We start from the raw sequence: 60,948 nt of genomic DNA, 5'->3' as shown, positions 1-60,948 counted from the left end.
TAATCTTGAAAATTTGAAAACGGTGTCAGTCAGGATCAGGGTCATCCAAGACAATGTTGCTTTGAAAAATCGGATTACCTGATCCTGGATGGCAAAAAATAAAAAATAAAAAAAAAGGAATTTTCCAAATCCGGATTACATTTTCTGAACTCTCTCTCGCTGTAGTGACACAAAACGTATCCGGGACTGCGGGTACATCTCATTTTTAAATCTACCCCTCTTTACTCCTCAATATTGATGACCATATCAGTTACAGTACTTTGTATTTCACTGAGGATTCAAGAGGGTTGCAAGTAGAACATAAATGTACCCAACGCAAGGGGCGGGTCTAATTGCGTAACTTCTTGTCCTGAACTTCCGAGAGCGTATTTACCGGAAGTAGAAAGGGTGTCGCTTGTGGCATTCACGGCCGAACACTTTACAATTTGTGCCACTTTTCTCGTTTAAAACAACAGAAATGGCTTACCCAGGATACGGTGGGGTGAGTACATTAAACACGCTCACGTTTGTCTTCATAATCGATTATTAACAGTCCGTGGTTATGACTTTCGTTCGTCCCAAAGTATTTCGCAGTGTTTCAGCACAAATATGTGAAACTGTTCGTCATATTTTGCGTGTGTCACGCTTAAAACCCAAATAACTTTTGTGTCAGATTGAAATAACCCATTGGTAAATGACTTCCGGGTCGGGAAATCGCACCACAACCACCCAATCGCCCGTTTAACTAAAGTGGTCAGTTCCGTTTTGGATGCCATTTATATGCGAACCAAGTACAGTAATCTAATCTGTAACAAATTTTAGATCTGATAAAACAACGGTTGAGTATCTTGAGACGTGTTGCACATTTTTTTCGTTTTCCCGTCGCGCACCGCCAAGGAGAGCCCAAAATAGCTCAGACTTGACGCGGAACCGCGCAAGCATACCCATATATATATTTCCGCTGTTTGCTAAGAGACCGAACCGGAGGTAGCCTTGTACCTTTCCCTCTTGTTCGGACGTACAGTGGGCAGAAGGTCAGCATTATGAGTTTGATATTGTTACAACAGAAAGGCCAGGCTTTGTTAATAATGAAAAAGAGGAGGAATGGACGAGAAGCACCTACAAGAGATCGCGAACACATTCTCGGGGGAAACAAAAGATCGTGCTGATACCGCTCAGAGAAGTAATTGAAAAAATGGTCACGTTTCTTTTTATTTTCCATCAACCCATTATCTGAACTGATTATGCTCAAATGCATGCTAGGTTAATTGATCACTCTAAATTGTCCTTAGGTGTGATTGTGAGTTTGATGGTCTGTTGTCTCTGTGTGCCCTGCGATTGGCTGGCAATCAGTTCAGGGTGTCCCCCACCTACTGCCCGAAGGCAGCTGAGATAGGCTCCAGCATGCCCCGCGACCCTTGTGAGGACAAGCGGATCAGAAAATGGATGGAAAACCTTGTTGATTTCATTAATAAAATCATTTTCATGCTCATTTTACAATTGTATTAATAATCAACCCAATAATATTTGATTTCCCAAATGTCTATTTTTGTAATAAAAAAATTATTACATTATTTGATGAGATAAATGTAAAAAACAAAAACCACACACACACACATATTTTAACAAAGCAATTTTAGGGGAAAATGCTCAAATTAATGCAACTTAAAATAATGCTAAGCAGAATGTCCGGGGCGTGTGTGGAATGCTGCTTGTGTGTAAACACAGTACAATAATGGGTTGCACTGTGCGCATGTACACTCTAAAATTCTCCCTAGGTGTGAATGTGAGCGTGGATGGTTGTTTGTCTCTGTGTGCCCTGCGATTGGCTGGCAACCGATTCAGGGTGTCCCCCGCCTACTGCCCGAAGACGGCTGGGATAGGCTCCAGCACCCCCCGCGACCCTAGTGAGGATCAAGCGGTTCGGGAAATGGATGGATGGACTGTGCGCATGTCGTGTAAACCGAGGGTGTGTCTTAGACAAGTATGTCCTGCCAATGAACGAGATTGTATATTACTAGGCTGTTTTACTATATCAATGTATGGTCATTTACATGTGTGTATGTTTACAAATGTCATCAAGATTCACTGCTACTTTGTGGCCTCTTCTGTCAGTCAACCTGCTTACTACTGTGCGAGGTGGCACTCTCTCACGCACACACCTAAACACTAAGGAGGAACTGCTGTTGAAAACAGTTTGGTTCACATGTGTCCCACCGGTTTCATAGGCAAGTGCAACTCTATTTCTCATTAAATGTGCCGCAGCAGTGTATAGTACCGTTCATTATAGTCATTTAACATTAATGAGAGCCGGCACAACCATGCACATTAGCTCACAGACCTCTGTGGTGCTCTTTTTGTCCTATTTCATTGCTCGTTTGTCCACCATTGTTTCTGGGGAATTTTTTTTTACCCCCACCAGGAACTTAAGGAGAATTGGCCACTGGCGCTAGATGTTTTTTTGGGCACTGGCGCTAGATATTTGTTTCGAGTGCCTGAACTGACAGCTAGACCAGTGTAACGAGTCTTCCATCCATCCATCCATTTTCTGATCCGCTTATCCTCACAAGGGTCGCGGGGCGCCCTGGAGCAGGTACACCCTGAACTGGTTGCCAGCCAGTCGCAGCCTAACATGTCTGTATCTCTCCAATACCGGTACTTCGAGGGAGCTGACAGCTCGCATGAAATCACTATCCGGTTATACAAACACGTCAGTCTATGCACCTTTTATCAGATTCATTTCTTGAGGCTTTTATTTTGGTGAGTATTGAGGGTGAATGTATAGATCGGTTGAAAAGCAACCAACGCAAAGTATGTTTTTAATGCGGTTCTTGATATAAACATTTTGAGGAGCACTGGACGAGACTGTTCTATAATTAGTCAAGTACCCAGATGACATGAATATACGGAAATGAACAAAGATCTCACACTGAAAATGACAAATGGGCGATGTACTGTTTCACAGTTTGCTTGCACAGAGCACGAAGCTTTTGTGAATCTATGTTGAGCTTGAGCGTAAGTATTTCCTTTCTCAGTATGGCAGCCCAATGCCACCCCAAGGAATGCCTGGAGGACCAATGGGGAGACCACTGCCCAATCACATGGGTGGACCAATGCTTGGCCCAATGGGAGGCGCACCGCCCCAGGTTGGTGGATATGCACACTATGGAGGAGGCTATCCGGGCACATATGGCGCTCTGACCCCAGCTGCCAATGACCCAATGTGGGGTTACTTCACAGCCATTGCTGGCCAGGTATTAAATTCTTTCCCCTTGGACAAAAAAAAAAAAAAACTTCCCTCAACAGTGTCATTTAACCAGCTGACACATGTACAATTGTGTCTGATCACTTGTGTACAGGACGGTGAGGTGGATGCAATGGAGTTGCAGAGGTGTTTAACTCAGTCTGGCTTCACGGGAACCTACAGCCGTGAGTGGCCTTCCATGCGTTCACCCTCAAACTGTGCAAAGTTGTGCTTGTTTGTACAAATGGTGTTTCATCATGTTGCAGCATTTAGCCTGGAGACGTGCAGAATCATGATTGCGATGCTCGATGTATCCTTTTTTGGAATCGCAGCGGTAATGGCATTGTACGCGTCCATCAGAAGCTATTGAACCTTCACCGCACTATCACCAGAGGGATTTCACAGGCAAGATGGGCTTCAGTGAGTTCAAGGAGCTGTTTGTGGCGCTCAACGGCTGGAAGCAGAACTTCACAATGTTTGACCGGGACAGGAGTGGTACTGTTGAGCACCATGAGCTGACCCAGGCAATCGGCTCTATGGGTGAGAGACCAATGATGCTTTGGAATCCGACCAAAAGCAACAATACTTCATAGGAATTTAACAAAAAATGATTTGAATGGCAAAATAAGTTTAGACTAAAAGATGCAAATGCAGCAAATCATTCCACTTTAAGAGATATCTAGATATATCTCGAATTGTCATTTATTGATGAGAGCTATCTCTGAAGGAAATGCTACATTTGCAGTACTGACAAGTTTATTCATATTTTTGTAAAATGGGAAGAATAAACAAATTGTAACAAACCCTCTTGAACTGAGTTGTGTCGAATCCCATCGTAATCCCACTCAGTCAAACCAAATCCAGTTATTTCACATTAAAATTGACCGTCCGTAATTTATTTCTATTCTTTTATTATTATGATTCAACCAGGGTACCGCATCAGTCCTCAGGCTCTAAACGCCATCATCAAGCGCTACAACAAAGGCGGTCGCATCTACTTTGACGACTACGTGGCCTGCTGCGTCAAGCTCCGCGCCCTCACAGGTACCCCCACTCGCAATATGAGAGGCAGCAAATTGAAGCTCGACACGTTTACATTCACATGTATTCCTACTGCAGATCATTTTAAGAGGAGAGATACCATGCATCAAGGCTCTGTGCACTTCGGCTATGATGATGTAAGTCACCGTACCTCTGACATCTGTCTGTGTGCTGCCTTCTAAATCACTGGGGTTCCTAATCGTATGCCCTTTAAAGTGTCGTGTGAAACGTTAAAACACTTCACAGATAAAGCTCGACCTTTTGATCACTTGATGACTAGTGTGTTGGAGGAGGGAAACATCTAAAACAAGGATTGTGGCCATCGCGGACCGGAGTTTGACGCCCATATCTCAAATGGCATTCAAAGCAATAAATACGATGTCCAGCAGCGTTTAAGATAAGATAAGATATCCTTTATTAGTCCCACACTGGGGAAATTTACAGCCTCCAGCAGCAAGAATGTAGGCAGAAAGAAGAAGAAAAAACAAACAAACACCGTCCAATTAAGTGCAATATAAATACAAAATGGATAAATCGCAGTCCTATTTACAGTTGTTTTCCACATCATTCAATTATTAAATATTATTGTTGCTATTTTTTATTCAGCAGCCTGACAGCAGTTGGTAGGAACGAGCGTCTGTATCTCTCCTTCTTGCAGCGCGGGTGTAACAGTCTCTGGCTGAAGGAGCTACCAAGTGCTGTCAGCAAGTGCTGTCACCTCTCTCCAGCCCTCTGCGGGCTGGAGAGGGTGGGAGGGACTGTCCATCATAGCTTTTAGCTTAGCTAGCATCCTTCTGTTGCCCACCTCCTCCAGAGTGTCAAGGGAGCAACCCAGGACAGAACTAGCCTTCCTGACCAGTCGCTCCAGTCTTTCTGTCCCGGGCTGAGATGCTGCCTGACCAGCAGACAATGCCATAATGGATGGCCGAGGCCACCACCGAGTTATAGAAAGTCTTAAGGAGCGACCCCTGAACCCCAAAAGACCTCAGTTTCCTGAGTAGGAAGAGTCGGCCGACTCTGTCCTTTCCTAATCAGGTTGTCCGTGTTTGTAGACCAGTCCAGTTTGTTGTTCAGAAGAACACCTAGGTACTTGTAGGAGGTCACCCTCTCACCTTTAACACCATTGCTCAGCTGTTGGTTCAGAATTAGCACCGAGTTAGGTTGCCACTGCTCTCAAAGGGGTCTGTATGGGCATGCCCAGGCATCTTTGAAAGCTTGACTGTATGCCCGGCATGTCACTTGGAGTGACTCCAAATCACTTGCTCTTTTGATGTGAGGTGTCTGTTATTCGTCAGTGGTCTTATTTTGCCCCTTATTAGGGAAACCCCATCACAATTAATTGATAAAGGCATCTGTAACACCATTTAGCAACAATAAATATGAAGAAAAAACAAATGCTGTATATATACACACAATGAAGCAAATGGGCAGGAGTCCACGAGTTCCTTCATGTTCCAATGAATTGCCTCTAAAGTTGAAAAGAAATATGTATTGTTTCTGTCACAAACGTCCAACTTGAAACGCTGTTGCCACCGAGTGGCAGAAAAAATACCTGTGACTCAATGTTTTGCACTCCTTTTAATTGTCTGGTATGTTTTAACTTAAAAACAAACATTATAACTTAGAATGAAATTATTGTATCATTGAGTGAAAATATACACCCACATTTGTATTAGGTAAACATACGTTTATGTCAATTAACAAAAGTCTGAAAAACTTGAAAGGTTGTATTGTACAATTAGAACTGGTATAAAATGTCCAGAATTTGCGATTAGTTGAGAGTTAACTTTAAAAATCATGTCATTTAATTCTGATTTAAAAATTCTAATCACAGCCATCCATATGTATGTATGTATGTGCACGTGCGTGTGAATATGTGGGAGGACATTTACTTTGCTTTAAGTTGCATTAAAAATTGCATTTAAAAAGTAATACATTAGAAGCAGAATGGTCGAGCCCTGTGCAGATCAGGTTGTCACACGCATGTCTGCATCATGCTGTTAAACCAGTGACGTTAGAAACACAACACAATTAAAGCACCTTTCTTTTACATTCTACTTTGTAATTTGGAAATGCCATAAAATCATGTTTTTGCATTCGACAATACTAGATGGATAAGAAAAACAGCACTCCTATAACAACAAATATCTATATCATTTTGGCATACTCTGTCACCCATTTTATTTTTAAGCAGCTTGTTTTGACCAGTTTCCTTTTGTCAATGGGTACTCTGACAATTGTCATTGCTCTTATATTATTCTTTTTGTTGTTGCGTTGGAACTGGTTTCAGAGTTTACAAAAACCTGTGTGTTCTCTTTGGGCAGTTCATCCTGTGCACAATGGCCATTTAAGTGGTGCTGGTGGGCGGAGCTCTGAGTCCCAAATCTCTTGGGGAGCCAATCAGGGATTGTCCAAAGACCAAATCACTGTACAACAATATCATTCGTGGCCAGTCGGGTCTCTGGAGGGGTTACAGACAAGTGACTTTGTTGCCTGTATGTAAAGCTTGCTATAACATTTAGAATGTATTTGCTGATTGATGCACACATACTCGTATCATTTACATGTATGAAGCCAAAGGTTAGTAATAGTTTGAATAAGAGATTCTGTGACACCTGTGCCATTTAATACCTGCATATATGAATGGGTTATATGCGATGTGTATTTTTTTTTCTAGTCTCCAAAAGAGAGAGCGCACATAACTGAAGTCGGAGAGATATTTTCTTACTCACAGACTGTTTTTTCAATTTTGTGTGCTTTGTGTTTATTGTCTTTGTACAATGGTGTATTTTTTCAAGCGCATTTACACGTTGTTCAATTTCATTAAAGGACATAAGAACATAGCTGTGAAAAGTGTTGCCTTGTATCACATTCCAGCAAAAAAAAAAAACCAAAAAAACCCAGCACTAGATGAAAAACGTGCCATTTAAATTATCCAGTACAGCATTTTTTAGAACGTGCAAACAGTTGCAAATTCTAGATGACTGATGAGTTCTGGCAAATCTTGTGATGTTCAAAAGTGTACAAAAAAAGGAATCCATGAATGGAGCCGAAAGCAGAAATGCCCTCATTATCTCAAACACTTGTCACCATCCACTGAGCTTGGATAATGATCAGCAGGTTGTAACCGGAACAGAAACTGGAAGAGTTACAGAAAGACTAATTCCTTTGGTTTTGATGACATTCAGGTTTCCGATCAAATGATGAATATCAGACAAAAGTTCAGAATGTGTTAAGCAACTCAGGACAGGGCAGCTTTTATTTGAAGTGACTAAAAGATGGCACCTTAGTTGGCAGCCATGTGCAAGAGCTCTGCTTTTTTTGTTTTTGTCTTTTGTCATATGGTGGGGCTGGTCTTGGTCTCATTGGTTCATAAAACTTGGTTCCAAAATTTTTGTGGCTCATCTCTGTACTTCTTTGCAAAATCCAACCTGGTCTTACGATTCTTTCTGCTGGTTAGTGGTTTGCATCTTCTGGTATGGTCTCTAAAAAGTATATTGATGTTACTCTTGATGTTCACAGCACAATTAATTATGGAGTAAAAAAAACAAAACCACACGTCTCGCAATTTATCCAAAACATTCATCCAAACTGATCATGAGAAGCTTCATCAGATAAGTGAACCAAAACACACCCACACACACACACTGAAGAAAGCAACCGTATGTCAGAGTCAAAGGTCGCAGGCTTGATGGAGTTATTGCAAGTGAAAGTGTTGTGCCACCAAATATTTCATATTACTCCCTTTAAGTTAATTTAATCATAGTTACTTTTGCTCACTTGGAAAATGGGCGGCTTGAAACAAAAGCTGCTCTGTCCTAAGTCGTTCAACACAACTAGATGTAGCGCAACTACCATGAAATTTTGGAATTCTGACTTTTGTGTGCTATTCTGATGGGAAACCCAAATCAACAAAAACAAAGGAATTGACCTTGCTGTTCCAAGTATTTTGGTGTGGACTGTACTGACAAGAAACTCCTCCCTTGAGTTTCAACTTTGTGTCCACTTGAAGCTGCGGTGGAAAACACATCAACCTCACAAAGTGAACTGCGGATTTGACTGGCAAGGAGTTTCCCATCATGTCCACTGTGATGAAGGCAAACGGCAAAGTAAATTGGACTTTGCTAGTTACAGACATAACTGCTGTGGAAATTGATAATATGCGTCACAATCCCAAAATACCCCCCCCCCCCTCCAAAAAAGAAAAAAATCATGCACATATCATGTCACTGACAGTGTTGTACTTGAAATACATTAAAGCAGATCCCTTCAAATACGTTCAATATCTAGTGCAGTGATTCTCAACCAGTGTGCCATGAGAGATGATCGGGTGTGCCGCGTTATCCAGTGTTAGTAATCCGGACGAAAATGTATTTTCTATTCCAAAAAAAGTTTCATTTATCTCAGCAACCCCCGATAGTAACAGAGAGAACAGAATGCCCCTTCTCTAGATGGCAGAAGGTACACAATTAACATGTGTATCCACTTTTTGTGAATCGTTTTGCTAAGTGGTTGTGCTGTGACATATTTTCCGATGGGAAATATGTGCCTAGGCTCGATAAAGTTTGGGAAACACTGACCTATAGTGTATGAAGGACTTCCAAGTTACAAAAAAAAGGATATTCTGTCAAGGAATTCAAGTGGTCTTTTTTGTTCCTTTGCATATTCAAATTCTTTGACCCTGAGTCAAAACTTAAAAGAAAGTCCTCGGAGGGCAACTTTCAAAGAAGCCGCGGCCGTGGAGTCCCGCTGGTACTGAGCTGCTGGTGACATTGGGCAGCGCAGGGCTGCAATGCTGGCACTGGCGTCATTCAACAGAGGACACATTTTCCCACCGCTTCCGTCCAGCTATGCTCACACCTGGATGCGTCTTTGTGCGGCGCAGGAAGTGGGGAGCTTGCTTCCAGTCAGACCTCTTCTGGGCTCTGAAAAACGGCAAGAACCAAAGTCAGAGGTGAATTGTGCTGTGGTTCTCAAATTACCGATGACTCAACCACGAATGTTCAATTACATTAGGTTCAGTTTCTTTCTATTCAACGGCTCATGAAAACAATGGTTGACAAAATATATCCTTCCTGCGGCATTTAGGAGTAGATATGGTGGTTACAAAAAGTTTACACACCGCTGTTCGAATGTCAAGATTTTGCTCAAAATGATGCCAAGGGTTCATCGTTTCAAAACATTCTATAACCTGTCCTATTCATTTGAATGAAAAACAAGATATTTTCCAGAGGGAACGTAAAACTAAAACGAGATAACTTGTTTGCATAAGTGTGCACACCCTCATAACCTTGAAAAATGTCAGGAAAAGCCTACTAGAAGATGTGAACTTTATTTCGGGTTAATCAGTGGCACTTGTGCAGCTATCTCAGTTTTTAATCTTCGCATTTCAAATTGTATTTTATTTTTCAAGTGAGTTGTATGTAGAACGTATATAACCTGCCCTCCATAATTATTGGCACCACTGGTTGGGATGTGTTCTTTAACTAAAAAATACTTCTTTTTTTTTTGTCAAAATAATGTAGTACCGTTTTTTTTTTTTCAAGAGGAAAATTTAGCATTTAATTCAAAAGGAAGTGGGGAAAAAAGTTCTCTCTGTAATACAGCATACAGCATGAGAATGCGTGTCTTGTCTACCAGTGGTGGATGTGGAGTAGGATTGAGTCTGGACATTGTCTGGATGTTTGACCCTGGCGACACCCTGATGGTCAGTCTCTGGTGCGCCGGACTGGACGGTGCTATAGGCAGGCGGGAAGGCAGAAGTTTGCCTTTGGAGGAGCTGGAGGACGGCTTGTATGTCGGCCGTCATCTGGGACTCCAGCCTGTAGTCCAAAGAGCACAAAGCAGCACAGAACTGGAGATGCACGGTCATAGAGGACCACGTTGTATTACACCGGGCATCGTACACCTTCGTTTCCTTCTCACACCTGTTGAGGTGCTGTTGCAACCTGTCCAGCCGCTGCTCCACTTCGACATAGGTCAGGTCAGTATCGGTGTCATCCTCCCTAAGTGGTGTCGCCTGACCCCAAGGTGACTCCTTGCCCTCGACAAGGTGGCCCGCATGTGTCCAATGGTCTTCCAGAAGCTCTGTTGGGAACAGTCACTGTCACCATGGTAACAGTCAACTTGATGTTGACCTTGTTGCAGCGGAATCTCTAGGGCAAGATGTGCTGTCATGGGATGTTTGTGTACACAAGATAGCAGGAATTATGCATGAACAGACCCACAAACAATCAACAGGTAAGGTAAAAAATAAAATAAAAATGAGAAACCCTCAAAACGTTTTGGCATTGTACAAGCATTTAGGCTCTGTTTGCACTGATTGCTATGATGATTATTTGAAAATATCTCCATCTTTTTATTGTCAGTGCCTAAAGCATTTATTACTTTCTTCATTTGGGTGTATTTTTAGAGTGACTTAAGGTTTTTACATCAGGTACCACCTATAGTAAAATATTTAGCTCTCCAAGTTTTTTTTTGTTTTAGATTTTATTCCTCAAGTTTTACCATGACGATGCATCAGGTGGCGTCCTCTCTCACCTTTTGCATGCAAGTGTGCGCCATGCCCCGAAGCGGCGAGCCCACCGGCAGAGCAGCGCTGCTCCGAGGACACATCGCAGGCCAGTGCACTGGAACACCACGGCTTCTCTTTCTCTTCCTCCTCCTTCTTCTCTACCTCCTTGCGCTTATCTGCTTCCTCGGCTGCGGAACAGGAGGCGGAGGTGCAGGTGATTTGTTCCGGTGTGGAATGGCAGAATGGTGGCACACGTTCCTTTTGTGGAGGGCCTCGAATAAATCATAGGTATCGGGAATTTGTCAAATCATCAAAACTACAATTTAAGGAGAGTCAAGACAAGAGGTTCACGCCGGTTGATGAAATGAGATCCGGTGAATTGAGGTTTTCGATCAGATCACTTTGTTTATTTGAAATGGATGTGCTGGTTTGACCCACTGAACAAACTGACACGGTGATTAAAACTAAAACAACAAAAGAAAAAGAATCACTCTGAACATACCAGCGGAAGATGTCCTCATGTATGACATTTTCCTCCTTCCAGTCATTCCAGGCTCCACGCAGGAATTGTCGTCTTGCGGGTAGGATGCCTGTCAAAAGGGGATATAGATGACGTTGATAAAGAGCTGAGAGAAGTGCGACAAGTGTTACAATGCTGGTCTCTGTTGCTTTGGAAAGACAAAATGACAATGAGAGAATTGAACAAATGTCTTGCTTTTCATGTCATACTCTTAAAACACATTGGTTGACGTGATGTGATTGCCCCAAGATTCAATTACAATCATAGGGTTGGGGTTTCAGATTAGGGTTAGAGTTTTAAACACTGAGTTAAGAGTTTTAAACCTGGGTTAGTGTTGCGGGTTTCAAACTAAGGTTATGGTTTCAAACTAGGGTTAGGGTTTTGAATTAGCCTCAGGGTTTGCATTAAGGGTTAGGGTTTCAAATTAGCGTTTCAGACTCGGGTTAGATTTTAAAATTAGGGTTTTAAACTATTAATCCGGTTTCAAACTAGCATTATTATTTCAAACTCCGGTTGCAAAATCGGGTTGGGCTTTTGAAAGAGGGTTAGAATTTCAAACTGCAGTTATGGTTTGAAACTAGGGCTGGGATATAAAACTAGGGATAGGGTTTCAAACTAGGGTCTGGCTTTTGAAATAGGGTTAGGATCTCAAACTACGCTTATGGTTTCAAACTAGGGTTAGGGTTTCAGACTAAGGCTATGGTTTGAAACTGGGGTTAGGGCTTCAAACGAGAGTTATGGTTTCAGACTAGGGTTTCGGACAAGGGTTAGGGTTTGAAAGTAGGGTTTCAAAACAACTGTTTGGGCTTCAATCTAGGGTTATGGTTTCAAACTAAGATTTCAAATCAGGGTTTCAAACTAGAGTTAGAATTAGAAATTACGGTTCCATATTAGGGTTTTAAACTAGGCTTGTCGCATCTCGCACTTTCTTTATGAAGAGTACCCATACTTTGGCATTCTCATCACAGAGGTCGAAGGTCAGCTCCAGGTTTGTCATGAAATGGTCAGCAAATTCTGGATACATGTCCAGCACCTCCAAAAGCTCCCCCCGCTGGATGGTGTGTAGCTCGCAATAGCTTAGCACCCGAACATCGGCGCAGGATTTTCCTGGCTTGGCGTCCGGGTGGATCATTTCGCCAAAGATATCGCTCTTGCCTGCGGGCGACACGTGCATCTGATCAGGAAGTTGGTCACATGTCAATCACGTGAGCATCTTTGTGATCACGACAAGAGGGTTTCAATCTCAGACTTCGACATTTGTGTGAAATTGGGTCTGCCTTGAGAAACAAGCCAAAACAGCACTGGCTCCCCAAATAATCTTTTTGCTGTCAAAAATTTCAAAGCATTCTAAGTTCACACTTGAGGAAGATTACTTTAGATTTCTTGAGAGCAAAGACATCCTGGAATAATTGGATTGATGACTTGATGAGAAACACCTAGCATTGACGCTTTGGAGCTGAATTGAAAATTGGAAAAAATTAAAATAAATTACATAAATCAACCATTTTCTTTTGTTGACTCGTGCATAGCTTAAAAATACTTCAGACAACTACATAAAAATGGATGATGACAAATCTGTTAACTTCAGCACTGTAATACTTTCATTGCCATTTTCAGCAAATTTCACCTTTAAGATGACAGTCTCAAAAGGCTTCATGTAAAAAAGTTTAACATCCATCGTGTGACTGTCCTGTTGTCTAGTAATGTTAGAATGAACATTCCGACTTATGAACGATTTGAGTTATTTTCTCATTGAATATGTGTACAGTTAGAGGTTGTTTTTATTGTGTCCTCCAAATTTGTGTTTGGCTTTGTAATAATGCCTGTCAAGTAAAGTCCAACATGGGAAGTGTCCATTTAAATTTTTTTTTAAAAAAACAATGAAAAAAGCCTCAGTGTTGGAACACAACAATGTCCCTGGTATTTTTGGTGTTGCTTTTGAAGCGGGGAAAAAAAAGATATTTTAAAAGGCTCATGGGCTTTTCATTCTAGACTGCATTGACGCTGTGGGCGGAGCCTAAACCAGAAAAGAATGAGCTGCATTATCTCAAGAGAACGTGATGTAACAGCGCTTGCTTTCAGCAAAGAGCCCATTGCGCCGCTCTGAGACTTTGTTCATCTATCCATGCCACTGACATACAGTGACAGGCAGAAGAATGAAATGCTCTTCCACTAGATAACAGAAGGTATCACTCATACAACAGCAGGTGATGAGCGACTAACTGGAAGACAGATGTGGAAAAAACAAAGCAGAGTGTTTGAGAATCACTACTGTAGAGGTAATGTACAGTACATACAATGTGGTCCAAATTCTCTTTGGTTTTAAAAGTTCAAGTTTGATGGTTTCAGACTCACCCAAGATGGCTACGACGACATCCTCTTTGAGGATCTCAATGGAGCCACGTGTGATAAAATAGAGCATGCTGAGCACGTCTCCGCCATGGACCAATGTGTCCCCAGGGGGTGCGTGTGTGGTCTTGAACCTCATGGCCAGGGCTCGCAGGCAACCTTTCGTGGCGCCGCGGAAGGCCTTACAGCCATGTAGGAGGTTCTTGTTGAGGTGAAGGCAGATGTCTGCCTGGAGGCATTCTGGGAAACCCTTCAGGACCTAAGAGCAGAAATGTTTGTGATGAGAGCGAGTGCAGGATTGAGATCCTCTCGTCAACGTTGCAGAAACAGTTCAAAACATAACTCTGATGACTGACAAACTGGAAACTGTATTTGATTGCATTTACAAACACAATGGCCAGATTACTCTTTAAACAACTGGAAATAAAGGTATATTTCTGTGTGAGCTTTGTGAGGATTACCTTTTGAAGGGATTGCTTTTTATTATAACGCCGAGTCGAGTGGACTCATTAAAAGAATGAATTTACAGTATTATTGCTCCTGCCATGACTGTATTATATTATATTCTTTACATACTGGCTGAAGCATCAAACAGAAATACTTGGGGATTTTATAGCTCATAGCATAATGCTAATATACCGTATTGGCCCAAGTATAGGACGGTGTTTCTTTGCATTGAAATAAGACGTGTGCCATAGTGGGAGTCGTTTTATATTCGGGGTCTAGACATTATACCCATTCACGACGCTAGATGGCGCAGATATCAATGAAGCGAATGCTGAACCTGACTCCCCAGGCCAAAGTGAACCCTTGCCACGAAGAATTAAAAAAAAATAGCGGTAGCACGAAGAAGAAAAATAAAAAATAGCGGTAAGAAGGAAAAAAGAAGAAAATAATAGACGAGATAACAGAAAATAGAGAAACATAGTGACAATCTGGAGAAAAGTGGGTCGAAGATCAGCCAGGTTAACCGGCGGCTGAGGAGAACTTATGATGTAATTTACAATTCAAAAACCAGAAGCCCTTCATTAACGAATGTGATTGCACTTTAGATTTGAATGAGGCAAAATAACATGCTTTTTCCCCTCAAATATATATTGTTATAATAATTTGTTTCAGATGTACTGGAACTATTTTCTGTATAAAAATTAATTTGGTGTTCAAAAAGGGCGGCCCGGTAGTCCAGTGGTTAGCACGTTGGCTTCACAGTCCAGAGGTACCGGGTTCAATTCCAGCTCCGGCCTCCCTGTGTGGAGTTTGCATGTTCTCCCCGGGCCTGCGTGGGTTTTCTCCGGGTGCTCCGGTTTCCTCCCACATTCCAAAAACATGCATGGCAGGCTGATTGGACGCTCTAAATTGTCCCTAGGTGTGAGTGTGGGCGTGAATGGTTGTTCGTCTCTGTGTTCCCTGCGATTGGCTGGCAACTGATTCAGGGTGTCCCCGCCTACTGCCCGAAGACGGCTGGGATAGGCTCCAGCACCCCCCGTGACCCTAGTGAGGATCAAGCGGTTCGGAAAATGGATGGATGGATGGATATTCAAAAAGTCTTTTTTCAAACTTGAGTCTAGAAAAAGAGGGGGTCGTCTTATAATCAGGGCCGTCTTATATTCGGGCCAATACGGTAATATTTCTACACAGATGCTAAACTCTAAAACCTTGAGCTACAACCGGACACAGCTACAGAAGAAATTTCAAAAATCTCATGTAACTTACCCCCTGAAATATTGGCAAAAAGCTGAAATAATTAATTCATATTACAATTAAGCATCCTCAAACCAGAGTGATACTAATATACTGCTTTAACAGTAAAGCTAAAAGCAAGGCAGTGGAATATTATATGAACAGTAGCGGCATTAAATAGTAAATGGGCTTTCACTTGTGCGGCACTTTTCTACCTTTGAGGTACACAAAGCGCTTGGCCAACGTCTCCTTGTTTTACCAACTGATGACACGGCATCAGGAGCAACTGGGGCTTCAACATTGTGCTCAAGGACACTTGGACATTGTCACAAGGGTTGAGGATGGAAGCTGCAACCTTTGGGTTGGGAGATGACCACTCCACCACCACCTGAGCCATGCTGCCCCAACTAACAAGGAACAAATCATACACAGTACCTCCTGCTCTTACCGGGGTGGTCCATTCCATTTGGCATGAGGCAGACATGAAAAAGACAAACTTGAATAAGTACTATCAACAGTATTGCGATGGGCAGTACTTAGTAAGAGACACAAAAATGCAGTTAGAGGCAAACTGTAAGGAGTTAGTATGGTCGTGCATCAGTTAGCCACATTAACCTGCTAGCATCGGCCAAAAACCGTTCGCGGCACTTATGAGCACATCAGGGCATGTCGTTGGCTATTTGCATACCGTAGAGTCCCCTAACATTGTAACGATCATTGCAAAGTTATTGTGGGAGAGTGTGGAATTTATGAGCGTTTCATCACATATGAATAATTATTGTTTATGGCCACTAGATGGTGTAAATTGACTAGCAAAGTAAATATTCATCCCAGGATGTCACCTCCAGCTCATCTGTGTCCCTGAACAAGTAGCAGAAAATGAATGAATGAATACAGCATTGTTTCAGGTGTCATTCCGACAGACTGGAGGGCATCAGCATTTGACAACTTCAGATTTGCAGTTTTTGTAAGCATTCCTTACCCAAAAATCACCAATTGACATTGAAATAGCATTGTAAAATCGGAACTCGGCATCAACAAAAGCTTGTTTCCCCGCATGCTTTGCAGAGTGAGAAAGCTTTACCCATATAGCCGTTCAAAGGCGTCTATGGAGAAGATTATGATGTTCAACAACTTGAAACATAAATTGTACGAAGCGTTGAAGCAGTGTGACAGCCCTTAGGTTTCTCAAACTCATGCTGTAATGTAGCCGAGGACAGAAAAACGTAGCGCCAGGCAGTAATTTATCAGCTGCAATGTCAATTGGCGAGCCATGAACGTCTGTCCAAATGATACCTTAAACCAAATTTTAAAAAAGGAAGCGTAAAGTGATTTTTGGGAAACTTTTTTTTTTTTTTTTACATCTTTGAAGAGTCTCCCCTTAGGTTGCATACTTGACTAAAACTTTAAAAATGTGCTGCTCTCATACCATATTCATGTCGATGCCATTGGTGTACGTCCAGGCGTGCTGAAAATACTCCTCGAGCCGCTGCCTAAGTGGGTTTGGGATCTGGTGAAAGCGGATAAATTCTTTGACGCGAAGCATCTGAAGGTGGTAACGGGCCGTACTGGAATACAACCTCTGGATGATGGCGGATACATTCCCAAAGATGCTGGCATACATTAGCGCTGAAAAACAAAAACAATGTCAAATGAAATGACGCTTTCTAAACAAACGATACTTGCTGTAGTTCAGAGGTGGGAAATTTACAAAATGTCGTCGGTCCATCATTTGTCATTCATCAGCAGCCCGGGCACCCATCCGTTATCATCAGCCCGTCCTTTTTTTTTTTTTTTCCCAAGCTGAACCAAACTAATCAGCAGGTCATCATGTTATTTTGACCACACTTCCATCATTGCTTCCATCAGTTACAAAAAAAATAAATAAGACATCATAGAGGAAAATTTCGATTTCATCAAAATGGTGAATGGAATGCATGATGTATCGTGCATTTACATCATATTATGTCTGCCTGAAGAGCTTTACACTTGCATCATACACATGACATTCATCAAGGAGGAGACTCTGTGCTTGGTGGTTGCACCTTCTCGGCAGCATGGGTATACCAGCACTGTTTTTGACTGGGAGGAATGTCGGCGCCATTTGACTGTCGTTGCTGGACAGTCCCGGGGCGCTTGTGTCTTGCGCCTGTAATGGGCAGCATTTTCACAGCCCCGCTATCTCTTAAAACGCCCAAAAGGTTTCACTTTACAGTTTGGCTTAGTTTAATCAGAATTCCGTGTCACATTGTTCCCAAAGTTACAATCCTGGTAGATTAATGTGCCTCGTAAATACTGAAGGAAACCGAAACCAACTTACCGTGACTAAAGTATCTTTTTCTTTTCCTTCTCCTTTTGTCTTGTCATGTACTTAATACATGATTGTAATGCATGCTCTATTATCTCTTTGGTGCATACCGCCACGTGCGATACAGGAAGCATAAAGCATTTCCATGTATAGTCAATGCAGTGCACTCAAGTACACACCCGCACGAACAAGCAAACACCAGACAGGCTGGGTGTGTTTTCCTCAGTCATCAGCAAAACAGGCATCCGTCATTGACGGACTGAGAGGTCTGTCAGTACTTGACACGGTTAGTGATGAATGCACTGACGGACGAAGACCCACTTGCGTTAGTGCTTAGTCCATCTTTTTTTTTAGGTTGGTCGTCATTTGTTAACAAAATAGTGGTCCATCAGTGATGGACCGAAGCGCCTTCCAACTGTTCTGACGGAGGCCCACCTCTGCAGTAGCTGATGCTTAACTTTGGTTCATGCACAAAGCGTTTCATTGCTTTTTGGACGGCTTGCCATTCCCTAACAAGGAACTGAATGGCCAAATTCACAACTGGTATTTGATCCTTCATTGGCCCAATAGAATTCCTGGTTCAATTAGAATTCTAGATTAAAACAGTCCTCTCTATCATGTCATTCACATTTTGACACAGTTTGACATCGTAAGACCGAGACAAAGCATCAACCGGACCTTGCTATTGCAAGGGTTCAAACAGGAAGTGGCAACTGATCTTAGACTGTCAGAGTGTCATCAGCAGAAATGTATGGCAGAAAACATTTTTTGATACAAATATTACCAAAAATTGTGAATTAAGACCCCCTGTTCTCCAATAACACATCACACATAATGTTTATGATAGTGGAAGCTAATGAGAGAATTCCTATGAAGCCACTCACATCCAATGAGCATGACACAAATGGAAAAGATCTTCTCTGAGTTGGTGTTGGGGGAGACGTTGCCAAAGCCCACGCTGGTCAGACTGCTGAAGGTGAAGTACAGCGCAGTGACATACTTGTCTCTGATGGATGGCCCTGAATCTGGGTCACTGTAGTTATACTTTTTCCCTAGGATGAAAAAAAAAAAACATTGTGCGATAAAGTGTCAAAGGTTTCATGAAATATAACGGACAAGAGAGTCACCTATGGACAAGCCCAGGTTGTCTAGCCAGCCAATTTTGTGCTCCAAATAAGGCTTCTCCACATTGCCGATGGCATACCAGATGCAGGCCAGCCAATGAGCGATTAGGGCAAAGATACACATCAGCAGTATTAGCACAGCGGCGCCGTACTCGGAGTAGCGGTCCAGCTTGCGGGCGACGCGTACCAGACGCAGTAGGCGGGCCGTCTTCAGCAGACCAATTAGGGTGGTGGTCTGCAAAGCAACACAAGGACAGCGTCAACGACTCAAAACAATTTCAAATTACAAGAAAAATAATTCATGAGCTTACTTGGTTGCGTTTTTTTTTTCTGTATCCTCAGCAATTTACTGGAAAATCCTGCTCTTTCTATAATGTCGCTCAATGTGACAACTGACTCGTTTTCACCATTTTTCGTCGGGCCGTTTTTATGTGGGGTCTGTTTTGCACTCCTCTCAGAAAAGTGAGCTCTGGCTTGTGAAAAATGTTTTCCACATCCAGTTCTAGAGATGATGTACTATTTAGTTCTAGATCTCTCAGTTCTAGAGATGAATGTATGTGTATGTATTTTCTGAAAATGATGTGGAATTTCCTGTCTCCTCGTTTTAAATTTGATGACTTTCATGCAGTATTTTAATGTTTGTCACACACATGGCGGGAGAACTCATCTTTGAACACCCAAAAAGTGTTGCTAATTTGCTGGAATATTGATATTGAACTATCCCAACCAATTTTAAGGGTGTTAGGTGACATGCTGACAAAGTTACTTTGAACATCCAATTTGTAGTTTGACAAAGAACATGATACGTTGGCAAATACGTCGCCTAATCTTGAATGGGGGTGAGACGCAGGAGAGCTGTCACAAGTAGTCGTTCCCGATGCCTTCCTCAACTCAAAATGCTTCTCTTTGCTCTTACTTGTCCCGAAACAGCTTTGCAGAGACACTCAGGCCTTTTATTTTGAAATGTAACATCAAATCCAAATGACAGTACTGTGGTTAGATACCTGGGGTGGCCGAGTGTTTCCTAGACCTTATATGGTTCCAAGATCACGAAAATTATTATTATTTTTTAATGATTTCTGGTGAAATTTTAGTCACTGATGTTAACATTAACTTTCTTTCTATCCCAATTTCAGAATGCTTCTTGGGGCTTATTCTGAGACCATTTTCATTCTCCCTTGGTGAAGTCATCTCCGCCTGAGCACTAAAAATTTATTTTATAACATTATTTTAAATCCAAACCAATGACGTGCATGCATTAGTTGGGTAGCTTTTATTTTGAAGGTGGCCAACACCGCTCGCTGGGCAGCAGATTACCGTCATGTACAGTATTAATAATCGCTGTGGCCGCTGGCTGGACTACAACTTTGCAGGCGGAGGCTGTCCTAACCGCAGTCATAATTAACATCTTACCTCATCAGATCCCGATCCAAAGAGGAGCAAGTCAAAGGGGATGGCGGCCACCATGTCGATGAGGAACCAGCCTTTAAAGTAATGGATGGCTATCTTGCCTGGGTGGCTAACCACCTCCTCGTTGCTGTTAACATAGGTGGTCCGGAAGTTTATGAGGATGTCTACAATGAACATGATGTCCACCATCAAGTCCACCACATTGAGGGGCGAACAGGAGTAGCCGCACTCCCGTCTCCTCTGCTCTTCGATATCGTTGAGGAGGAAGGCGGCGGAGTAAGGTGTGAAAATGGCCGTGTAGATGACCAAGAGCAGGATGAGCCAGTCCCACACTGCTTTGAAAGGGCTGTAGTGAAGGATGGTGCACTTGTCCATGCGCTGAGTTTGGAGTTTGTACTCGGGCAGCACATCGGCACCCAGTGACAGAACCTGGAGAGGGTGATGCTTGATTATGACCCTTTTTGACAATCAGCAAATTGGTTTGAAGCGTTGGATTCCATTTTTTTTTTCATCAGAGCACTAAGCGAGCGCTTCAGTCTGTTTTTCAAGACTGTACACCAGTGAAGCCAGAATTAGGAGGTCAGTCATCAGAGTGTAGAAAATAAATATAACATATGAACATGTTGCGGCACTGAAGTCAAACTATTACAGCGAATCTTGAACTAAAGTTGGAATAAACTTACACAATACTTACCTGTGTAACCTTATCCGTGACATTGTGCGTGCGGTCTTTGACCTTGGGTGCAATCACGGTTTTGTCAGAAGATGGGGGCGAGGGGCACCTCTTCTCAACGTTTGTCTCGGAGAAGTTTAGCGTGATGAGGGGAATCCTGTTGATTGTGCTGTACTTGTTGAGGTTGGAGTCGGAGGTGGAGCAGAGCAGACTTGATCTGATCTGAATGAGAGGCCCTGAAGGAATGAATCAAAGGGGGTACATCAGAGGACAGGCCAGCGTTCATCTTTGATTAGAATGACACTGGGAGTGACGAATGAAGCGATTTCAATCACATCACGATGCAGACGATACAACATCTGTCACACTGCGCCAACCGTCAAGGATGGACAGCTTTGACATTTTCCTTGGCTACAGCTTCAGCCCTCTTGTGGTGGATTGTTTAGCACGGGTACAGCTACGCATTGTGAAAAAATAAAACTGATGAGAGCGGCAGAAGCTGGTCAAGCAAGGTAGGGGATTATGTACATATATAGTACGGTGGTACTTTGACAACCCAATTTAATTTAGTTTTGAGTCGCAAGGTGTTGCGTCATTTTATTTATTTATTTTTTTAAATTTGGGGTTGTAAGTTAAGGTACCACTGTAATGTGTTTAAACGTCTCCACAATATTCAGCACGTCACCTCCACACTGACATGAGTGACCAAACGAGAACGCCGGCTGACACAGAAGCGCCCCACATTGCCACCCATCACACTTCTGCTGCCGCCAAGGCCACACAATGTCAGCATTGACGATACCGGATAGAGGAGCAGACAGTTGAGGATGAAATATTCAAGCACAGCTTCTATCCACTGTGAGGACAAATGCTTTGGAAGGAAAAACAGCTAAAGCCATACCACCAGCCATCCAAGTGCGGGGCTCTAGAAGTAAAGGGGGTGTGGGGGGTCGTGGCCATCTCATTACCATTTCGCTTAAGTTACATATTTATGTTACACTCATCATAAACAGCGTACTGACCTAGTGGGGTCCAACAAAGTACTATACAGTTCAGATTTCTTTTTTTAAACATACAACCCAATAATATCCCAATATTTTTAAAGATTGCTTGCACAAGATGACAGACTTATCCAAAGTAAAATAAAGGAAATGTTTCTTTTTCCATCATCAACCACTCATACTGACAAGTGACTATTTGACCAAATCTCATGTATTTACTTGAACACAAGCTCATCCAAAGATTTGTTTTCATTCAGTGCAACGCATGCAGGAAGTATGCGTTAATTGTGAACTGTATGCGTGTAAACCAAAAGATGTGTTAGAAATTCAATGAAATGAAGACGCAGGAAGCTTCCCTTTGTTACCTTTGATATTGCGGCCATTGTCTGTGATGGCAGCATTTAATATTGAAGAAGGTGGAGAGGGGACAAGGAGAGGAGGAGAAGTGAGAAAGGGCGGAGTTTTTTTTTTCATGTATGCAAATTGGATCTGATATCAATGCACCATCACTGCGCCCATGAGCAACATTCATTACTCTCTAGTCATCATAATTGTGTTGGACCCTGATGTTATGGTAATTTAATTGTTTTGGAGCCAAGTTTAATAGAGTTAAGGAAAACTAAAAAAACAAACAAACAAACAAAAAACCCTTAAAACTAAAAGAAAAAAAAGCATTACCAAGATAAAAACTTTCAAAAAATGAAATAACTGAAACTTCATTTTACATTCATAAAACGAACTATTAATTATGAAAGTGTCCATTTCATTTTTGTAAAGTGCTATCATACCTGAGCTTTTGGGGTTCATTTTAAATGTACTAATTTCAGCATTGCTGTACATCCGTAGCTACACATTGACGGTCCATTGTTTAAGAGTTGTACTTTATTACTCAATGATGAACTTTTTTATTTATGTTATATATATTTTTCATATATTTGTTGCACTGGTACAGTCGTACATGTCGAGTCCTACCTTCGCTAGCGTGCCGATCCCTGAAGGCCATCCTGGAGTTTGGTCTAAAACCTTCAACGTCATAGAGGGAAGAGGCTCTACGAATACTGCATACGCTCTCTCTGGATGCAGTTGGAGTGAGGCCTGGGATGGATGTAGCAGCAATAATTGTGGCCCCCTGTCTCTTGTTATGTATCTGGACAGAAGCCTCATCTGTGTATAATCTGTCCCAAGGACCTTTGGGCGACGAGTGATCCAACGGGACAGAAACAGGTGTGGAACAAAAGCTTGGGACGATAAGGGTATTTGTGTCATTGGGCTTTGGATGACGCCAGCTCTCCCGGATATTTGCCACTTGCTCATTGCACATTGTTAGTGAGTCATCACTGCGGCAAGGAGATTCCACCATCACGTTGTCGGGGTCTTCCTGAGGCAGGGACTGCTTGCTGATGCCCAGAAGCGGTAAAACTGGCAAACGGAAATGGAAGAATCTCCTTTTCCCTGAAGGAGAGGTAGACCACAGTAAATAGTTATTGTAATGCAGTATTAGGAAGGGGGCTGGGGGGTGGGGGAGGGCTGTGCCGTGAGTAACTGATGCACCCATTAAATGTTTATAATTCATTCATTCATTCATTTTCCAAATCGCTTTATCCACACTAGGGTCGCGGGGGGTGCTGGAGCCTAGCTGTCTTTGGGCAGTGGGGGGTACACCCTGAATCGGTCGCCAGCCAATCGCAGGGCACACAGAGACGAACAACCATCTGTGCTCACACTCACACCGAGGGACAATTTAGAGTGTTCAATCGGCCTGCCATGCATGTTTTTTGGAATGTGGGAGGAAACCGGAGGACCCGGAGAAAACCCACGCAGGCCCGGGGAGATCATGCAAACTCCTCACAGGGAGGCCGGAGCTGGAATTGAACCCGGTACCTCTGCACTGTGAAGTCTACGTGCTAACCACTGGACTACCGGGCCACCATGTTTATAATTTGCTGCATTAATATTGTGAAGTGGCTAATGAGTCAGTGGAGCCGGAATTAGACTATTGAAGCTGTGGCTGCATGAGGGTATGGAAAGAGAAAAAGTCATGGTGATGCCACCGTCATGCCTTGACCTCAACCCTATTGAGAACAATTTCAGCATCCTTAATAAGAACTTCTATGAGGGTGGATGGCAGTGCACCTCCAAACAGCAACTCTGGGAGACAATTGTTCCATCCTTCAATTAGATAAAGGCAAAAATTTCAATGACGAGAGTTGTCGAGGAGACATTGAGGTGGGGCTCCTACGTTTTTGTAATTTGGTTAAGTTGTTTTAATAGCTTACCTCGTTAACCCTGAAGTCTTTATGCGTTTTTACTTACGTTGGCTGGCTTTGGAAGGGGAGGCGCGGTCTAACTTCTCCACAGAGTCACTGTTGCTCTTGTCCAGAATGTAATCAAAGTTGAGAATGAACATCATGACCACACCCTCTTCATTCTTCACTGGGATGATGTGTGTGGCACAGAAGAACTTGGACCCTGACCCAAAAGAGATTGAACCGTCATTATCTTTTCATATGACAACACTAAAGAAAAGTGTAATTCTCTTGACTGTAAAGATGTGAATTTTATGAAACTGCTTACATTTACTATCCCCTTGATAACTCAACAGTTTCTAATGTTGAAACCAGACAACAAACGTAATGACACCCGTGAATGAAAATATCCACATGGGGATCCTAAACAATGTACAAAAATTTGAGGGATGTACCAAGATTCTCTCAATATCCTTCTATCATGATAGCCGACAAGAGCGTATGGAGGCAACCCCAAGCGATAAAATGACGAGATGCAGAATAATATCAATCAGTTGCCGTTTCTTTTGTCCGCAACAGGACTTTAAAATCTAGGTTAAAAAAGGGCCCAAGTCCTTCAAAATGAAGAACTGCCACCCCCATTATAATGAAAAAGAAATGTGAATATTTGTTACATATGTGAAAAAAAGACCAAAACATTTATGGCACCAGAAATTAAATAAGATAAGATAAGATATCCTTTATTTGTCCCACACTGGGGAAATTTACAGCCTCCAGCAGCAAGAATGTAGGCAGAAAGAAGAAGAAAAAACAAACAAACACCGTTCAATTAAGTGCAATAAAAATACAAAATGGATAAATCGCAGTGCTATTTACAGTTGTTTTCCACATCATTTAATTATTATTAATATTATTGTTGCTATTTTTTATTAAGCAGCCTGACAGCAGTTGGTAGGAACGTTACACCCGCGCTTCTTGCAGCGCGGGTGTAACAGTCTCTGGCTGAAGGAGCTACCTAGTGCTGTCAGGGCGGGCTGGAGAGGGTGGGAGGGACTGTCCATCATAGCCTTTAGCTTAGTTAGCATCCTTCTGTTGCCCACCTCCTCCAGAGTGTCAAGGGAGCAGCCCAGGACAGAACTGGCCTTCCTGACCAGTCGGTCCAGTCTCTTTCTGTCCCGGGCTGAGATGCTGCCTGACCAGCAGACAATGCCATAATGGATGGCCGAGGCCACCACCGAGTTATAGAAAGTCTTAAGGAGCGACCCCTGAACCCCAAAAGACCTCAGTTTCCTGAGTAGGAAGAGTCGGCTCTGTCCTTTCCTAATCAGGGTGTCCGTGTTTGTAGACCAGTCCAGTTTGTTGTTCAGAAGAACACCTAGGTACTTGTAGGAGGTCACCCTCTCTATGTCCATACCCTGGATGTTCATCGGTGCTGGTGAGGACTGTTTCCTGCAGAAATCCACAACCAACTCCTTAGTTTTCCTAGGGTTGATCTGGAGGAGATTCTGCTGGCACCAGTCCACAAAGTCCTTCGTCATTCCCCTGTACTCCCGATCGTTTCCCTCTGTAATGAGGCCAACAATCGCAGAGTCATCGGAGAACTTCTGAAGGTGGCAGTTTGGAGTGGCGTGTCTGAAGTCCGAGGTGTAGAGGATGAACAGGAATGGAGCCAGAACAGTCCCATGCGGCGCTCCAGTGCTGCAGAGAAGCCTGTCCGACTCACAGCTCTGCAACCTCACGTACTGCGGCCGATTTGTGAGGTAGTCTGTGATCCATGCTGTGAGATGGTGGTCCACTCCGGCGTTCTGCAGTTTGCCTCCCAGCAAGTTGGGCTGGATGGTGTTGAAGGCACTGGAGAAATCAAAGAACATGATTCTCACAGTGCTCCCAGCCTTCTCCAAGTGTGACAGCACTGAGTGGAGGAGGTAGATAATGGCGTCTTCCACGCCGATGCCAGACTGATAGGCAAACTGCAGCGGGTCCAGTGCCGGGCTCACCAGCGGTCGAAGGTGGGCGAGGACGAGTCTCTCCAGCGTCTTCATCAGGTGAGACATCAGCGCCACCGGTCTGTAGCTGTTCAGCTCCTTAGGGTGGGGGGTCTTGGGCACTGGGACCAGGCACGAAGTTTTCCACAGCTGTGGAGCTCTGCCCAGCTTCAGGCTCAGGTTGAACATGTGCTGGACAATGTCACACAGCTGGTCAGAGCAGGTCCTGAGGAGCCGGGAACTGATCTTGTCTGGACCTGCTGCCGTCCTCACATTCATCTTCCTCAGTTGGTTCCTCACCTGTCCTGTTGTGACGGACAGGCAGGAACCAGGTGACAGACTGGGTTGATGAGGAGGGGGAGGAGAAGAAGTCCTCAGTGAGAGTGGTTTCAGTTGGTGTTTGGGGGAAGGGACAGACGACTGGTCGAAACGGTTGAAAAAACGGTTCAGTCCATCTGCCCAGTTCTTGTCCTTCTCAGTCAATGTCTTTGGGCTGTCATGGCCTGAGATGGTTTTCAGGCCCCTCCAGACACCAGTGACATTGTTGGCCTGCAACTGGTCCTCCAATTTCATCCTGTATATCTTCTTCCCCTCCCTGTTCTTTCTTCTCAGCCGAATCTGCACGGCCTTCAGCTCCTCTCTGTCTCTCGACATAAAAGCTCTCTTCTTCTCCTTCAGGAGGGCCTTTATGTCGGGATTAATCCATGGTTTGCTGTTGGAAAAACACCGCACAGTTCTGGTGGGTACGGTGTTCTCCTCACAGAGGTTTATGTAGTCCGTGATGGTGTCAGTGAGTGCATCAATGTCCTCCCCGTGAACCTCGCTGAAGAGTTCCCACCTGGTCGTGTCGAAGCAGTCCCGCAGAGCATCTTCAGCTTCCGTGGACCATTTCCTGACCATTCTGGTCACAGTTGGCTGCCTGTGCACCAGTGGTTTGTACACAGGCTCGAGAAATACCAAGTTGTGGTCTGCTCTTCCAAGAGGGGGCGAGGGGGAGGGGTTTATATGCCTCCTTGGTATTGGCATAAAACAAGTCCAAAATTTTAATTTCTCTAGTGGCACAGGTTACATATTGCGTGAAGGTTGAAAGGGAGGACGACAGAGAGAAATGGTTGAAGTCCCCAGAGATGATCAGCAGGGCGTTTGGGGACTGTGTTTGCAGCCTGCTCACGACAGTCATCAGGGCATCACGCGCTGCATCACCATTAGCCGACGGGGGGACGTACACTGTCACAGCTTGAAATGCACGTCTTTCCTGATTTTGTGGCCTTATTTAATTTGACTTATTTGGTCCATGAAGAACTCACTCTAGAATATGCTTTGCACATGTGCACTGTATATATGTTGAAGAGGATGCTCTTCAACATGACTATACAGCACAATTGTGTTTGGCTCGATTTGACCTCCATATAAGTGCGTCATAGCCAAATGTGGGTTCCAGGGGAGAACCCCTGCTCTATTTTTCAACACAGTACGTTTTTTGTTTGTTTGTTTGTTTCAAACCTGCTTCTGTGGGAGGCTCATATCGAATGCCAATATTTCCATATAGTCGGAATTTCCATGTATGACTCATTAATGCTCAGGAACTTCTACAATGTCTCTCCAATTGTAAAATGGACATTTCTAGGAGATGCTCACAGTCAAATCAGGCTGCAAGTCTACTGTCAACAGGAGGCTATTTATAGCTCACTCTGCCTCAACTCATACAGCAGCTCTTTTCCAGAGGAACTTAACATTCTCTCCACACATTCACTAGAATGCCGAAATGGCCCGTATATAATTTTTTCACCACACCTCTAGAATACATTTTCCGAAAAGAAAAATCCTTTTGTGCAGCAAGACAACAAATCAAGTTTCAGCTGACTTTAGGTAGCAAGGGGTCGGTTTATGCTCTGGGGAGCCTCGATTCTGCTGGGCTAAGCAGAATGACACTACTAATCGTACATCACTGTCACCAGGAGAGGAAGGAGACATTAATAAGTCACGTGCTGATATGAAGAGGGAGCGAGTTGATCGTGCCTATTGCCTATACAAGTCCCTATTGATTTTGCCCCATTATAAAAAAAAAAAATAGTAATGGTGTCTATGGTTTGTATCTTTTTTTTCATTGGTTGCTATATTACAACAGCACCTCATGGTAAAGTGATCAGTTTGATTTTTACATTGAACCACCTTTGCGTGTGTTTTTGCCAAGATATTCTAGTTTCCTCCTACACGCCAAGGAGTCCAAATTTGATTTATCTATAGTGCCCGTACATTCAAAAACAAGAAATCTGTCCCTGGTAGTTGGTGCCAATCTGGTACGATTGCAATAAAGATGATAGTATGTGAGGTTGTTTTGAAGATGGATCAACATGTGCATTGGCACCAACGTACAAAGTACAGTCGGTCATTAAAGGCATGAAAAGCATGCAACGGTGCAGTAATACTGCAAACGGAAGTCTCCAAATTAGGCAAAGTGAGAGCTGCTATAATTGGACACACTAACAATGACACTACAGAGATGTCAGAAATAATGAGTGCTTCCTGATTGCAAAACACGCAGAAATCCAGCTCGTGAGGAAGTTACTCATGAATATGCCGCTACAATTAAATGGCTGCGGTTTGTAAACATTCCCCCAAACGACTCCATTTAATACTGCATTCATAAAAATGTTACTAATTAAGACTTGCTCAGAGGGATAATTTTATGCAGCAAGACAGAAAATTTGAAATGTCATGTCCTAATGCGGAATAGCAGCTACAATACATTCCCCGCGATAAATTATTGAGGAAATAAGGACTCTTGAATGTGCCATCCAGTTTCATTTGATTTCATTTCCACTATCAATAATTAAGACAATGCAGCTCGGCGTGCATTTGCAAGCAGGCCAAAGTGCAAGGCACATATCCTCATATCGACATCAAGGCTCTACTTTGCAAACTTGAAACGGCTTTTTTTAGAATAGCATTGGCTTCCTCTGCAATGTGTCATCCGATGACATTCAGTGTTGTTTACTTGTCGCAGATTTGTCAAGATTTGCGTAAATCATAAACCACCACGGTCAAGGAGTAGGAGCGTTCTTCTTCACCTCGTTCAGCATTCTGGAGTCCGATTAACGCAAGGAGATGCCATTAGCCAATTCGGCTCGCTTACTTTTTACACCCCGCGCTGCTAATTTTTACAAACATAAACACAGAATTGTTTGGGAGATATTACTTGAGTCAGACTGTCTTTGTTGTGGCTTTAATGGACACAGCCTGACCACTGCATACTGTGCCATTTTTTCAACTTTAATTTGTCATTGCCGTCACCTGAATGTACTGCCGTCATTTTAGGCAGTTATCAACATCAAAGGCGGGTCACACCGTATACATGTGTTTTCTTCGTGTCGCATTGCAACTGCATGTGTAAAGCGATAATACACCAAAGAGCTAATCCGTCCTGATACAGGATTTATATGTGGCACATGCTTGACATTCCTCAGATATACAGGAGTTATCAAGTGCTCCAGTGCGTACAAGACAGGCAACACTTATAACCATAAGACAAGTACTTGGCCCTTGAAATACTTCTCATAGCCTTTGGCAAAAAAGTGTCCAGCTATAGGAATAATCTGACATATGATTCAATATTTCTATATATAATATATTTGAAAGAGACAGTCTCTGAGTGTATGGTTCATGCTTTGCCCTCAGCGTCACATACTCATTAAAAAGAATAAAAAATGCCCACTATGTCACCTCCATTATGTGTCAGTAGCATGTCCCTCATCCCACAATGGGAATATTCTGGATTTTCCACCAGTCAATTGATAGATAACTTTATAAATTCAAAATTAACTGTATAAATGTTCCCCGTGAATAGAAACAACAAGCAAAAGAGGCTGTTGAGAGGCAATCAATTAGACAAATGGAATTTGCTCTCAACGATTCTATTGGGAGCCATCAACTCAAAGAGGGCACAGGTAGGCAGGGTAAATGTCTGAGCTGGAATCATGAAACATGATAGAATGTTCCATGAACATATTCTAATATCCGTTGTGGGGGTGTAATCAATCTCCCCTCTTGTCGACATTGCTCACGTCTAACTCAAGGGATGGAAGGTGGCCTGTGTGAGCTCCTCATCAAGGGGCAAATGAAGACCAAAGAGGGATGCGGCGGTACTTGTTGGGTTGCATAGTCGGACACAGTACTCATAGTAGCTGTGTCACATAATGGCAGTGTGTGTGGGCTTCACTTTATAGATCCAATTTTAAAATAACCTACATGTGTCCGCTGGAACCGTAACAAAAAATGATTGCCCAAAAAAATGGATGATTGCAAACGTTATGGTTCAAGTTGTTAATTTCAATCGTGCTGGAAATTGAATACGGTTTCCGAAGCAAAACCTACCAGGCAAAGTTGATGTCCCGTATCTAACAATGCCACATGAGGGTTTTGTTCAGGGTGTTATCGACACAGCTGACACAAGTTCACTGAAGAACAGACAACTTGTAGATTTGGTGGAACAACAGGCTGTATTTTGTCACCTGTGCTTTTTTTTCACTGGCCATTATGAAGGAAGCATAGAAAATTATGCTCGAGATGTGGGTATCCCACAGAATAATTATAAGAGGCTAACAGATTTGGGTTTTGCTGACAACGTGACATAGCATCACAGACCTACAATGACAACCCTACTTCAAGAATCCACAGCCAAAGACGGACTCCGAATTGGTAGAGATAACACCAACGTAAAGCAAAGTGGCAGGAAAAGTCACAAACTGAGCCAAGTGGATTTCAAAGCTCAATTAGTAGAAGAAGTCAAACAGTTTAGGTATTTGCGTGTTCATTTCCCATTGAAGGTAGGAGGAGAGAAGGCAGAATGTGAATCATAAGAGATCATCAAAAACCTTTTGCATCCCATCAAAAAGTGCAACTCTTCAACAGCATCATTTTAGCAATAGCATTTTATACCAGATTTGAGTAGGCAAGTAACCAAAAGTCATGACTTGACTTGATTTTCTGGATTTTTTGTTTCCAACAGTAACTTGGGACTTGAAGGTTGAGCCTTTCTCATGAACCTTGCGCATTTGGGACTTCACTCCCACCTCTGCAATCACGTACATTTCCAATGAGGGAGTTGAATGAATCCATTCGAGAGTGGGTACATGATAAGAAGAACATTTAGACAAAAAAAAAATGAAGCACCACATCGTATTTTAACCTTTACATAAAGTCAGTCAAGGTCACTCACCATCCTTTCGTTGGTACATGATCTCCACCTTGCGTTCCTCTGAGCCCAGGAGGGCCTGTGCTACTTGGGTGATAGCGAAGCGGCTTGTGGACTGACCGTGCAGGAAGTCGCACATGCATGACTTCTGCATGACATCCGGCCTGGAGAAACCGGTCATCTCGCAGAATCCATCGTTGCAGTAGATGATGGCGCAGTTTTGCACACAAGCGTTGGCGATAATGAATTTCTTATCTGTCAACAAAAAGTTGAAGTAAATTGTTAGTTTGATGCATTGTCAAAACAACGGTGTTGTCCGACTATGAATATGGAGCCCAAGTACCAACGCCTATAAGTTTCGGGATTGAAAATCAATGTTGCCAATGCAGAAAATAATAGTTGTACTGACACTGAAACGGGGACATTTAATTATAAAATACAATCCAAATAAAATGGTATTATGACAGTATTTCACTTGTTATGAAGACTTGTAAACTGAAACTTGCATCACACAGCTAACTAGGTGCTATATTATGTGCACCTGGGTTCAGCTCCCACACCTGGTGGCAATCAGACAAGCTGAAGTTATTCAAGGAGGGCATTTCCTTCACTTTGTTTGGTTGGGGGGCTTCAGGGAGTAAACATTGGCGTTTGTCTCTTTGAATTTGTGTATACCTGTACTGTTCATTTTGGTTGGAAAGAGTTGAATTTGTGTCAAATTAAAGGTCAAGTTTCACCACTGTCTCACCCCTTTTATAGTAACTCCTAACTCCCCCCAAACTCAATTGTTTATCCATCACTTTGGTAGAATCCGTAAGTTGTAGATGTGATGCCCCAAACTAACTTTCAGATACCGCATGTTTAGAGCGTAGTGCCTTTATTTTTATTTTTTTAAGTTTAGTAATTTCCCAATCAATTACCCCATATGAGAATTTGTACTTGGGATAGATGTAATGATTAAAACATGTTAAACTCATAGACTCGCTTCATTAAGTGTGTTTCTAATAATATTGGTCATTATTGTTTAAAGCGAACAAATACACCATTTAAAAATGATATACAGTATTTCATAAGAACCAATCAAAGTACATTATGACAGATTTGTATGTAGCCAACCCTTGGTTGGAGATCATCTGTAAAACTAGCAATTATAAAATAGTTGTGGTAATAATGATGATGATCACATTAATATAAGGATGATTATGTATTTCCCAATAAAAAGCGCCAAATCGCAGCAGATCGAAGCTGTCTTAAAAAATAAATGGAAAAAATCACTATTACTTGCCAGGCTTACTAATACGGAATGAATCTTTGTACGGGTAGAATTTAAAAGAAATTATAAGATTTTTTCTTGCACCTGTACCAGAGACAGGAGGTCTCCGTCCTTGGACAAAGAGCAATGAGACTCATGATTCATGTTATTGCGAAATAAATTTTAGGGGCGAAGCATGCAACACAGCACAGGACATATATGTACTATACTCACTTTGTCCTTCGAATTTACGAATTATTACTCCGAGAAATGTATTATGTGGCGCCACGTGACCCCTCCGGATCGGCATGATTCCCTCTCCCCCCCCCAATCCCCCCCCAAAAAAAAAACCCAAAACAAAACAAAAAATCGTTCCTTTTGTCACCAGTCAGTCATGTTGGTCAGAATATCCGCCCCCCCCCCCCCCTCACCCATGACGCACGCTCGACGAGCTTGGCTATTCGCGTACATGCGGGAGCCAAGCACAAGCAAAAATCGCTTCTCATTTCCGAGACGCTCTTTTGTGTCGACGCATAAGTGTACATGCAGTCACAGAAGCGCGGTGCATTGTTGGTGTCAACGTGTGATTGGGAAGAGAGGATGCGCGGCGGGGGGGGGGGGGGGGGGGGGGCTTCGTGGGATAAAAAGTGCTGACGGACGAAGGATAGGCGTATCTTCTGTCAAGATATTTTTTAATGGAGATGTGTGCATAACGGGTTTGACACATATACATGGATGATTAAGCTTTAATCAATATTTCAGAGCGAAGTGAAAGTGTTATTTGTTTTTAAACCACTCACTTTTTCCAATACATTTTGCTCCACTGCGGGTACATTGGTACCTTGACTTCAGGGGCGGAGCTAGGTGGTGGCCAGGGCGGTCACAACAACCCCCCCCCCCCCCCTCCCGGCCTCCAAGGAAAATTTTGATATCTGGGATTTCTATGTCGTTTTCACATGGATGCAGGATTCTTAGACCACTTGATCACAATTGATCTGATTATAAACTCAAAAATAGTCTCATTCTGTCTTCAGTAAAGAACCTTTGATTCTTCATCATATCCTCCACATTCAATGCTTCATGAAATAAAATGCACACATGTACCAATTTTGCACACACACTCATAATACAAGCAGGAACAAACCTAAATCAAACTTCAATTAACTCTCATTGCATGCAAATAAAGCATGAGACTGTTGCTTAAAATTTGTAGTTCGGGATGCCTCAGGTTTGGTTTGGCTAATCCAATGTTTTTCAAACCCTGTGCCGCTTCACACTATATTGTCAGGTGTGCCGTGGGAAATTATCCAATATGTATGCATGTGCGGTCAATCGCACTAGTACTCTTCCATACCAGTAGGGAGCAGCAGCAGCTAAAGAATTGCCTTGTGCTTCGAGACAAGCGAAGTTTCCGGCGCGAGCCAATACAACGACAGCTCTCTTTCATTTGGATTTACTTTTACCGGAGATACAACGGCACGGCTCCGTGGTGCTTGGTATGTGGTGAAAAGCAGCTCTCCAACAGCACTATTGTCCCAAGTAAGCTAAAACTCCATCTCCTAATAAAACACCCTTCACCTCGAAACAACGTGGAGTATTTTGTTCGCCTGCATAAACACACTGAGAAACAAGCAACGTGCATGAGAAAAACTGCAAAGGTAAACGAGAGCCTTGAAAACAAGTTACCATGTCGCTGAACTTGTGGCTAAATCAAAAAAAGTGGCAGAGCAATTAATACTTGTCGCAAAGCCATTGGTGAGATGAGATGTTCGGACCCAAAGTGGCTAAAGAAATAGCCTGACTGCTGGAAAAACTAAAAACAGAAAGAATGAGAGCTGTATTAGAGCTGTGGAAGAAGAGCTTTGTGTCTTTCATCGATTGGTGCCAGGATATCAGATCTGTGTTCATCCAAACCATTTATCACACTGAGTGAGAATAAATATGAAAGATTATAAAATATTGGATTGATGTTGATTAGATTCCTATGCAAGGTGTTATAATACGGTATAGCGTTATTTTTCAATGTTAAAACAACGCTTATAATAACAATATAACACTTAATTGTTAAAATAAGCTTTTTTCACATTTTCAGTGAGTGGTGTGCCTTTCTTTCTTTTCAATGAAAGAAATGCGCCTTGGCTCGAAAAACATTGAAAAACACTGGACTAATCAAGTCAAGTCCGCTTTATTGTCAAATATGCTCTTTGTACAACACCCAGCACAGATGAAATTTCTTTCCTCTCAACCACAGCTCAAACATGCAGCGCATTGAAACCACACACAGATAAAAAATAAGGGCAGCAAAACTGAACTGCATAAAAAAAGACATAAAAGACAAATATAAGCAAATAAAACAATAAATGGCAATCAAAAGACAAGCTTGGACTCATCTTGGTTATGCTGCCAAGACTGCTGGGTAATCGCTAATGTCCCAAAGTTTCTCTCCCCTTCTTGGCTCGATCTTTCTCACTTCACCATCCAAGCGTTTGCTCATTTCGGTTTCAGTTGGCCTTACATACAATACAGTGCATATGTAATGTATGATGACATGCTCAATGTGTAAAGGTGTGTTGTGAATTGACGCAATAATAAATAAAATTGACTTGGCTGAACTTGCTTTCAAGTTAAAATCATTCATGCAGAAAAGGTTTAGTTAGGATGGCCGCTGGCAGAAAGTCAGGAAAAGACAACATCAAGGGCCGCTCATCCTCACCTTTCCTCGTGTATGTTGTCGCTATCTTTTGAGAGCTACACAGTTCGACTTAGCACTCAAGGAAGCTTGGCATTAAGTAGTTGCTTTGTCTTGCCTGTCACACTGGCAGCCCAAACGTCTGGCATGTACAGCCCACAGATCCTTGTTCATGACCTGGGTTGTACTTTTCAAGCACTTTTTGAATTAGATTAGATTAGTTATGGAGTGTGATCCCACTTTTTCCTTTCATCAAATAACACTTCCCTTGGGTTGGATATGGACTTGGAAAATGCAAACTCACAGCCAACAGGTCAAAACTGCTCACATGTACACTCGATAAAAAGTCTACACATTCCTGTTTAAATGCCAGGTTTTTGTTTTATAAACAAATAAAAAAATGTAAAGATGTCAATCATTGAGACGGGAAGTAAAAAAATTAAAATAAATGGAGATAGTATAATTTCGGAAGTCCACACACAAAATCTTATAACTGGGATGTGGCGGTTTTCAGAATTAACCAATAATATTCAAACTTGTGTTAAATTATTCACTGTTTTTTCTTTCTAGGTTTTGTTCTAACACTGCATCTGCTATTTCAAACTTTCATAATTCCTTCTGCCTTGTTTAAAGCCCCGTTGAAGAAAAATTGCCGCAAAGCATGATGCTACCACCACCTTGCTTAATCGGCGCTCTGGTTTTCTTTTGCTGCCGAGGACTGCTGTATTTGCACCAAACATACCTTGTGAAATTCGAGCCACATTTAACACATTTTCTCCACTTGTTTTGGGGAAATGTTGTTATGGTCCAATTAGAGAATTTTTCAATATCAGACATTATCAATTACTTCCAGTATGTTGGTCAATCATGGTATTTTTTTTTCCGAAATATTGGTGATTTATGTCAAATAATGGTCAATTTAAGGTATTTTACTTTTTGCTTTGAGATCTAATTAGTAATTGGATGTCATCAGCAATCCTGCAGAACTTCTGGCCTTCAACTAATCGAAGAAACCCCATAATGTCTCTCATGGTGATCCTTTTGTTTCGTTTCCATGCAAGCCCCACAGGCTTAAAGAATCCGGCAGCCACAGTTGCCATGGAAACTGCTGTATACTCTGACCATGAAGACTCAAAAGAAAACGGCACTGATTCTTTTTGAGACTAACTTGTTTGGCCATATTATGTCTAATGCCACTCAGAATTGATCAGGGTCTTGTTCAGCTTTGAGGCAAAACATTTCATCTCTTGTCACACACTTGTCGAAAATCCACACAGGCATGGAGAAAATATGAGAAATTTTACAACCGTAACCTCTGCACTTATTTATTTATTTATTTATTGCAGGATATGATTCAAAATATTCCCAGTGCCTGAGGACATGCTAAATTTGGACTATTACATGCAGAATCCATATTTCCAATATCTTGACAGGACAGTCAATTTAGTGGCTGTTTACAAGGTTAATTAGCCCACTAGTCAATAGTTTGTATTGATTGAGAGTTCCAAATAAGAAATACGCAAAAAGCTGATGCATTTTTAGATTCTGACACTCTGAAGCTGCATTAGGATCATGTTGCAAGAGAGCAAAGTTACTGTATCACCTACTGTACAATGAATTTCTTTACACTTGTAATCTGACATTCTAAATCATTGGTTAGTGTGAGTGGAATGTATTTGTACTCATTTTTATTTCTGACAACTTTGCAATGCTACTCCATTACATTTCTTAAATGTTTTTACATTGACACGTTACCCCAAAAGATCTTCGTTATTCATGACCCGCCCCCCCCACCCCCAAAAAATTAAATAAATAAAAATGTAGTTGACGTAATGCCTGAAAAGCTAGCAAAGAATAATTCTGCTGTATTGATGGAGTCAGGGTACTAGTGGGAAGAGGTCATAAATTGAAGATGCAAGTAATCAGGCCGGCTTTTTAGGCGCACCGAGAGTGCGTCCCTATCTTTGCGTCTTTCGGTTTCCGGCCTTCCGGTTTGAGGTCAGCGGACTCCAGGGTCACCTGTTGCTCATACTGTGTGTATGAGCAACTATTCATAAGAGACTACACTTATTTGACATCTTGCAGATCTCTAACTAGAGCATAGAAAAAAACTGCATCACCATAAAACAATCAATTCTGAGGGTTTTTTTTTTAAAGCCCTGCAATACTTGAGTACATTAATCAGAAATAACACTGGAAGTCAGATACATTAAGACTTACGCAATTAATATTCTAGATCAGGTGTGTCAAACACATGGCCCGCAGGCCGGAACCGGCCCCCAAGGAGGTTCTATCAGGCCCACAGGATAATTTAAAAGTGAAAAAATGCATAAAAGACATGGAATAAATATTTTTAATAAGGTGCAATTCATGGAATATCCGCTAGGGAACACACGGTTTTGATCAGAGAAGAAGACAACAGCAGGCTCAGTCTGTCACTGAGACAGACCCAACACAGCACAAGGACATGTGAATACTTTATTCTTGACACATTTAATAGCACTCTCCTTGGTTTCTAAGGTGTAGGCAGGGATTAAATTGAGATTTTATATGCACATGTGTAAATGGTTTAAAAATTCCTTTTTCAATCTCATTTAATCTTAAAATGCATTAATAATAATAATAATAATAATACATCACATTTGCAAGCGCCTTTCATAACACTCAAGGACACTGTACAACCAAGAGCAATAGTAAAACACAGATAAAATTACTGTATTTTTCAATACCATATTACTTGTTCAAGTTTTGTGCCTTTGTACTATCAGTGGGATCAGTTGCAATGCATATCTGTGAATGATAAAAGTAAATTGCACATTTGTCTAAGGAAATCTAAGGTGCTTCATGAAATGCTTTGTAAAAGATATGTTCATTAAATTTCAAAATGTTCCAAATGTTCGTGTGCTTCTTTAGACCAAAACAAAGGAAAGACATTATTATGGTTGTTTATAGCAGAGTATGGTATCATTTTAATGGTCCGGCCCACTTGACATCTTCCGAGGCCGTATGTGGCCCACAACGTGAAATGAGTTTGATACCCCTGTTCTCGATGATGACTAACCTCTACTAATGTTACTTTGAGTTACGATACTTGTTTTTGAATGCTTTCAGGTACTTTACACAAGACTTGTTGTTGAACTCGTTTGTTGTTTTTGGTCAATTATCTTGCTGCAATGAAGGACCTTTGTATCATCGAGTCCGTCCTGGAAGAAACCATTCAAGTCGAGACCTTACCTCTACATACCTGTCAACTCAGACGGTTTAGCCATAGTTCATACGGGTTTTGTGGTGAATCTTGCGTATATGGCCGTATCGCACAAATCATACGGATTCTGAAAATTTCCGGGTTTTGTTTCCCCCCCCCCCTAACAGGTAGTTCCGTTTGCTTTTGCCCAGAATGGTGCTCGTCTACTCGAATGCTTTCATTTCCGGAGTACAACTCTGAACACAGTAATGCCACTAAGTAGAATGATGATTAGACATTAACCAGACATTGTATTATGGAGATCTACAATAAATATCATTGAAAATTTCGTGGGTTTTTTTCTGTGCCGTTATTTTGACATATAAAATGCTTTGGTATGTTATAAGGATTTTTTGCTCTTTATAAGGATTTTTTTGGTAGTTTATACAGGTTGGCGCTCCAAAAAGTTGACAGGTATGCCTCTATGTTGAGCATGTAAATTTTGGGATCCTCCGAAGCAGATTCTGCCTGTCTTCCAGTGTATATGTTTTGGCTATGATGCATGCGGCCAATTTACAAGAAAAAACATGTAAAAATCTGCCCTCTGCTGGCGATACGTTAAACACAAGCCTGTGACATTACTGTCGAAGAGCAATAATCCGTTCAAAGCGTTAATACTAAAAATTAACGGTTTAGAGATGAGTTGATTCATCTTTTTAATAGCAACTCAGCAAAACCAAAATGTTTACATGTGGCAAACCCATTAACAACCCTGGCTAAATAGCTCCAAAGATGTCAGCCTCGTGATGTATCATTTCAACATACTTCCTTGACATGAATGACTACTTTATGACTGGCCACAATTTTAGTATTTTAGGGCATTTCAGAAAGTGCACCAAAAAGAAGAGCCGATCTCCGAGCACTCTGGGCAAAAGGTGGGTCGACCACACCTTGGATTCGTCAACAGTCAATCGCAGTGCATTTATAAAAACAAGCAATCGCACTTACACTCACACTTGTGGACAATTTACAGTCTGCAGTGACCCTTAAATGAATGTTTTTAGTATGTGGGTGGGCCTATGAACATTTTAAAATCGTCATCTTCGTTTTCGTATTAAATCACCCATACTTGTTTTGGAATGTGGGAGGAAGCCAGAATACCTCAATGTTTTGTTTTTGTTTTTTTTCTTAACGTGACAACCTGTGGGGAATATGTGGATTCCAAACAGGAATGCCTCAAAATCTAATCAATTTTTATCATGGCTTGTTCTGAGTAAGGAGCAATTACAAGCATGCTGTTCCCGCTTTCACCAAAGGAGAGCAGTATGTTTGCATAAATGTCCAAATCCCTAACAGTGGCTTTCTTTGCAGCTTCAATAGCAGTTAGTTAGTTAACATCAAGAGTTAAGACTTCAATTATTCGTTCATTTGGTAAATGAAGTACATTTTAACTGGAATTTTAAAATACTCTCAGAAGTATGTTAAGATATATTAGTCAATGCTTCTGTGATGACATTTTAAATGCGCTGTACATATTGGACATATAATCGTCGTTTATCTTTTTGTTTTCATCATAAAAGGAATGTTCTTTGGAGCTGTTGAATAAAACAAAGCAAAAGTTATCCCTTTTCCCAGCACGTCCACTGGATTAACCCTCATATGAAGATTTCCTTTTCTGGTGTGAGGGAGTTTTTAGGAGGATCAATAATACCGTCATGGCTAAGATTTTCCTCTAATTACCGGTACATGATGTAGATGCAAAAGTCATGAAAAATGAAGGGAGATTTCACCTGTTTTTCTGCTCTCCTTCCTGTCTCCAATCCTTCTTTTCACTGAAAGGGCCACCTGAGCCTGTCACGCATTAAATCTGTGCTGTGTGGGCCAAGGTTCCTCCTCTTCTTCATTTGATCCCACGTGTCAAAGCCAGCTTCAAGAACTCCCATTCCAAATGAAGTCTAAAAACAAAGCACCGCAAGTATCACCGCCATTAAGAACAGGTTTTCTTTTGCCATAACATAACAGTGCCTTTGCCAAAACATGTCACATATACTGAAAAACAAATCAATTCGATTTAAAAAAAGTGTGGACGTCAAGTGCACACATGAAAATCATGTTTCACCAACATAATTATTGCACAAAATGGAATCATAGTTATGTTGGTAGAACATGATTTTATCCTGTGTATCCCATTTTCAGACATGTTTAATGTCAAACCAACAGGCTCTTTTTTTTTTTGTACAATGTTTTCACTTTCAGTATATATTGAAATATAGGCGTTCTTTCGTGAGTTGAGGACTGGAGAGCAAATATTTTCTTTTCACAACATAAGCTCACAATGTTTTTTAGCATTTGAACGCTAACAAATAATCTCACTGCTCAAAATGTCAGAGAGAATTTATATTTGGAACGTAAAGCTGATTAATATACAAGACACAACTGCAAGAAAAAGAAAGAATTCCATCAGAATGACCTGGATCTCTGCATACGTTGGTGATATTTCTCAAGGTCAAAGCAATAAGCAAACCCTTTTTTAAAGTAAAAACCCACAATCAATTACCGTATACATTTCATGTAAACATTGGTATATTGGGGAAGATGTATGAGACACTCTTTGGCATTTCATAAAAGTGTTACATTAGATAATGCATCTTTGGCACACATAATTAGACAGGTGACTTGATCTAGTCCATTATACTACAGTGACCTTTCTACTTCATATGGCCTTACATATCTATGGCACTCTTGGCACACTTACTAGTTGAATCCAGTTCAGACTGTGGAGTCGCACATTGTCATGAGCACGGCTAAAATAGCCTAAGGACGAGCTACCGTTTTGGATTTGACCTTCTTCCATACGTGGCAGACAGAAAAAGGCTCCATGGCCGTCCGTGTGCTTGATGTTTTTGGCATCCACTTATAAGTTTGACAGATAACATCCAGTTTTATGATCAACTAATTGGATTTTTCAACAGGTTGAGCCTCCTTTGGCAGCAATAATAGCAACCAAAACATTTCTTTACTTACAGATGAGATTGCAGAAGAATCCAAATATGGGGTCAAGACTCTGATTGGGCCACCCCAGAAGGTGCATTTTCTTCTCGTGAAGACATTCAGTTGTTTTAATTGTATGCTCTGCTATTCTGCTGTATCACCCACGTTTGAGTTTCAATTGGTAGACAGATGATATTAAGTTTTCCAGCGAAGTATTTTGATTAAAATTTAATTTCCCCATCGATGTCAGCAATGTGTCTAGGCCCTGAGGAAGTAAAGCGGTCCCAAACCATTTCGATGAACAATAATTAGTACAGAGAGTGGGCCGAGCTATTTATTCATTGTAAATAACCAGCTCTGAGAAGGGTGCAGACACATAACTCCTGTCAGTGGCTGTCATTCTGCCATGTAACGAAATAAGTATGTTTACCAGGTTCAACAGACAGCCAACACGCTGCAACAACTTCCACAGTCCGGTCCTGCTGACAGTCAAAGGCTTTATGACAGATTGATGAAAGCCTTCCTGTATCTGGCGCACACAGAAGATCATGTCAACCAGTCCTTGGTCTTCAGCTTCAACAACAAAAGGCTGAGGATAAATAAGACAAATGAGATGAGGCTCAAGAGACCGGGCCAAAGGACGAGATGATTTGTACTCTGGCATTAAAAGCCTGTCAACTGTACCCAAACTTTACTTATTTTGTGAATCAGTTGGCGACTATAACAATGCACTCCAGAAAATCCTTGAGGCCCATGCTCCTGTTAAATCACATGTGGTCACTTCGACAAAATCCACAAGACTTTCAACACGCATTTCACAAATACTGTACAGTAGACAGCCAGTGAGGAGCGCAGACTGTCTCCAGCCCACCACCCCCGGCCACTGGGCTGTCTTTCACAGTTTCTCATCACCATAGTGAGAGAGGATAAAGGCCTCATGTCCACCTACACATGTCCACAACTCTGTAAAATTGCATTTATTCATCTCACATAGCCATGCGCAGCCTCCCTCTCTCACTCCAAGATGCTGAAAAGCTGGTCCATGTCTTTGTTTTTCCCAGTCTGCTGTATTATAACACACACACGATTCAAAATCTCCAACACATACATACTGTGCTGCCATGATCCCATCGAGGGTGTGGAAATATGAGCGCATGACGCAAATGCTCAGAACACTTTTAATTGGCTGCACATGCACTTTCATTTTACACTCACACACATGAGGTGTGTCAGAAGAGTTCTTCTCTGTCAGGAAGTGTTGGATGCTCAGGGCATTGTGAGCAGGCATGTGGTCATTATGAAGTGGCATGCATGGTCAAGTTGCCCTGCCACATCACTTGCTTCCTCGAGCGCACCGAACAAAGCAAAACGCCACAAGATCTTTTTGTGCCGAAGCGAAAGGGGCAAAAAATGTTTGCAGTTTGGATTTGAATGATTATCTCTAGGCACATCAGTACTGGAAACTTTCCTACACCTCATACTGTGTCTGCTTACCCAACAGTGCGCACATAGAAAAACTCACATCACAGTCCACATCAAGGCAAGGCGCATTTTTTTTCTATGAGCATTTCATATACAAGGTAAGAACATTCGGGGGCAACATTAAAAGGCAAAATACAACATTTGAAAACAAAAGAATTTAGGACATTTAAAAGTAAAAGGAATACAAATAAGTTGACGAAAATAGCTGCAAGATTGTACAGCGCAAAAACCTGATTTTGGAAAAAAAATGATTGTCGAAATGATCTCAAAGATGTCAATCATCAGTGTGGGGAAAATGCATCGTTTTTAACCTGGAGCACCCGGAATTTACTTTAGTTCTGTGAGCAGTTTATTCCATTTGCGTGCAGCATAACCGCTAAATGCTGATGCCCCACGTCTGCATTGAACTCTGGTCTCCCCTAATTACCCCAGTGTGCTGACCTCAGAACCCTGCTGGGTTTATATTGCATTAGCTTTTCTTTAATGTATTCAAGAACCTAAGCCATTCAATGATCTAAAGACCAGTATCAGAATTTTAAAATCTATTCCACCGCTGACTGGGAGTTAGTGTAACAAGTATAAGACTGGAGTAATATGTTCTGATATTTATGTTCTGAATTAGCTGCAGCTGTTTGATGCTCTTCGGAGGGAGTCCAGCCAGAAGACCATTACAATAGTCAAGTTTACTGGAGATAAAAGCGTGGAAAAGATTCTCCTGGTCTACTTTGTGCAGGCAACCCTTCAATCTGGATATGTTTTTCAGATGGTAAAAATCATTGATTTGATAGGATTCCTGAAAGTCACTTCCGAATCAATCAGCACTCCAAGGTTGCATGCTCAGTCTTGGTTGAGTTAAAGGAAATTTTGGTTCATTTGTTGTCTGGTTGTCTACATGCTCCTAGATCGACTGTTGACCAATCCAGAGTGCAATCTGCCTTTGCTCTAAATCAACTGGGATAAGATCCACCTGCCGACAGAGGAAAAGTGGTACAGAATAGCAAATGGATGGATAATTAGCCGAACAGGTGAAACTAAGTGGCACAACATCAGGAGTAGTCAGTCAAGGAGTAGTCACGACTAAACAGAAATTCAAAACCAAGAAAACTCTAAAAGATTAACAAATACTGTCCATAAGCAAAAAAATGGGCAATGTTACTTTTGTAGCAAGGATGGTGATTGAAAATAATCGTTTAATCCGTATGATGCCTTGATAGCATTTTGATTTGACTTGGTATAATCTTCGCACTGTGTGTTCGGATGCTCTTTATCAACTTCTCATAAGGTCAGCCGAGAGGACTGCTGGTCTCAGGATGCCCCTGGCCTGACATTTAGAAACTTGCTACATGTGGCCGTGTGTGCCAGTAGAAGGTGAAACGTCTCTCATGCAACTGAGGCAAAGATGAAATTGTCTTAGGATGAAACTCGAGGTCTGAGACAGCACAGGAATTATGCAGCAGTTTTCGCAAGCGTGCGTGCAATGTTAAGATAACGTCACATATCTTTTGCGAATAATTGCCATCCTTATTTCATGTGAAATTAGCCATGAAAAAAGTGGTCAAAAATGACATAAGACTGTTGAATGCAATGAAGTCAAGATGTTGGAAATGAGACGAACCCTAGAGAACAAAAGGCAGCACCCGGTCTTCAGGCAACAAATCCGATTTTCAGGTGGACGCTGTAACTGTGATGTGCCTACCTTACAGTTGAGATTTTTTTTCCCCCCTCCCTTTGCCAGGCTATGAACTTTCAAAACGACAGCAGGGAAAATCATCCATGAAAACATTGGTGACTAGAGGGAGTAGGGCAATGGATTCCAGCCCGTGGGCTTTGGAGGAGAAGGTTGCGAGTTTGGCCAATGAGCAAAAGAGGCCATTTTATCAGGGACATTTCCAAAATCCAAATTAAATGTGGGTCATAACAAGGACCGACAAGGCCACCGACCGAGAAGGGGATGGAAAGGTGAAAAATGAATCCGACCTCCTACCAAAAAAACCTCCTGCATGAGGCCATTATTCCCAAGAAAAAAAAAACTTTCTTCAGCAATGAAGCTAATTAGCTCTCAATCAGTTGACTGACTTGACTTTACAGCTTTTATTGCTTTACTTACAATGTGCAGTTTATTTTTTGCACTTTGGCTTACTTTATTGCTTTACCTCTAATGTGTAGTCACAGGCGTGCTTGAGCCTATCCCAGCTGTCATCGTGCACCCTGAACTGGTTGCCAGCCAATCACAGGGTAGACATAGACGAACAATGATCCGCGCTCACACTCACATCCAGGGACAATTTAGAGTCTTCCATTTGACTTCGCATGCATGTTTTTGGAATGTGGGAAGAAACTGCAGTACCCATGGAGAAAACTCAAGCAGGCACGGGGACAACATGCAAACTCCACACAGGAAGGCCAGAGCCGGAATCAAATCCTGCAACTCTGCACTGTGAGGCCGGAGTGCGAACTGGTCCACCACTGTGCGCCCAAAAAAAAAAAAAAAAGTTTGAGACAGTGACGGTTGAGATCTTGATGAATTGACTTTCTCGGTCTATTCTCAAACACAAGGATATTGTGTTTAAAGTTGCTAAGCTCATGTCAGGCATCATTGCGGCTAAGATAAGTGGACACATGGATCAATACATGAGCGAAGCACAGAAGGGCATTGGTAGAGATACCAGAGGAGCCAAACATCAGCTCCTGGTTGACAGAACAGTCGCACAAGACTGCAGATCCTGACATACCAACCTGTGCACAGCCTGGATTGATTACAAGAAAGCCTATGATTCGATGCCACATACATGGATCACTGAATGCTTGGAGTTGTATAAAGTGAACAGGACCCTAAGAGCCTTCGTTGCGAACTCGATGAGGATGTGGAAAACCACACCGGAAGCCAATGGCAAGCCACTTACCCAAGTGTCCATCAAATGTGGCATATACCAAGGTGATGCACTCTCCCCACTGCTGTTCTGCGTAGGACTGAACCCCCTAAGCCAAGTAATCACTAAGACAGGCTATGGATACCGCCTCATAAATGGAGCTACGATCAGTCACCTCCTCTACATGGATGACATAAAGCTGTATGCTAAGAGCGAAAGGGACATAGACTCCCTGATCCACACAATCCGGGATCTACAGCAGCGACATCGGGATGTCATTCGGGCTTGAGAAATTTAGTCGGATGGTGACTAAGAGAGGAAAGGTAGTCCGCACTGAAGGGGTCTCACTCCCTGAAGGAACAATAGCAGACATTGAGGACAGCTACAAGTACCTCGGTATACCACAAGCCAATGGCAACCTCAAACTGGCAACAAGGAAAGCGGCTACGGCCAAATACCTCCAGCGAGTGAGGCAAGTCCTAAGAAGCCAGCTCAATGGCAAGAATAAGACCCGGGCAATAAACAGCTATGCCCTGTCAGTGATCAGATACCCTGCAGGAATAATAAGGTGGCCAAAGGAAGAGATTCAGACCACGGACGTTAAGACCCGAAAGCTCCTAACCATGCATGGAGGGTTCCATCCCAAATCCAGCACCCTGAGACTTTACGCAAGCCGAAAGGAAGGAGGCCGGGGACTAGTGAGTGTGAGAGCCACTGTCCAGGATGAAACATCCAAGCTCCATGAATACATCAAGGAGAAGGCTCCAAGGGATGACGTACTCAGAGAATGTCTCAGACAATGGGGAACAGAAGATGATGCGCTGGAAGAGGGACCATCATGGGAGGACAAGCCCCTACACGGGATGTACCACCGGACCGTAACTGAAGTGGCCGATCTCAAGAAGTCCTATCAGTGGCTAGAGAGGGCTGGCCTGAAGGACAGCACAGAGGCACTCATCCTGGCTGCTCAGGAGCAGGCCCTGAGCACCAGAGCCATTGAGGCCCAGATATACCACACCAGACAAGACCCAAGGTGTAGGTTGTGCAAAGAGGCACCTGAGACGATCCAAAACAAAAGCCTACATGGAACGCCATAACCAGGTGGCTGGCATAGTCTACCGAAACATCTGTGCGGAGTATGGACTGGAAACCCCAAGGTCAAAATGGGAAACACCTCCGAAGGTGGTGGAGAATGACAGAGCGAAGATCCTGTGGGACTTCCAGATCCAGACTGACAAGATGGTAATGGCGAACCAACCAGATATCGTGATCATAGATAAAGGGCAGAGGAAAGCCGTTGTAGTGGATGTAGCGGTCCCAAGTGATGGGAACATCAGAAAGAAGGAACACGAGAAACTCGAGAAATACCAAGGGCTCAGAGAGGAGCTGGAGAGAGCCTGGAAGGTAAAGGTGACAGTCGTGCCTGTGGTGGTCGGAGCACTCGGGGCAGTGACCCCCAAACTAGAGGAGCGGTTGCAACAGATCCCGGGAACAACATCGGACATCTCAGTCCAGAAATGTGCAGTGCTGGGAACAGCAAGGATACTGCGCAGAACCCTCAAGCTTCCTGGCCTCTGGTAGAGGACCCGAGCTGAATGAGGGACGGACACCACCCGAGGGGGGGTGAGACGAGGAATTTTTACACATATGTATATATATACATATATACAGTATATATATACATATATACATATATATATATACACATACATACATCATTTTTTGGAGGATTGTCATTGGTTTATGAAAAGGAAATGATGTTCTTCCACCTGTGTTTGTCAGACCAAATTAACAGACCCGCATAATCAAACAACTGACATTATGGGTCACTCAAAGAATAATGAGGGTGCATTATAGATTTTATTTTTTTAAATTGGAAAGATGGTGGAGCAATATTGACGGCATGTCATTTATACGATGTGCTTTGATCAATTTTGAACACACACACACACACTTAAATGTCACCCATGAAGCTTTTAATAAATGTGTCTCAATTAAATTTATAATGCCGAGAAATGTGATTGAGTGTCATAAGAAGGCTAATTGCGAGAAAATCTAGAAATGATTTACGTCATTGAGACACTACAGGAATAGATTCATTTATATGACATAATCCCTTGTTTTTTGCGGTTCATGGGGACCAGAAAACTCCCCGTACATGGTGAAAAATGCGACGTAGGTGATGGTCATTGGGAATGCTGACATTCATCTTCTTATTCATTGAAATAGGTTAAAGGTTCCTTTTTTTCGTGGCAATGTCTTTTTTTCAGTGAAGAGAAAACCCCCGAGCTGTCACTGCTTCTTTGTGATGTTAAAAAAAAGCTGACCGGGTCGGGAAACCTTCAAAACAAGACTTCCCGACCCGTCAAGGCTGCGAACTAGCTGCTTGCTGCCGTTGAAGCGATGTGTCCCTGTTGATGTTGCGATCTCCGACGAGCGGGTTACAATCTCCCACAGAGACGGGACGCATTGCTTCGGCGGCGGCAATGGGGGTGGAGCTCAACTTAACTCAGTGGTTCTTAACCTTGTTTAGAGGTACCGAACCCAAACAATTCATATGCACATTCATCGAACCCTTCATTAGTGAAAAATAAAAATTTGATTTATGAAATATGGTGTGTCTTAACCTCCATGGCAGAGGCTCCTTCGAACCCCTGAGACCGATTCACCGTTCGAACCCATGTTAAGAACCACTGTCTTAACGAATCAAAAAAAAAGTTACCACAAACACAACACTAAAATACGGAGCCCCTAAGGGGACATGGAAGGAAAAAAAGAACTTTGCGAGATCTCGCAAAGAATGCAAGATCTCGCAATCTTTTTTTTATTTTAATTTTTTAATGCTCGTTGATGTGCTTCCGGGTCATCGTACGTGTAACCGAAAACAACAATCATGGAGCATGTTCAACCGTTCGTGAGTTTAATAGAATTTTACTTTGAAATTTGTTTGCGAGATCTCGCAGTTTTTTTTTCCCCTCCCATGTCCCCTTCGGGGCTGCGTACTAAAACACAATATGCGAGACAAAGGAAAATGCTGAGTGAGGTTTGCGATGTGCGCAGCCAATCAGCTCATGGGATAAATCCACTTGTGCTCTCATTGGTCGATGTCGCGCCGGGAGCCAATCACTCGCCTTTTTTGACAGTACAATACAGGTACAGTCTTCACAAAACCTCTGAGTCACATCAGGTCTTTGTTTGGCATGCAGGAAAACCTCTCTCGTGCGCATCAATATGAAACAACACATATTTCCACAACATGGCTGGATTTTTCTACATTTATTCAAATTCATTTTTTCAAAACATTTTTGAAAAAAAAAGCGAAACACAGAGGCGAGGGATCACTGTACATTTAACAGGTTGCTTTCTCATTGTAGGAAAACTGGACTGAGATTATTGCGGGTTGAGACGTTCTATAAGTGAGAAATGAAGGCAATTAATTTCACAGGAGAGAATCTTTAGTTGACGACACACACGCCTCTTCTTTATCTCAAAATGCTCCAGCACGTTCGTCCAAAAACTCAATTTAGACCAAGTTGGTTTTATATCCTCCTCATTACGAGTTTATTTAGCATTCAAAACACCAGGCCAACAGCTTGGTCCGAGACAATGAGATAACGCTCAAGTGGCGGCACATGACATTGAGGCCCGCCCCCCCGCGAAATGATTAAAACATCAACAGCTCTAAATAACACTCTCAATAATATAACAGACTGGAAAGCAGATCATTTAAAAAAGTTTTAATTCCCCTGTATTTTATTCTCGAGAACACGCATTTTGTGAAACAAAATGTCCGATCTTGGATTTCTCATAATAAAATATGCACCCAAAAGGATTTTCAAACCATGAGACAGACATTTCTTTTCCATTTTTGTGTGTTGTCTTTGACAAAATGCAACCAGATTCAGGAATTGTACATATTTTTACAGCACATTTTTTGTCTTGGTCTTAATCAAGCTGTCAGGGCAGATCTATCCCATGCAGTAGCCAGTCTTCAGCACTCCCCAGATGTGGCAGACGATGTTCGTGCACACGCAGCCTCTTTTGATGGCTGCTTCTTATTTTTGCGCGGATGAAAGTGTCCTGCTGCTTTGAGAAACTCCTCTTCCTAGTTATGGTGGAAGATTTTCTTCCCCGAAAGGACTCTTTTCGGGTTAATTGTTTTGATCTCTCCATTGCTACTGGTTCAAATGCACTCTCGACTAGCTCCACGCTACTCCACAACTCTGCCCATGCATTCCTCCCCCTCTACTTTACTTGTTCTGCAGTATGATCTTGGCTGATTCCTCACACCTGCTGCCACCTGCTGGACACATTTTAAATGATTTACAATGCAGCGAAACCTGATCTGGAGTCAGAGGCTGCGTCAGACCCTTCTGCACTCTATGACGAGGAAAAAAAAAAAACCCAAAACGTAAAAGGCGTATAAATACGTCATGGGTAGGCGGCCGTAGCGGGTTTTCAAGACGTATTTATACATCATGGGGATTGAATGAGTTAATCCGCACAAGGATTCATCGAAACTCATCATTAGAGTTGTCATTTTAGTAATGTCATCTTGGCCATACAAAAGATGGACGTGAAAATTGAAGAAAATATAATTGGTCCTATATCAGTAATTGATGTGACCTGTTTTCACAGTATTTCTTGAAGACAGCAAGCTCATTGTCACATGGGAAGCAACCACTGGTATTGATTAAGAAACCGCTGCACCACTAAGAGCAAAGACATTAAAAAACTTCTTTTGGTGATAGCGAAATTGCATGAGAAGGCCTTGATTTAACCAGCCGAGTCCAATTTAGAGTCATGTAATATGGTGATGCCGTCAGTTGGCTTGTGGCTGAAAACCGATCAGCCTCGCCACTGATAGATATGAAACTGCATCAAGTCTAATTAGAATTTTAGTCATGCTGCATGAAATACAGCACTGTAATATAAAGTTATTAAAAATTCAAGTGCATATAAATGTGTGTGCCTTCAAAATTAACAGCGGCTGGGCTTGACCTGTGTTCCAGCCAATGTATAATCACACCATATTCAGATTTAAAAACTAGTTGGCTAATATGCACATTTCAAATAAGCAGAGAAATACTTGGTTCACCCTCCTCACCTCTTTATGATTGAATCATGTAACATTTAATTTTCTACATTAGACTGTACACATACTTTTCTACCACAGTAGAGTATATTGTCTTCTTTGCAGTTGAAACTCGGGGAGGGAGGGGGTGGGGGGGGAGAGATACTATTCAGTAAACCATCACTATTCGCCTTATTATTGTAGAAGGAATATACCACATGAGAGCTAATGCGAACCCACACTGGAGATTTAAGGTCACTTCGCCCTGTTGCCCAACTTTATGAAAAACATGTTCACTCACTGAGCTTCCTTTTTAACGGAATATCCCCTCTTTTTTATTTATGTATTTATTTTTAATGTGTGTATTTTTTGGGGTTGTACACACGATTCGAACAATGGGAAGGGTTTCTTAGAAATACTGTTGCGCATCCAAACCCTGCCGTGAACAATTAAAAAAAAAAACAGTTCAGTGTTACCTTTACAGTTCACTCTATTCCCCGATCCAGTTTAGAACTCTTGTCACTTGTATAGCAAATCAATTTCCCCAAACATATATTAATTGAAATGCCATTAAGGTGTGCCTTTATGGGGGCGTGGCCAAGTCCTATGGGGGTTAAATTCTGTAAGCCTCTTCATGTTCCTTGCAAATGTTTTCATTTTGTAATGTGTTTGACTGTTTAGCCCGTTTAATAATATGTCTGAAAGTATATTGGCGACTGTCATTCTCTTCACCCCCCCCCCCCCACACACACACACATACGCACACACACACTTCACTTGTGTGGCAGTGTACGTGAAGCTTGCAAGGCAAAGAAAGAACCAAGCAATGGCACAGAATTCAAACCTCATCAACTGGAGCGGTGGCAAATCTCTTGAGCTCCGCCCTTAAAAACATTTAGAATTGCCTATACTAATACATTCAAATACATAAGTACCACAAACTAAGAATTTTCAACATCTAAAATATTTCTTAATTTGAGAAACAAATGTTTTTCAGAAGATTATATATATCCCCCCCCCCCCACCGTCCACATATCACTGCTGTCTTGGGAGTCCTCTCATGTCTTGCATCATTTTATTCCATCATATCTACAGATTTTTTTTTCCTTTCCTTGGTGGTTGTCTGTCATGATAAACCCTGTTTTTCAAAAGGTTAAAAGTTCACCCCTGACAGCTATTTTTTTCCACTGGCAAACCTGTTTTATATTTTAAGCTCTTAACTTTTATGAATTTTCTTTGCTCAAATGTATGGCTTCAGTCGCTCCTGTGGCTCTCCCTTTTTTTTGTGTGTTGTGTTTTAAGTTCAAGGGCTGCAAAGAACACAGAGCATTAGAGATGTCGCTATTTGAGGATGTTGATCGCTGCCAAGTTCTGCTAATTTCAACAAAGCGCACCGTGCAGCCATCAGCCATCTGAAGGACCGCGCCGCACTCAAAGGCTTTTTTTCCCCCCCGCCGATCTTGTCTTTGCACGCTGCCTGTCGAGCTATTAGCATTCAAAAGTTTTCATGGACATCACACAAGTAGATTCTGATGATCTCAAAGAGAAGTCAGTCCTTTAATAAAAGCTGTCAGTCTTTCAGCATACACAGTTTGTTTTCATAACCAGGGGTTATTTAATTTCCTTTTTCTTTTATTCTGTTAAATGAAGTATTTCGCAGAGCACAATATGAATAATTGTCAGTGTCGTTGGAGTTTGGGTGACCTCTGAGTGAACATATTTGAAGGGAGACAACAGCGCTGCTCCGTACACTGCGCCTAGCGTGCTTGTAACACCACTTGTCAGAAAAATGAGAGGACCAACTTGCATCATGATGTGATTCAATGTGGATTCTTTCAATTTCAGTTACATTTTTATCCGCTTGAAGAACGGATTTCAAACTCCGTTAATCTATCTCTTTTTATACCCGATTTTGAACCGACTGAAGAGATACGCAGGTACTTTATATATATATATAATATTTATATACAGTATATACACACACACACATATATATATATATATATAAATATATATATAAACCTCCAAAGAAGCTCTTATCCTTTATAACGTCTTGCTTTTACCTTTGTGGTATAAGTCATGAGAAGGTGCTTCTTTTTTCAAATATAAATGGAGGGAATTGAACCCACACCGCCTGCACCCAAGTCAGGCAAATGTACAACTACACCATCACTAACGACTACAGTATTGACCTTCAAGGACCATATGAAGCAGTTATGTAAAGCATCAGCGTACTGTACAGCCGCCACAATATCTCAAGACTCCGTCCTACTCCATCCCTCCCAATAGCAAAAAAAGTTGGTCCATGTCTTCGTTTCCTGGACGACTGGAACGGGCTCTTCATCGGGATACCCGGCAAGCCCATCCAGAAGCCGCAATCCATCCAAAACAGCGTGGAGGGCCCGTAAACGAGAACATATCAGCCCCATCCTCCAATCACCGCACTGGCCACTTGTTTCCTCGTGGATCAATGACAAAATTCTGTTACTCCCCAATAAATGCACCCAAGGACCCGCAGCGACCGTCCTCCGAGAACCCACCACGCCCCAACTTCCAAACTCTCCACCACGGGAGAGTGAGCTTTTTGTGTAGCCACAGCACGACTCGGGAATAGCCTTCCAACCCGGCTGAGGGCTACCCACACCCTGGACTCTTTTAAAAACAATTTATGATTAATATGATATTTGTTGCTTTTTCCTATTCAGGTCATGTTTTTGATTGCTGATGAAAAGTGCATACACATTATTAAATCATTCATTAAATATTATTTATTATTGTTATTTATTTTGCCTTTTACCTTTCAGCTTTAACTTTCTAAGGCTTTAAAAAACAACCTAATGAAACCATATTTGATTTTGCGAAAGGTTCAATGGAGAGTAGGTGACCTACAGCAAGCCAGAAGCTGTTATTTATGGTCAGATGAATACTTATCATGACGCTAATCCTTCCCTGTTGTCCTTGCATATATAAATTCTCTTTGTTTGGCTTATTTTTATTCCTCTCTTCGCTCGCCTTCCCTCTTGTCTCGCTCTATCAAATTCCGCGTCACTCCCCCTCTCCTTACATTCCCTCTCCATCTGCCTCGACGTTTCAAAAGACTGAATTACTCAAAGCTGTCACTAGGCCCTGGCAAAGAATTTATTTTTGTGGGTCAAGTGTTTCAAACTGTCACCGTTGACAGGAACCATCTCGTACAATAACTACACGGATGGACCTTGACTTTTGAGTGCTTTCGTTTTAGCCCCACCCCCACCTTCCTTCTCCTCTTCCTCGCGTGTATACTCAAAAGATCTCGGCCATTGTGGAATACCAGTCAGCAGCGACTGGGTGCCTGTGGCTAAGGAAAATACCGTCGCGATATATTCGACGAAATCACAAGCAAATGTTCAATATGACTGGAATGAGCATAAATAAAATGTGTGCGACATCACCGGAATTCAGACACATTTTGAGTAAGGCCTTTAAATGCAAGCCATTTGCAAAAAAAGAGAATGAAATATTTGAACAGCAAGATGATACAAAGAAGGCCAAAAACAGAAAGTGGGGCGGGGAGGATCCTTGAATGGCAATGGCCATGCCTTTACAGAGTGCTTCCAAACAAATGTTGAGCCCTCTCATCTCAGAATAATTAGTCATGCCCCAACAATGAGCGCAATGAGCTTTAATTTGTTCTGTGATCAAGCTCGGCCTGAAGTGAAATCGTTTCTCATTGAAATGAATGGAAATGCTAGATGATAGAAACACGTTGGAAAATAAAACTAAAACAAAAATGGAAGAAATAGAGGAGGAAGATGTACATGCCCAGAAGGTTAATAGGGCATTCTAAAATGTCCTTAGGTGTGATTGTGAGCGCGAATGGTTGTTTGTCTTTGTGTGCCCTGCGATTGGCTGCCAACCGGTTCAGGGTTCCCCCCGCCTACTGCCTTCGTTTAAAGTCTGCACATAGAAGCTCAAGTCTGAAGTGTGAAACTGAACCCCCATGAAAACGCTCTTGCTGTGACGCAGCAGTGCTAACTCATGCCACACAATGTGACCAATCACAAACTCAACGTTGACTTATGACCACAAGCGCAACTGAACCCGTCACAGCTGTGGTGGTTAAATCGTGTCCAAAGTCACCTTTCGTAACCATTTGTATTCAGCAACCACAATTGCGAAGCCAATAGATCACACAATCCAGTGAAGGGTGGGGGGCAGAGAGGGGGGGCACCAGGCGATGAAAGTCACATTGACTTTTCCCATTTGAATTATTTGCAAGTCCTCATAGCAGGATTGAACTGACAAACAAGCAAATGAATTTTCACCTTAACCTTTGTGAGGCGGGAGGACCAGCGTAGCGGCCTTTCGTTCATCTGATCGATAATGCTCTTTTGGCTCGGACCGAATAGATTCCCATACAAATTCCGCACAATCAATTGACATTCGCAAGGCTTTTTTCCCACAGACTTCATAATTGCATGATAAGATGAGGGAATTACAAATCGGGAACTTAATGATAGATAGTCTTATGCAGAATGGCATCTCAGTGTCATCAGTGGGGGCTAATGGGAGTCCTTTTTTTTCTTTCTTTGATGATGATGGCTTTTTCATAATGTCAAAACAGTTTGTTGCATTATGAAATAGCCTTGGCTGCAATTTAAAATCAAAGTCGAATCGTCGCATGGCAATAAATATAGAACATGCGATGGGAACACCTCGCTTTGGTTGCACCTCCAGTGCGAGAACCAGGCCAGGTAAATAAAAGGAGGAAACTATTTTCTTCTATATTCCATTGTAACAAGTTATCAAAACAAAGTTACGGTAAAAATTGAGTGTAAAAATTATTTTTTAATTTTGTACTTAAGTACTTTTTTTTGACTTAAGAGAGTATTTTTATACACGCGTATTTGTACTTATACACAAGTACAACGCATGAGTATTTTGCCACTTCGGCAGTAAGCAAGCCACACAAAAATAAAATATTACATTAACTTTTTTTTTTCTCCACGTGCTACAGAAAGTCGCAAATTCTTGACTTTTTCACTGAATAATGACGAGTAGGTTAAAAAAACAAAGTTGTGTGCGTGTGCGGGTGTGTTGGAACAGCCAAGTCAAAGTCAAGACCTAAAGCCCATTGAGAACGTGCGGCAAGGCAGCGGCTGCTCACCGACGCTCTGCATCCAGTCGGGCTTAGTTTGAACTATTTTGCGGAGAGTAATCGAGAAATATTTGGGTCAGATTATCCCTTCCAAACTACAGATGTAGAAGCTCCGATTTAGACAATGAGTCACCTTAGGATGGCAACAACCTTCACCACAAATTAAGAGGGAGGTGGGGGGTGGTATTTTAAAGCTACATGTGACCATCTTGATTAAATGCATGTGCTAAATGGGATCAATTAATTATCTGTGACTAATTAATCGAGCCGGAAACAATAGCGGCAATTGAGTAGTCCCGGTCGGATGTAGAACACCCCTGCAGGAGGAGCAAATGCAAACACAGCTGGCTAATTGAAATGATCTCGAGACGCCTAATTGAGTCCAACTATGCGGCAAGAATTTTTCCTTTATCAGGCCCCGCATCTGTGACAATGTCGAGTATACAGTCACATTTCATACAAAGGGAAATAACTCACAGATCTGGTAAAAGGATGACGGAGAGTCAAAACAGGGATTTGAGTTCCGCTTTATGTTCTTGGGAGGAGGACAAAGATGATGAAGAAAAGCTGGGTGGTGTTTCCAGCAACTTGGTGGATCGCAACAGGCCAGGGTTCAGGTCAATCTGAAAGACCACGTCAAGGGAATTCAGAGATTTGTTTGCAAATACATTCTCCATGTTTGACTTGATCCAGCCCTGCAGTGAACACCAGCCGAATCCCATCCCCGCATTTCGAACCAAGAGCAAACTGGACTGAGATGGCCATCTTCAAAACCCTTACATGAGGATCATTAAAGTGACGTGAGCAGAAAGTGAAAGAAGGCATTTTTGCTGCATGCCAAATGCAATTCTCTTTGTTCTCCCCGGCGCTTTGAGGGGAAACTGTTACTGTTTTTGTTCCAAGTAATTCATTTGTGTCTTTGTATATTTAGAAAAGCTCTACAGAGTATAAAAGATAAGATAAGATAAGATAACCTTTATTTCTCCCACATTGGGGAAATTTGCAGTATACAGCAAAATTGGGGGGGGGGGGGGTGTAGAGAAGGAAAAAAATGTTGCATTCACAAAATAAATAAATGTTTCAGAAAACGACACATTACCAGATGTGGCACCAATTTTTTTTTACACCATCCCTTCTCATTCTGCCCACCTCTTTTTTTTTATTATTATTATTATTTTTTTTTAAGTGTACACCATGGGCCACTGAAAAATGGATGGTGGGCCGTATTTTGGACACCCCTGCTGTAGACAATGGACCAAGCACAATCATCTGGTGTGGAGAGTTCGATCATAACACCCCAAAAAGTCAATAGATTTCACATTTTTTGGGGGGGGGGGGGGGGTTGCTGGAAGGGGTCCGAAAAGTGGTTAAGTACATCACAATGTCGTTAAGTTGGCAACACAAGAGTGGCCCTTACTTTGTCAGATTGCCCAAGCTCCGCTTCCCGTTGTCATGGTAACGAAAGCCGCATTTGGCATTGGACGAGCTATACAATGGATGCGGTGAGAAGCGGAAGGTTACGTAGGTCATATTGGCGGAGAAATAACTTTGAAAGCCTTTCTGGGCGCGGTAGCACACAATTCTTCCATTACTGCGTGATTAACCGTTCAAATGTTTGGCGCTCAGGGCACTCGAAACGTCCTTGTTTGACCTGATCTCTAATTGGCATTTGATGGATCATCTTCATATTGAATAGGATTCTTTCTGGGTTATTATTCTCATGGCAGGGTGATGTTCAAGAAACAGAGTAGGCTCAGTGGAGTGTTTCGGTGTCACTCGCCACCTCCATCCATCAGTGGATGAAAAACAACCTGTCTTGTCACAGGAGGGTACCTTCAGGAACACTCTTTTGTTGGTGTGTGTGTTTGTCAGGATGGCGACGCTTCCCACAGTGTTCACAGTCACTCTGGGACGGGCTGCCGCGTTAGCACAACGACTGACATGACAGGGAGCTTGCTTGTCTTCTGGAAGGGTTCTGACTGAGTGGGTGTCACTAACCTTTCCCTCCTTGTGATTCATTTTCCGTTCCTTTTTTTTTGTTTTGTTTTGTATCGACTGTGTCTTGTCAGCAACGTTAGGAGTTTACTTCGCTGTGTGATTTGACTCTAATAAAAGGGTGAGTGGTATTCTTTTTTTAAAGTAGAGCTGCTAAGAGGCAGAGGTAGTTCAGATCAGGCCTGCAACCAAGAATGATTGTAATGATTAATTATTATTATTAGACCAGTCACTGAATCAGCTTTCAGTGACTGGTTTAGTTTGTATAATGTTATAAAAGTGGCGCTTGTTCTTTTCCAAAGTTAAAGTGGGTGTGAGCAAATCTTACTTGCGGTCAAAAAAAATCTTACTTGCAGTCAAAGGTTCACTTTCATGGAGGACTACAAAAATCCAATCTTGTTGACTGTTGAGAGAGTGAGAGTTGGCGGCTTTGGACAATATGAAATTAAACGAGGTCTCCCAAATGATTCAACAATGATCAAAATCAACATTAATTGAGCTAAATGATTAGTGGTTGACGTTTTTATTGTCATACCCATTAAAATGTGACCGGTTGTCTTATAAAGTGGATTGATTCGTGATTACTGAATTAAATGTATGCCTTTGCAGTTAAAAAAAATGTATTCCATGTAATTACAGACTTTAATAATGATATTACCTTGTTTCAGTGCGAGCATAAGAAAGCGGACCGTGTTTGGTTCCCTCAGTGTCATTATGTTATTTCACTATGAGTCAAAGTAAGATGCCGCCAGTTGCATGAGGCGGATGCATGCGTGGATGTGACCTCGCCTACGGCTAAATTGGCAGACGCAGCCATCAGGTAGCATTTGAGCGAACATTGTTCCCATGACGGTGAGTCACAATCCCGTCTAGTGAGGCTTCTTGTCAGTGCTTCACCATCATTTGCAGTCCCTCTTCTTGAAACATTCTCATTGATTTATGTTCTCTTTGAAAGATCTTACAATGGCACTAAATGGATAATACACTGGAAAAAAATGGTGTGTTGAAGTTATTCCATTTTATTTGGTCAAGCGGTTGCATAGAATCAAATTAATTTTTAAAGTACTGGAGAGGTGCTTAAAAAATGCATCTGGATCCAGACTTTATTTTGTGCAACCTCTTGATGAAATCAAACTGTAAATTCAACAGATACTTTTTACAGTGTATGCAAAATTAAAAGTGCACGTTAAAATAGACAACGGGCCCCTGGTCAGGTCACTGTTATTCAGATTGCAGTAATTCAGGATATCGCTGAAGCACATTACCTGTGGATCAGGTCGAAAACCGATGGAACTCCCTCAGAGGAAGACACTTCCACCAAAAGCGAGATGTGGCGTGAGGCGCTTGTCTGCCGAAACTTGTTGAGTTGAGATGAACAGACACAGGAGGGATACCGGAAGGCAGAGAAAGAAAGAAACAGGATCGATGGATTGGGGAGGCGGGAGAAAATTATGATGTAGTCATGCAGACAGAAACAAAGAACTGTAGTTTACATCGACTCCTACTACTTCTGTAAGTGACTCAGTACGGTGCTGTAATATTTCTCATTTTTTGGTCGAGAATTAAGTCCACATGCCTGTGAGTCTTGCTTCATGTTTTGCATTTTGTGTTCAAATTGACATTGCTTAATTAGAAGGTGATAACGTTGTGAGGCTAATGCTGCTTATTAGCCCATCTACGGTGTTTTGCATTGCGTTAATATTAAGCTTCATGTACTTTAGGCAAAGCTATGCCGTTCTTCTGAATACACAACATTTCATTCTGTATTTTATGTTGGCTGAACTTCAACCGGGAATGGTGATAAACAGCTTGAAGGCTCTTTCTTGAAGAATTGTTCACTAACTCCTGCCGTTGGCTGGCGACCACTCTCGGGTCTCTCTCGCCTCTTGCCCAAAGTCAACCGTGATCGGCAAAAAACAACTGTCCCAATGACTTCACTCATCTCAAAAAAACGTGGAAGTCATGTGACAGGCATCTAAAGGCACCACTACAACTGTATTAACATAATTTTATGGACATTTTCAGTCATGATTGAGATTCAAGTAAATTCTTTAATAGGATAACTATTATAAAGTAAAACACCCTTTAGAGCAGCGGTGTCAAACTCTTTTTTTGTCGCAGGCCACTTCAGGGTTACGGCTTCCCTCGGAGGACCGCTGCAAAATCTCAACATTATTTATTACCCATGACAATTTGACATTTCGGTACAGACTTCAGTAAAAATCATGAAAGGTGACACACATGATTTGCTCCCGCGGGCCACATAAAATGACATGGGGGGCCAGATCTGGCCCCCGGGCCTCGACTTTGATGCGTGTGGTTTAGAGAGTGAGAGGGTTGAGTGGCTTGATGGAGGGCGAAAAATCATACACCTGACAATGGCCTGATTATGGTGGGCTTTTGGAGAAGTCCAATGGCTCTGAATCAGGTTTTGGTTCCAAGAATGTTGGATTGGGAGTGACTGAATCTGGCATGTGCTGCAGGGATCAAAATCGACCGCTGCCAGTCGGATGGGCCCCGGGGCGAAAGCCGCATGCCATGTTTAGGACTTGGAGAATCGGGGTGGGAGGTTAGGGCTATTTGAGGGGAGGAGGAGGGATGGGTTGGGAAAGACGGGGGCCTGACTGATGAGAGAGGACAACGTCGTCCAGTCTCCTCGATAGGTTTACCAGTTCATATGGGTGACAACAATATAATTGGACCACTGGCTTTTATTTTGAGTCCACCCTGGTATGAGGAAAACAGAATCTCTGGAGTTGCCACGGCAACAGCTTCATGTACTTTCTTAGTGGTCTATGGAACGTACAGTGTCCTTGGGTGGCATGAAAGGTGATTTTAAATAAAATGCATTATTTTTTTTAAATCGGAGATGAAACTTTAAGATTCATTTTCTTGTGCTGACTTTGAATCTGCCCTCATTTTCTTTCACGAGCACATCAGGTTTTTATAATGATAATAGAACAACAATATGTAACATCGTCATATCTTTAGTAATATTTATTAAGG

General features: G+C 42.2%; 2 protein-coding genes across 3 annotated transcripts; one reads left to right on the top strand and one right to left on the bottom strand.

Moving 5' to 3' along the window:
* Window positions 1–348: 348 nt before the first annotated feature.
* On the top strand, window positions 349–7,107 carry LOC147210805 (grancalcin-like). Its single transcript, XM_086116736.1, has 8 exons — window positions 349–481; window positions 3,015–3,233; window positions 3,339–3,408; window positions 3,490–3,533; window positions 3,616–3,763; window positions 4,154–4,267; window positions 4,343–4,401; window positions 6,589–7,107. Exons 1-8 carry the CDS (start codon window positions 458–460, stop codon window positions 6,613–6,615), a joined length of 705 nt encoding a protein of 234 aa, XP_085972862.1. The 5' UTR covers window positions 349–457; the 3' UTR covers window positions 6,616–7,107.
* Window positions 6,982–32,831, bottom strand: LOC147210804 (voltage-gated inwardly rectifying potassium channel KCNH7-like). Of its 2 annotated transcripts, XM_086116734.1 has the most exons (17): window positions 32,755–32,831; window positions 31,293–31,523; window positions 24,157–24,312; window positions 22,816–23,295; window positions 22,209–22,229; window positions 20,864–21,078; window positions 20,173–20,598; window positions 18,763–18,994; window positions 18,520–18,687; window positions 16,757–16,956; window positions 13,654–13,906; window positions 12,248–12,453; window positions 11,281–11,368; window positions 10,805–11,050; window positions 10,192–10,351; window positions 9,902–10,086; window positions 6,982–9,189 (listed from the first exon to the last, which is right to left on the bottom strand). In XM_086116734.1, exons 1-17 carry the CDS (start codon window positions 32,828–32,830, stop codon window positions 9,119–9,121), a joined length of 3,414 nt encoding a protein of 1,137 aa, XP_085972860.1. In that variant the 5' UTR covers window position 32,831; the 3' UTR covers window positions 6,982–9,118. The 2 variants fall into 2 exon arrangements, with proteins under 2 accessions (XP_085972860.1, XP_085972861.1); XM_086116735.1 differs by lacking the exon at window positions 6,982–9,189 and having other exon boundaries at window positions 9,928–10,118.
* Window positions 32,832–60,948: the final 28,117 nt, after the last annotated feature.

The sequence above is a fragment of the Hippocampus guttulatus genome, chromosome 1 (genome assembly GCF_054856545.1).
Source record: "Hippocampus guttulatus isolate MCC_2025c chromosome 1, RoL_Hgut_1.0, whole genome shotgun sequence".
In the NCBI taxonomy this organism is placed as follows: Eukaryota; Metazoa; Chordata; class Actinopteri; order Syngnathiformes; family Syngnathidae; genus Hippocampus; species Hippocampus guttulatus.
The sequence above is the reverse complement of the archived record's forward strand: the minus strand, read 5'-3'. Positions and strand labels throughout refer to the sequence as shown.

Coding starts and splice junctions, on each gene's coding strand:
- LOC147210805 (XM_086116736.1), top strand. CDS start 458: ATGGCTTACCCAGGATACGGTGGG. Junction 482..3,014: donor CTTACCCAGGATACGGTGGG/GTGAGTACATTA, acceptor TTCCTTTCTCAG/TATGGCAGCCCAATGCCACC. Junction 4,402..6,588: donor TGCACTTCGGCTATGATGAT/GTAAGTCACCGT, acceptor CTCTTTGGGCAG/TTCATCCTGTGCACAATGGC.
- LOC147210804 (XM_086116734.1), bottom strand. CDS start 32,830: ATGCCGATCCGGAGGGGTCACGTGGCGCCACATAATACATTTCTCGGA. Junction 12,454..13,653: donor TGTCGTCGTAGCCATCTTGG/GTGAGTCTGAAA, acceptor TGTCGCCCGCAG/GCAAGAGCGATATCTTTGGC. Junction 9,190..9,901: donor CTACTCCACATCCACCACTG/GTAGACAAGACA, acceptor GCCGTTTTTCAG/AGCCCAGAAGAGGTCTGACT.